The 54,801-nt window shown below is 50.5% G+C and overlaps 4 protein-coding genes across 11 annotated transcripts; 2 read left to right on the forward strand and 2 right to left on the reverse strand.

The window, feature by feature from the left end:
• The first annotated feature begins 907 nt into the window (after window positions 1–907).
• On the forward strand, window positions 908–17,019 carry Fbxo46 (F-box protein 46). 8 transcript variants are annotated; one of them, XM_076928658.1, is made up of 4 exons: window positions 932–1,015; window positions 12,809–12,984; window positions 14,385–14,444; window positions 14,572–17,019. In XM_076928658.1, the coding sequence occupies exons 2-4, from the start codon at window positions 12,933–12,935 to the stop codon at window positions 16,290–16,292; spliced, it is 1,833 nt and encodes a 610-aa protein (XP_076784773.1). In that variant the 5' UTR covers window positions 932–1,015; window positions 12,809–12,932; the 3' UTR covers window positions 16,293–17,019. The 8 variants fall into 8 exon arrangements, with proteins under 8 accessions (XP_034345971.1, XP_076784773.1, XP_076784785.1 ...); XM_076928670.1 differs by having other exon boundaries at window positions 14,385–17,019; XM_034490078.2 differs by having other exon boundaries at window positions 14,401–17,019.
• A 2,555-nt stretch (window positions 17,020–19,574) lies between these two features.
• On the reverse strand, window positions 19,575–27,630 carry Qpctl (glutaminyl-peptide cyclotransferase like). The gene is made up of 7 exons (XM_034488726.2): window positions 27,377–27,630; window positions 26,775–26,918; window positions 25,234–25,515; window positions 23,712–23,864; window positions 23,501–23,600; window positions 22,078–22,194; window positions 19,575–20,011 (listed from the first exon to the last, which is right to left on the reverse strand). Exons 1-7 carry the CDS (start codon window positions 27,584–27,586, stop codon window positions 19,866–19,868), a joined length of 1,152 nt encoding a protein of 383 aa, XP_034344617.1. The 5' UTR covers window positions 27,587–27,630; the 3' UTR covers window positions 19,575–19,865.
• Window positions 27,631–28,144: 514 nt separating this feature from the next.
• On the forward strand, window positions 28,145–31,057 carry Snrpd2 (small nuclear ribonucleoprotein D2 polypeptide). The gene is made up of 3 exons (XM_034510537.2): window positions 28,145–28,295; window positions 29,602–29,781; window positions 30,803–31,057. Coding segments are annotated over exons 1-3 (357 nt in total). The 5' UTR covers window positions 28,145–28,293; the 3' UTR covers window positions 30,978–31,057.
• A 4,197-nt stretch (window positions 31,058–35,254) lies between these two features.
• On the reverse strand, window positions 35,255–44,225 carry Gipr (gastric inhibitory polypeptide receptor). Its single transcript, XM_034512696.2, has 14 exons — window positions 44,132–44,225; window positions 43,117–43,277; window positions 42,676–42,775; window positions 42,216–42,323; window positions 41,666–41,769; window positions 41,125–41,228; window positions 40,790–40,934; window positions 38,885–39,044; window positions 38,622–38,682; window positions 38,251–38,320; window positions 38,037–38,125; window positions 37,806–37,944; window positions 35,959–36,000; window positions 35,255–35,881 (listed from the first exon to the last, which is right to left on the reverse strand). The coding sequence occupies exons 2-14, from the start codon at window positions 43,174–43,176 to the stop codon at window positions 35,675–35,677; spliced, it is 1,389 nt and encodes a 462-aa protein (XP_034368587.1). The 5' UTR covers window positions 43,177–43,277; window positions 44,132–44,225; the 3' UTR covers window positions 35,255–35,674.
• Window positions 44,226–54,801: the final 10,576 nt, after the last annotated feature.

The raw sequence follows: 54,801 nt of genomic DNA on the forward strand, positions 1-54,801 counted from the left end.
GGTAGATCCAAACTGTACTGTTAGAACACTTTCTTGGGCTGAAATAGATCAGTGGGTAAAGGCCCCCGCTGCCAATCCTCCCAGTCTGATTTCTATCTCCGGATTCTTGTGGTGGAAGGCGGGAACCAGCTCCTGAAAGTCGTCCTCTAACCTTCACACCCACACAAATAAAGAAGTGGAAGCTCATTCTCATGTACAAGAATATGGGAATTCTGTGGAGGGAAAATCTTGAGACGTTTTCTGGCCACAAGAACCTGGGGTTAACTGTCTCAGACCAGAGCACTTTCCAGTAATGAGCTGGACAGAAAGGTTTGATCTACTCTCACCTCAACTTTTAGAAAGTTGGGTTAATTCTTCCTAGGGTTGTCCAAAGTGGTCAAAAAGCGTCAACTTTTCACTCAGTACTGTTCCAGGTGCCTAGCCAAAGTGCACAAAGATTCCTGCCCTTCCGGAGGCTCTCTTCTGCTTGTGGGCATAGCGCCTGGGCTCTCCTCACCTGAATAGCTCCTTTTCCTTATTTGCTAGTTAGGTGGTGGCAAGAGTCGGGTGTGAGATGGAGGTAAGAAATGAAAGGGAAAGTTTGGGAAAACGCATATGTTATCATTATTTGTCAACGAACACAAGTAACTCAATAAATTTGTTCTTCCTGGACACTCCATCCCTCGATAACGTCCCTTCGAAATAGCCTCGTTCCCCTTTTCCAGGGCCTCGGGCCAAAATGGAGGCGTCTGAGCTCTATTTCCCAGAGAACCTCGCGGGAGAATTTTTTTTTGCGCCTGCGCATTTCAGTGTGCCCCTTGCCTCCTGGGAATTAGAGTCGTTCTGTTTCTCAGCCCGCCTAGTTCGTTTCCTACTCCACCTCCTAGTTATCGTGTTGCATGTTGGGAGCTGTAGTCCATGTCTGCTCGTACTCCAATTCCCAGCGGGCTTCGGGGCTAGAACCCGGAAGGGGAGGCTGGAGAGGAGCGAGTGGGGGAAACCCGCGTAGTCGAGAGAACTGCAGCGCGGGGAGATGGTGAGAGCCCAAAGCTGGGTCCTGTGGGTGCTTGAGAGTATGAGCGGGGGGTTCAGGACTTGGGTTCGAGAGGAAGCAAACTAAGGTTAAAGAAAGGGCTGGACGTGGGGAGATCACTGTGGGTGGGGATTGAGGGGAACGGGAGCCCGAGGAAGTAGAAGAATGGGGGCTAGGGAGGGGTCTTGGAGGTGGAGAGAGTCGAGCTTTGGAATTGGCTCTTAAGGGTATTAGGAGCTGGAGGAGTGAGGCTCGGAGTTGAGTACTGGCTGAATAGAGACCCTGAGTGGGTAATTTCGAGAGAGGTTAGTTAGCCTGGTTATATGGAAAGGCATAGGAGTCGGGGATAGAGGAGTGACGGGAGAGGCTAACCATGGATGCATTAGGTTGGGTTGCGGGATTGCGAGGTGAGGTTGACAAGACAAGTTGAAGAGATGGGAGGTAGAAGTCATGATGGTCTAGGTTAGCTTCTAGGACCAGAAGGCGTTGTAGGGTGCATGAGTTAGGACCGTGGCTGTCGATATCGTGCCTTAATCTAACCAGAAACTACCGATAAACTGGACAGCCACACAACTCTGGGCTGCTATGACCAGATGGGGTCCGTAGAGACAACCTTTAGCACCCTTCTAGCCCAGGTCATATCTAGACGAGTAGTGGTTTGTGTGGGCAATCCAGCTTTCAGATTCCTTATTTTGACCCTCCTTTGTGACCTGTGCAAGTCTCTCTGTAACCCTCTGTGCCCTTATCTGTATGATGAGAACAAGCAGACCATTCTGAAGATAGCTAAAGGGAGGCTCCGTAAAAATTGATACTTTTGGTAGGAAAGTTAAGTCCCAGCTTTAAAGCTGTTGGTGGGAAGCTCCCGTCCCAGGAATGTTGACTGGGTTAGAGTTGCTAAAGATTTCCTATTCTTCAGTCCGGGCCCCCAGACATTTTTTCAAAACCTAACAATAGTCTGTGTACACCACAGCCTTACATCTGTGTCTAAGAAATGCCCAGGTTTGGCTTCAGCCACCTGGTTTGTATTTGTATTAACTCGCTGGTGGTGCCTTAAGTGTAGATCTCCATTTTACAGAAAGCAAGTAAAGGCATGGAGAGTTTAAGCAACTTTCTCCATGTCAGCCAGCATTAAATGGTAAATCTACAATTGCAGTCTGGGTCAAAATCTGCTTTGGCGGAAACACTGGCCAGAGCAGCTGTCAGATAGGATTTAATTCTTTTGCGTAACCTGGGGCAAGTCTTGGGACTCTGTCCAGCTATTAAATGAGATCCATAACCTTGGTAGGCTAGAGAGTAAACTCTAGATGTTTGGAAGTGCTTAGAGTAAGTGCACAGTACATATGTGTTGTCTTGGGATTTGCTGTTGTAGCTCAGGCTGGCTGAGATTATCATTACCAGTGCCCAGATATTATTTGTTGTTGTTTTGAAACAGGGGGTTCATGTATTTCAGCCTGGCTTCAAACTCTCTGTGTAGCTGAGGGTGGCCTTGAACTTCTGATCCTCCTGCCTCCATATCCTAATTTGTGGGATTATAGGTGTGCACTGCCACACCTGGTTTATGCTGTGCTGGGGCTCAAGCCCAGGGCATTACGCATGCTAGGCAGCTAAACTGCATCACTCGGACATGTCTTTGTTTCTGAAGTGAATGTGAAACACCAGATAAAGAAGGCAGGAGAGGAGCCAGCCAGGGAGCATGTTGTCCCTCCCTCTCAACTTGCACACCCCCACCTTTCCTGGTTTTTCTAGTTCTGCCTTTCCTGTCCCCCAGTTCCTGGGTTCCTAAGTCTAAGCAAAACTCCTAGAAAGATGCTCAGAGACTGTCTCCAGCCAAGTATTAATAATTCACTTGTCCCAGTCTGGCCCAATGCCCAAGTGTTCCGGTGAGTGAGAAATACTGCTGGCAAGGGAGTTGGGGTTTTGTTTGGTTATTTTGATTTTTGGTTTTCTTGATGTTGTTGTGGTATGTGTGTATAAGTGTACCCTCTGACATTTTGGTCAGGGCAGGCAGGGGACGTCTTTAGAAAGTTTAGCAACTTTGTAATTCACTTTGAAACAATTTGGGCTTAATAATATATAATTATGTGTATGGTATGGATTGTTTGAACATGTGCCTCCCCGGAAAGGGCAGTTAGATCAGAAGCTGGAGGTGGGGGCGGGGGGAGGGCTGCCTGGTGTGGGTGCTGGGCCCTGAACCTGCAACTTCAGGAAGAAGAGTAAGCACCCTTAACTGCTCAGTGGCTTTAGCAGCCCAGCGTAGTCTTTTAGGTCACTTGCTTGGAGTCTTTCTTCTTATTATTTCTTTTTCAAAACAGGGTTTCTCTATGTAGCCCTATCTGTCCTGGAACTCTATGTGGACCAGACTGGACTTGAACTCACAGAGATCCTCCTGCCTCTGCCTTCCAAATGTGGGGACTGAGGCATGCTCTTCCATTTTTTTATATGTAAGATGGGGCCATACTTAGCTCACGATGTCCTCCTAAGGAATTGATAAGAAGGCCATGTGTTAAAATGCGTTAGTAAGTACGACAGCCTTCTGGGGCTTCCATTCCTTCACGAAAACAACACTGGAGCTGCTTGTGGTGGCACAAGCCTGTCCTCACAGCACAACGGAAGTGGAAATAGGAGGATCTGGAGTTTGAAGCTAGCCTGGGCTTCATGTTTGAGAGGGTGGGGGTGGGGGAAGGAAGGTTGCCACCTAAAAAATGGGGGTTCGCTTAAAAAAAAAAAACTTCCTATATTTATTGTATAGCGTGTACTATGGGATGCCTGTGGAGGTCAGCAGGAGCCAGTTCCCTTCTCCCATCCTGTGGATTCAGGTTGGTTAGGCTTGGCAGCAAGCGCCTGGACCCACAAGTCACCTTGCTGGCTGGGATTCTCTTCTTTAGTGGCCAGAGCCTCTGCTAGGTGCCAAGGCCTGGACTGTAGGCAGACTAGCCTCTGCCCTCTGGGGCTCCCTGTTTTCAAGATGTCAGAGTACTGTTCTCTGGCACAAGAGGCTTGGTGTTCAGTTTTCAGGTTCCCTGCCTTCCCACATTGTTGTGGCCCATGGGGATGTGTCCCATGCCCTCCCACCCCACCCCCTGAGAACTTTTAACATTGTCTGTTCACTCTTTCTTAAATTACCTAAACACCTATTGGTCTGAGGTAAAGTGGAACATCTCTCACTTATCCCTGTGTGTCACAGCGGGGCGAGCTGACACTTTTTTTCTCATGCCCTCCATTTGTCTGTCTTAGAAAAAAAAAATCAGATTTCCAAATTATTTTGCACACACAACCCTTTGTGTCTGTTTTGTGTGTTACATGTTCTAACTGTGTAGCTTCAGTGCTCCGAAACACAATGTGTTAAGTGCGCCAAGCTGGCCCAGGACTCACAGAGATCTGCTTACCTCCGCCCACTGCGTGTTGAGATTAAAAAAAGGCAGGAGCCACCATGTGTTTGTTTCACTGTGTATCGTACACTAGCCCCAAACTTGGGTCACTTTGTCCCAACTCTATGGTGCTGAAAGTGTAAGTCTGTGCCACCACAGGGGACTGTTGTTTTTCTTTCCTCTTCTAAGACCCAAAAAACTTAAGTTGGATTTCAGTCTGTGCTTGGCTGAGGCTTGATCATATAGCGTGTGTGTGTGTGTGTGTGTGTGTGTGTGTGTGTGTGTGTGTGTGTTTGCCTGCAAGCTCCAGGGATCTTCCTATTTGTGTGTATGTATTTGAGTGTTGTATGTATGCATATCTATACCATGTGCATGCAGTGCCTGTGAAGGCCAAAAGAGGGTGTCCAATTCCCTGGAACAAACAGTTGTGAGCCACCATGTTGGTTCTGGGACTTGAAACTGGATCCTCTGCAAGAGCTGCCGGTGCTCTTAACCCCTAAGCCAGCTCTCCAGCCCTGACCCTTCCTCAACTTTTACAACAGTTTCACTCTGTAGCCCCACTTGGCTGGGACCCTCTTGCCTCTGCCTCCTGAATGCTGAGTGCAGGCATGAGATTGCACATCTGCCTCTAAAGTTGTTGTCATATTCCATTTATGACAGCGTATTACTAGCTGTGGTGGCTAAGGTAGCGTACGCCTCGAAGCACAGCTTTTCTGAAGTTTGCCTCTGTGCCTGGCTATATACGGAGAAGGACACAGTCTCTGTATCCTCACTGACTCTTTTATTTGAAATCATAAACTCATCTTCCATACAACCCAGCCCCTTACCCTTGTATTTGTTTATTTCTGCCTGGAAACTGCCAACATGTTTATTTTCCCTTTATCCAATTAGTATGTCAGCCCCTTGAGAACAAGGATTTCTGTCTCTCATTCTGTGTGTCCCCAATGCCTGGAACTATACTTGTCACAGTGTAGATTTGTCTTTCTTTTGTTTTGTTTTTGTCAGGGTCTTACTAGGTAGCCCTGGCTGGCCTGGATTCACTACATAGACCAGACTGGTCCTGAACTCAGAGACCTACCTACCTCTGTCTGGCCCAAAGTGCCAGGATTAAAGGATACACCACCACAGCTAGCTACAGAATATGTTTGTGGTTTTATTGTTTGTTTGGTTTGGTTTTTCAAGACAGGCTTATTCTGCATAATATAGCCCTGGCTGTCCTGGTACTCATTTTGTAGACCAGGCTGGCCTTGAATGCACCGAGATCTGCCTGCCTCTGCATCCCAAGTGCTGTGATTATAAAGTTGAGCACTACCATGCCTGGCCTTGGTTTTGTTTTGTTTTCTTTTTCCAAAACATATATTTTTATGTATATGAATATTTTGTCGGCATGTATGTGTATACAGTGCCCTCAGAGTCCAGAAGAGGATATTATATCTTCTGGAACTGGAGTTATGGACAGTTGTAAACTGCCATGTGGGTGCAGGATTTCTCCTCAACTAAGCCTGACTCCTCTTTAAGAGCAGCCAGTGCTTCTTAACTGCTGAGCCATCTCTCCAGCCCCCCTATTATTTCTGTACTGGGGAGGGAATTCAGGAGCCTCCGCTTGCTAGGCGAGCACTCAGACACCGAGCAGCAGCTGCAGCTCCTCGCTGCTGGATTCTAGGCTGCACTGCCGAGCCAGGCCCTCAGACTCCTATTAGGAGGCAGGGCTCCCTGAAAGTTGCCCAGCCTGGCTTTGAACTTGTGATCCTCTTCCCTCAGCCTCCCAAAGAGGTGCTGGGATTACAGATGTGGCCATCATGCTTGCTTTGAAGTTGTTTCTGACCAATAATCCTCAGGGCAGAACCATTTAAACATTTGGGCTTCCAGAGATCCAGGAAGCAGACAGAAACCAGGCAAGGTTGCTTCCCTGTGTCCCATTTTTCCCACCTTAGAGGCCCTCAAACAAGGTGCTTAACCCTCCATACCTTCGTTCTGGACATTGAAGAACAAGACTGAGGATGGTGTAGTAGCTGAACTTCAGAGAGCGAGGAAATTTGATGTCCAGGTTGAATCGCCATTGGGTGGCATAAAGGAGGCATGGGTGAGCAAGGGCTTGTGAATCCCCACCCCCACCCCAGGCATCAGTGAGCCACTCAAGGATCCAGGGTAGCTACAAGGAGAGATCGCTACCTTTCTGAAACAGATGCAGAGCCTGGAGGGGAGAGAGCCTCTCACCTACCCGCCTCATTGCCATTGAGCAGTGACAGAGGACAGGTGTTAGAAGCAGAATAGAGGTGAGGAAGAGGTCACAGATAGCCTGGGAAGGTAGTAGGGGCCACCTGGAGGGAGGTGGGGTTTTCCAGTGCAGCTGGCTGCAGTGGCCAGCTATGCAGATGTCTCCAACAGTAGATGTGCAAAAGTTGGCCAGCAATCAGGCTGTCCACTCATTCACTCATTCAGACAGTGTGTATTACACACCTCGCACATGCTAGGGTGTTGCTTCTCCAGCTTTCAGTGGACATGGTGACCTGGGCTGTTTAAAGAAACGCATGTTTGGAATCAGACACCCTGAGGTAGAGACCTAGAGCCTGTGCTTGGTCCCAGGGGCTGGCACATGGGTACTGTGTTTTAAGAAAGCAAGCATGAGACAAAGAACAGACATGCGTGCCAGCCAAGCTAGCCACGGTAGTGCACATCTGTCGTTTGCAGTCCTCGGGAAACTGAGGCAGGAGGCTCTCCAGTTTGTGATGAGCTCATACTACATAGTAAGACACAGGGAAATGCCGGCCCTTAAGCTTTCATGTCAGTAAGGAGAGGCAGACGGCGCCCTTACTAAGCAAAGTGCTTAGGACACTGGGTAGTGCAGGTGCTAAGAGAAAGACTAATGATGGTTGAGTTTGTGTTCTGTTGGGTAGAGCTATGGGCTTGGATCAGTGGCCTCCTAGAGGCAATTTCTGAGCCAAGCCTGAAGGAGATAAAGTCTTGGAGGTGGGTGAGGACAATGTTTCAGGCAGCCAACAGTGAGTGTGATGGCCTGGAGGACTGAGTGATACAGTCCATGCACAGCAAGCAAGGGTAATCTGGACAGCATTGCCTCAGAGTTCCGTCTAAGCAGGGGCTGCTGCCTGGCCCTCCCCTGCCTGAGCTTACTTCCTAGTGTTTGATATGACTTGAACCGGCTGGAGAGGTGGCTCAAACATGAAGAGCACTGCTCTTGCAAAGGGCTTGACTTTGGTTCCGTCACCCATGTCAGGTGACTCACAACCATCTGTGACTTTAGCTCCAGGGGATCTGACACCCTTTTCTGACCTCCGGCACTCTTACCTGTACACATACCCACAGACACAGACTTTAAACTAGAGGAGCTTAGATCCATTAAAAAAAGAAACAAAAAAAAAAAAAAAAAAAAAAACACTATAGGAAGATGGCTTAGTCCAGTGGTTCTTAACGCTGTGACCCTTTAATCATGTTGTGGTGACCCCCAGCCATAAAATTATTTCGTTGTTACTTCCTAACTATAATTTTGTTACCGTTATGAATCGTAATGTAAATATCTGATAGGCAGGATATCTGTTGTGAGACCCCAGGGGTTGTAAACTGCTGGTTTAGTTGGTAATGCATGCAAGCATGACGACCTGAGCCCAGATCCCCAGCACCCACCTCAGAAGCCAGGCATAGCTGTGTAGCTGTAACGCCAGAGCCTAGAGCACAGCGAGGACACACTGGAGTCCCTGCTGCTCACGGACGGCCTAGTCAAGCCACCACTGCAGGGGTCAGTGGGGCACCCTCCTCAGAAGTCATGTGCAGTGTGCCGTGGTGGGACACTAGGCTTTCATCCCACCACTGGGGAGGTAGAGGCTGGCAGATCTATGAATTCAAGGCTAGCCTATTCTACATAATGAGCTCCAGGCCAGCCAGGGCTACATAGTTAAGACCCTGTCTCAAAAGAAAACAACAACCATGCTGAGTGATTGAGGAAGACACTTGGTATTGACCTCTGGCCACTACACACTCATGTGCATTCACAGGCACTTATACACTCCCATGCAAGTTCACTCATATGCCATATGTAGCCCAAAAATAGAGACATCAAAATGAGATGTATGGGTTGAGGAGCAAGCAGGCTTGGGCTCCCAGTGCTCTGAAGCAGAATCAAGAGTTTGAGGCCAGGCTGGAGTACATACACACTGAGACCCTAAAGAGAGATGTGGGAATTAATTTTTTGTAAGATAAGATATATGTATGTATATAAATATATATATTACACTGTTGCTGTCTTCAGACACACTAGAAGAGGGCATCAGATCCCATTACAGGTGGTTGTGAGCCACCATGTGGTTGCTGGGAATTGAACTCAGGACCTCTGGAAGAGCAGCCAGTGCTCTTAACCGCTGAGCCACCTCTCCAGCCCTAGATGAGTTAATTTGAAGTTCTTTGCTACTGCTATTGTGGTTAACATGTTTATGCTGCCTGTGAGTGGATGTCTTTCCCCTTCCTGTGAGCTATTTCTGGTGAGTCCAGTGCCATCTGCATGCACCCAGAAGTAGCCCACAGGAGGACCCCAGTTCATGGCAGAGGCTTTACAAACACTGCATCTCCGGGTGTGGGAATGTGCATTTTGTGATTGTTGGGGCACTCAATGAGGATGTGGGGTGCGTGGCCCTGCGCCTTTGCTCTCTCAGGCAATCTGGGACCGCCGAGTTAATAATTCTCATTAAAACTCTGGATTATAGGTTTGGTGAAATGGCTTCTTGATGAAGAGCATTTGCTGCTCTTTCAGAGCTGATTTCCCAGCACCACACCGGGTGGCTCATAGATGCCTGTAACTCCAGTGCCCTCACCACACTCTGTACTCACCACACTCAGACACACAGAGACACATACACACACTTTAAAAGTAATAAAAACAAATCTTTAAAACTGTAGATTTGTGGAATTCTTGGCTCCTGTGGAAAAGCCATACACACCCTTAACCTGATACCTTCCCAGCAGCTGCACAGAAAGCCACCATCAGCCTGGCATAGGCCAGAAACAACACACCGTGTCTGTAATTTTAGGATAAACTAAAAGTCATTATTGAGTGACTTCCTGTTTTCCTCTAGTGAATGCAAGACAGAAAAGACTGGAAAGGTCCCCTTAGCCTTCAAGGCCAAGGCCATGACTATGGAGACCAGTACAGGATCAGAATTTGTTCTTTAGTTTTGAATTTGGCTTTTCAAATGAGATCTGATATAGTGTGGGCTGGCCTTGAACTCCTGGTCCTCCTACCTTGTTTCCTAACTCCACCTTCTTAATTTTTCTATTTTTTGGGGTTTTTCGAGACAGGGTTTCTCTGTGTAGATCTCTGGCTGTCCTGGAACTCACTCTGTAGACCAGGCTGGCCTGGAACTCAGAAATCCACCTGCCTCTGCATCCCAAGTGCTGGGCTTAAAGGCGTGCGCCACCACCGCCCGGCTCCACCTTCTTTAATATTCAGTATATTCAATATATTTCACCCGCACTTATGTCTGTGTACCCCATGAATGAACTGCCCACAGTGGTCAAAAGAGGGTGTCAGTCATCTGGAACAAGATTTACAGTTGGTTGTGATCTGCCATATAGTGCTGGACCTGAACCTGGGTCCTATGCAAAATCAGCCAGTGCTCCTAACCGCTGAGCCAGCCCTCTAGCACCTCGTTTGCCTATTGGGGGTGGGGGGGGGGGGTGCGGAGTTCGTTGTTGTTGTTTTGCTTATTCCATTTTTATATGATTTTATTTTTTATTTTACAACAGTCTCGCACTATATAACCCAAATTGGCTTAAAATTCTTCCTACTTCAGCCTCCCAGACTACTGGAATTACAGGCGCGAAATGTCACTCCAGCTTGCCTATTTGTTTTAAAGCCAAGGTGACTAAGGATCCGGGTGTCCCACCGAGAAACTTCTCTATCCCCACCACAACTGGAAGCCAGGATCTGGGACCTCTCTCCCATACTCTTCTTTCTGCCCTAGTCCTCAATTCCCTGGCGCAGTGGCCCTTTAAATCTTTAGCGTCAATCAGGGCTCTGGTTTCAAGGGAACATCGAGTAATACTCCTCTCCCTGAGTGCGTCTGCCTGTGTCGCGACCGTGGGACCGGGTTTCCCGTTCGGCAGTGCTGGGTTATGGGAATTTGTCCCTATTCCCTTACACCCGACTGTTTCCATCCCGCCCACCTCCTCCTTTCACCTCCCGCCTACTCGTCCTGTCTTGCTTGTCCTGGCCCCTTTGCCAGGGCCTTCCTTATTTGGGCACGGCTCTGAACCCCGGCCTCTCATTGGCCCGGGCTGTCATGCGCGCGCGTCTGTCAACAAAGGGGCGGGTCGGAGCGTGCAGCGCGCCAGCCCGCGCGAGGGGCGGGCCCACAAGGCTAGAGTGCGCATGCTTGTGGGTCACCATTCTCCCTGCCGCCTGGAGGAGGCGCTGCGGGTGAGGGCGCCTGGGGGGCGTGTCTGGGTTTTTGGCGGGGGGTCACCAGAGGGGCTCCAAAGGAGGCGGGTCCAGGATTTGGGGGAGTCGTTTGCTTCTAAGGGATATTTGAGCTCTTGGGGGAAGTTGTGGGGGTGGAGGGGATACTTTAGGGTTTCCCGAGGCTTAAGAAACGTGTTAGGTTCAAGGTATTTTTAGTTTCGTGTTAGAAGTGTCCTTTGTGGCTGGGGGTGTATGGTGGGCACAAGATGAGAATATTTCGGGGCCAGAATGCTTGGGCTTGAGTACTTCCTACCTTTGTCACCAAGGACAGGAGGACACTTTCCTTTCTGTGGCCCATCTGCAAACACACACGGGATTCGGGACACATGTCTCGAGGTTCCATTAGGGACTGTTGACATTTATTTGGTTTGGGATTCGTTTTAAGTGGGGTGTTATTATGTCTGGGTTCTTTCAAGGTTCCTGAGCTTCTGGGGAATGAAGGGGTAGAGTCAGGACCGGTGTCTGGAATGATCTGAGGATGTTAGAAGATGCACTGAGTCACTTGTGAGAATCGGGTATTACAATGTATTTTCAGTTATATGAAAAGTTATTCATGGTTAGACTTTTCTGTGCTGGACAACATACTGGTTTATTATTTCTTAAAGTTTTAATGGATACAGTTGTTTTGCCTGGCCTGCATCACATTTGTACCAGGTACCGTTGGAGACCAGATTCTCTGGAACTGGATTTACAGAGATCCTCTCTGTGGGTTCTGGGAACCAGACTTGGATCCTCTGTAAAAGCAGCAAGTGCTTTTAACTGCTGAGCCATCTCTTCAGCCCTCCATTCTTACTTTACTTATGAAACAAGGTCTCTTTGTAGCACTACTTGGCATAGGACTAGATATATAGACCAGGCTGGTCTTGAGCTCACAGAGATCCACCAGGCTTAGTAGGGTATTGGGGAGGAAATTGGATTTTTAAAGGAGAATTTGAAAAAGTCTGGATATCTGGTGGGACAAGAGAGTAGAAGGGTTGGGTGAAGATTCTTAAGACTGGGGTTCTGTCACTGGTGGCGGTGTTTGGAGGCTGTCTGAGTTTTGAATGGCACCTGTGTTGTTGTTTTAAGAAGTAGTCCGACCGCAGCTCAGAACAGACCACTCCAGACCATGCGGTTCCAAGGGGGAGAAAGTTTATTCAGGGGAAAGGGCAAAGGTGGGGAGAGAAGAGAAGTAGAGGCCGGCCATGACCACGTGGAGAGAGAGGAAGGTGGGGGAGGGGACAGAGAGGCAAGAGGGTAAGAGAGGAAGAGAGCAAGAGAAGAAGAGAGGGAGTAAGAGAGAGAGGAGGGGGCAAGCAGCCCCTTTTATAGTGGATCAGGCTACCTGGCGGTTGCCAGGTAACTGTGGGGAGGAGCATACCTGGCTATTGCCAGGTAACTGGGGATGTGGAGTTTAGACGAAATACTAACAACCTGCAGGACCATGAAGTGCTAGTCTATCAGAATTGTCTGGATTTAGAGTGGGCTGTCTATCCTACAACATCAGCTAGCTTTTTCTTTCTTCTTTTTTTTTTTTTGTTGTTGTTTTTGTTTTTGTTGTTGTTTTTGTTGTTGTTTTTGAGACGGGGTTTCTCCGTGTAGTCCTGGCTGTCCTGGAACTCACTCTGTAGACCAGGCTAGCCTCGAACTCAGAAATCCGCCTACCTGTCTCCCAGGTGCTGGGATTAAAGGCGTGTGCCACCACCGCCTGGCCAGCTAGCTTTTTCTATGACGGACTGGGTGATGAATTATTTCCAGTCATACAGTTATTGATGCAGCTCTGCTCTTTTTGCGTGAAAGCAGCCATAATTTGTTTCCATAAAACTTAATTTACAAAGACAGGCAGTGGACTGGGCCTAATTCTTTGCGTGTAGTTTTTCTTCAGCTCTGTTCCATTGGCATGCTTGGGGCTTAAAAGTATATAGGGTTATTCTCTTCATTTTGTTTTATTTATTTGTTTGTTTATTGGTTTGTTTTTAGACGAGGTCTGACAATGTAGCCCAGGTTGATCTGGAGCTCTGCATCTTTGTGCCTCAGCCTCTCCAGCTCTGAGATTGCAGGCATACATTGCCATGCCCTGCTGGAGGGTTATGTCCATGTTGAGATGTCTGGAAGACATGGGCCAAAGATGGAGACTAGGGGTCTGTTACTTACTGGTAAGTAGAAAGTGGAACAGAAAATGTTGCCACCAGACTCATTAACAAACTACTGAAGATTAGTTGATACACGCAAAGTCATGGCAAAACAAAAAAGAATCATTATTAAGGGTGCCCTTAATAGATGCTGTGGCTCAGGCCTTCGGTCCCACATACCTAGGAGGCTGAGGCAAGTTGGTTGCTAGGAGCCTGACAGGAGCCTGGCTTACCTAGTGAGTTTCAAGGCAGCTGGGGCTAAAGAGTGAGATCTTGGCTCCAAAAATAAAGACTCTCAAAAAAGCTGAGTATAGTGTCTTACACTTGGAATCCCAGAATGAGGCAAGAGGATTGGATTGCTGTGAGTTCAGGACTAGCCTGAGCTACCATGAGGCCCTGTCATCAAAAGGAGAGAAAGACCTATTGCCATCATATTTAAGAACCCCAAAATAAATAGTGAATTCCTTTTTTTTTTTCTAATTTTATTTATTTTTTATGTATATGAGTGCTTTGCTGCATGTACACCTGCAGGCCAGAAGAGGGCATCAAATCCCTTTAGATGGCCGTGAGCCATCATGTGGGTGCTGGGAATTGAACTCAGTGTTCTGAGTTCTGGAAGAGCAGACAGTGCTCGTCACCACTGAGCCATCTCTCCAGTCCTGAGAGTGAATTTTTTAAGGGCCTGTCTGGTTCTGGCTTCATATTTTCCTCCCCAGCATAATCACTTCATCCCTCAGTGTGCTCCGGCAGCCATGACTGTGGAGAAGGCTGGGACCTGGCCGCTGGAGGACAAATGTAAGGAGGAGGAGCCTGGTCAGGCTGGTACTTCTTTTAAAGGTCAGGCCAGGTGTGGCGTTAAGCTCCTTTAATCCTGGTACTTGGGAGACAGAAGCAGGTGGGTCTCTGAGTTTTGAAGGCCTGCCAGGTGTATGTAATGAGTTTTAGGGACAGCCAGGGCTACACACAGAGAGACCCTGTCTCAAAAAACAAAGGAAGGAAGAAAGAAAAAAAAGAAAGTTAGTTAAAGGAGGACAGGAAATTTGGTGGCATCCCTCTGCTCACCTGATGTGGGGCTGGACAGTGGAGTGCTGTTCTCTTGACCATGCTTAGGGACACAATCCAGCACTGAGCCCCAGCCCAAGCCCCTCACGAGGTAAAGTCAGGCGAGTACTAGACAAAGAGAGAGTTTGAAAGTGTGTGTGTGTGTGTGTGTCCCCTCATGAGTGAGCATGTGCATGTGTTAGGGATGTAGCCCAGGATGACCTTCTGATCTTATTCCTCCCCCCACGTGCTGGGGTTCGGCTTGCACCCCTCCACTGTTTGGAGCACACAGTTCTCAGTACCTTAATTTGGCCTGTCCCCTGTGCAGAAGTTGAGTGTGGGTGGTCTTGGGAAGAAAGGCCATGAGCTGCTGACTGTTGCAGCCTTCTGTGTCTGCAGGTGGCCTGGAGAGCACCCCACTACCATCCTGGCCCTGAGACTGAGTGAGTACCTGCTGCTGCTTGTCATCCCCGCCCAGCATGGACAGGGGCAGCCTCCTGCCCTTCCAACTCTGGTGCCCCCGGCCCTTCAGCAAGTATTCCCAGAACCAGCCACGCCCACCTTCCACAGCCCTCAAGCCGCCAGTCTGCCCTGACACAAGCAGTGGGACTGAGCCCGACCACAGGCCTTCACACTTGGAGAATACACCACCTGCCTTGGCTGCAGAAGCCCCCACCTCCCAGCATGCTCCACTCCTCTCTACAGCAGCTTCAGGTGATGAGGGTCGAGTCCTGCTGGACACATGGTATGTTATCAAGCCTGGAAATACAAAGGAGAAGGTGGCCTTTTTTGTGGCCCACCAGTGTGGTGGAGGTAGCCGGGCTAGCTCTATGAAGGTCAAAGGGCACTGGGGCAGTGACAGCTCCAAAGCTAAGAGGAGGAGGCGCTGCCTTGAGCCCACCAAGGCTCCTCCAGACCAAGGGGGCCAAGAAGGAACCCCTGCCACTGAGGTGGCCCCTACTTCATCTGGGGATGATGTAGACCTGCTCTCTGTAGCAGAAATGGTAGCCCTGGTTGAACAGAGAGCTGCCCTGGCCTTACAGAATTACCCACGCCCCAGTACCCCAGCTCCTGTGGTCTTTGTGTCAGCTGAACAGGGGGGACCAGCCAAGGGGCTAGGGTCAGAAAGGCGGTCTGGTGGTGGTGACTGCAGCAGAGTTGCTGAGGCAGTGGCCCACTTTGAAGCCCAACGGGACAGCCCTCCAACCAAGGGTCTCCGCAAGGAGGAGCGGCCAGGCCCTGGGCCAGGCGAGGTGCGTATAGCCTTCCGCATCTCCAATGTCCGAGAACCTCATTCACCGGATGGCAGCTTACCCAATGGGGGTGGAGGCCGGCCTGGTTGTCCCTACCCTGGTAGTCCTGGACCTGGGACTCGAGCCAAAGACAAAATCACCTGCGACTTGTACCAGCTTATCAGCCCCTCCAGGGATGCCCTTCCCAGCAATGTGGAGTTCCTACTGGCCAGGGCCGATGAAGCCAGTGAGGGTGAGACACCAGCCCCAGCCAGGCCTGAGGACACCCCACCAGCACCCCCTCCACCCCCTGCCCGGGACTGCAGTGCATCAGGATTCCATGTGGATGTGGTGGTGACAGGTGTCGTGGATGCATGCATCTTCTTTGGCAAAGATGGCACCAAGAACGTCAAGGAAGAGACTGTGTGCCTGACAGTGAGCCCCGAGGAGCCGCCCCCACCTGGCCAGCTCTTCTTCCTCCAGTCCCGAGGTCCAGAAGGGCCTCCTGAGCCACCTCCAGCTGATACACCAAGCACAGTGCCAGGCCCTGATGACTCTGAGGGCACAACAGACACCTCCCTGTGCCGCCTGTACCGGCACGTGTCGCACGACTTCCTGGAGATTCGTTTCAAAATCCAGCGTCTTCTGGAGCCTCGGCAGTACATGCTGCTGCTGCCTGAGCACGTGCTTGTCAAGATATTCAGCTTCCTGCCCACACGGGCCCTGGCGGCCCTCAAGTGCACCTGCCACCACTTCAAGGGCATCATTGAAGCTTTTGGTGTACGTGCCACGGACTCTCGCTGGAGCCGGGACCCACTCTACCGAGATGACCCTTGCAAGCAGTGCCGCAAGAGATATGAGAAGGGTGACGTGTCACTCTGCCGCTGGCACCCCAAACCCTACCACCACGACCTGCCTTATGGACGTTCCTACTGGATGTGCTGCCGCAGGGCCGATCGCGAGACACCAGGCTGTCGCCTGGGCTTGCATGACAACAACTGGGTACTACCGTGCAATGGAGTTGGTGGAGGCCGTGCTGGCCGGGAAGAGGGGAGGTGAAGCGTGGGGATGAGGGGATACCTGCGATACCTAGCCCCTCCCCACATTGCTGGGAGCTGGGGACCAGGACTGAGTCACCAGCCAACACCTACTAGTCCATGCAGCGTTCATCTCCCACCAGAACTGGGAGCCGGTGTGGGGGTCACCGGGGTAAACGCCTTGCTTGACCTCTGTTGGTTTTCTATTCTTCAGAGCCAGGGCCATGGACCCTCAGAGAGGGTTGTGGCTTTTTGCTTTTTTTTTTTTTTTTTTTTTAAATCAGCATCTCAGTCTCACCTCCATCCATCCCTGACCGCATTCTCAAGTCTCTTCACCCCAGGGACCCACCATCAGGGAGTAGATGGCAGCTAATTTTGGTACCACCCAAGGCTTTCCTCAAGCTGGTCCTCTCCGTTCTGTGCCTCCCCAAGTTGTCTTTGGAGCTGTGTTTACCAAGGCGCTGCATGCCCTGTGGGTGGCTCATCCAGGCCTTCCATGTGGGGTTCTCTATGAGGCATCGGGGTCTCTCCACCCACCCCCACCCCCAAGTTACTTCAGAATCTCTTGGTTACCTGGGACCTTGATTTTTGAGGCAGTTTGGCCCAAAATATTTTTGTTTGGGGTTTTTCCTCGTTTTAGGGGGGGTTGTTGTGTTTTTCCTTCATTGTGGTTCCGGAAGCTTCTAGTGTGTGGCATCTGACCAATTTTGAATTGGTCCTTTCTATAAAATCAATATTTATAAAGCTGGGCCCAGCCTGGTCTGTGTGATGTTGAGAGGGGGTTTGGTGACAGAAGAGCCCCATGGTCTGCTTGGCAGTGAGGAATGGAAACAGAAGGGATCCATCCCTAGCTACGTCCCTAAGCCTGAAAAGACATTTTTAAATGTCTCAAAATAGTGGGAGCTTGAATGGGATCACTTTTACTTCTCTCAAGAACCCATCCCTGGGGGCTTGCATTGCTTTGGTCTAGGACTGCAGGACTTCCTGCCGTCCCTGTGGTAGAGAGAGGGACGCTGCTGCTTCGTGGAGAGGGGCAACACACTGTGAATACCTCTCATCCACCAGAACTCAGATTTGCGACGCCATGCTCAACTTATTGGGGGTTGGGGGGAAGGGTCGTGAGGTTTGGATTTCAGGTATTCGTGCTTGCAAAGCAGCCACTCCACTGACTGAACCATCTGTGCGGCCTCTCGTTTTTATATACATTAGATACGCTGGGGGTGGGTTAAAACATAAACTTCTTGCCAGGCGGTGGTGGCACATGACTGTAATCCCAGCACTTGGGAGGCAGAGGCAGGCAGATCTCAGAGCTGATGCCATTTTGTGCATGTATGTGTAATGTATGAGTAGCACAAGTGCATGTGTGGGACTGCACACATGTGCAGGTCTCTTTCCACAGTAGATTCCAGAATCAAATAGATCATCAGGCTTACACAACAGCATTCCTGTCTACTGAAACCTTTTCACAGACTCAAAAAATTCATTTTCTATCACCTATACACATAATCAGATGGGTGTGTGTTTGTGTCGCTGAGAATGGAACCCGGGGCCACACGTGCTAGCCAAATGCTCTACCACTGAGCCACGCCCCCAGCCCCTCACTGGGGGATTCTAGGCAGATGCTCTACCACTGAGCCACGCCCCCAGCCCTCACTGGGGGATTCTGGGCACTGAGCTACATTTTCAGCCCACTTTGAGATAGGGCCTCACTAAATTGCCAAGCAAGGTTGGAATTCATTCTAGCCCAGGCAGGCCTTGAACTTCTGTGCAAAGACGAACAGACCTGTGTCACTCTTCTGTGCTGAATTGTGGCACAGGTTCCCATGAACTCTGCTGAAGTTGATTAGGAAACCGGTCGACACGCTCATGATTAGCACTTCATCTAAGTCCTAGATGACTGAGCTGGCTCATCCTGGCTCCCACCACCTGTGGTTTTCCTGGAGTATGTTTGATAAGCAACTGTGCATTCACCAAGCTGGCCTTAAGAATAAGGTGGTCTAATTGATGAAGCAATTCCCACAAGTCTTCCCCTGCTCCTCCTGTTGGTACTGCAGTAGGTTTGGGGTAGATCTTGGGAGCCTGTTTTATTTCACTTTATCTTTTTTTGGGGTGGGGGGGTTGAAAGGGATATTTATTTTTTGGTTTTTGTTTTGGCTTTTTGAGATAGGGTTTCTGTGTGGCCCTGGCTGACCTGTAGACCAGGCCAGCCTTGAACTCAGAGATCCACCTGCCTCTGCCTCCTGAATGCTGGGATTAAAAGCATTCACCACCACCACCCAGCTAGGGAGCCTGCTTTTGTTGTTGTTTTGTTTTGAATGGGCTTGAGGAACAACCTTTGGCTAGCTATGGCAAGGTATAAACCTGTTATCCTAGCAATCAGGACTGAGAAGGAGGATTCTGAGTTTGTGGCTAACCTGGATAGCATGGCCCCAGAGAAGTCAGGGCTATATACACCTTGGCTCAGTGGTTAAGAGCACTGGCTACTCTTCCAAAGGATCCAGGTTCAGTTCCCACTACCTATATGGCAGTACACACCTGGCTGTAACTCCAGTTCTAGAGGATCTGACACACAGACATACATGCAGACAAAATACGATTGCACATGAAATAAAATTATAAAAAATGAAAGCAGTAGGGCTGGATGTGGTGGCTTTTCCTTTCTGTCCCAGTGGAGGTAGAGCCACATCTCTCGTGTTCAAGCTGTACAGTTCCTGGCCAGCCAGCCAGTGGTAACACGCCTTTAATCCCAGTACTCTGGAGGCAGAGGAAGGTGAATCTCTAAGTTTTAGGCCAGCTTGGACTTCGGATCGAGTTTCAGAACAGGCAGGGCTACACAGAGAAACCCGGTCTCAAAAAAAAAAAAAAAAAAAAAAAAAGAAGAAGAAAACTTTGCACTAGGGTTGTACACACAACAAAAGGAAAGGGTAGTTTCAGGTTGACTCCATCCAGGTGGATCTCGGTCTACTCAGTCCATTCCCACTCTCAAACCTGCTAAAGCCAGTATTTCCCAAAGTATCCTCAGAGGGGAGGCAGCCTCACTTGAAATACTTTCCTGTAAAGAGGGCCCACATTGAGAACATTTCTTTCTCTCATTCTGGAAGATCTCACCTTTTGCAGTGAGGAAGCTCATTTAATGTCACTTCTCATGGGAGCTGTGGCCTTCAGTTCCCCTAAACCTCAAGGTTGGCACCCCTGAGTCACGCTGACCATAGAACAGTGAGCTAGGGTTTGTATCCGTCCCAAGTCAGGAGCCCATGCCCATTTAGTCTGGTCCGTGCAGTAGCAAATGAATTGACATAAAACATTAGCCACAGAGGATTCATTTGGTTGGTGGTGCTGGTCCAAGTGCCAGCCTGTGACACATCATTTGGTCACTGGAAACTTCCAGTTATTTACTCAGGACAGAGGCCAAAGGATTCCTATTTCCTTTGGCTCTCTCATGCCCTCAGTGTTCCTTACATATCCTTGAAACACAGTGGCTTGACGTGGTTGAAGCACAAACCTCAGGTGGGCCTGGCCACCCTACACTGGCTCAAGGTGCCCCTGTCCAGTCCCCAGCTAGGTGTAAGATCCCTTCAAGGTATCAGGCTGCAAGCTAGAGTCCCAGGTACTCGGCCAGGAACACGGCGAGGATGCGGCTCAGGTTGTGCACGGTGGGCGGGTGGAGGTTGGCCTCGGTGTCAGCAGGTGTGTGCCACACAGCAGGGAAGGGTGTGGCAATGAGGTGGAGCACCGGGACCCCTGAGGGGACAGGAGATTCATCCACCAGTTGCAACCCACAGACAGGCAAGATACTCTGCTAGCGCTTGCTGACCTCTCAACCCAAGAGCTTGGGCATGCCGAGCAAATGCACTACCTCAGAGTTACATCTCCAAGCCTGGAAGAAAGACTTTAAATACGAGAAGGTACATGATGTTTAAGAAAAGTTAGGCTACCACCGAGCTTGTTGACCTGAGTTCAATCTGTGGCACATTGTGGAAGGAAGAAGACTATAGGTTCCCACAAGCTGACCTCTGATCTTTGACCTCCACTGGCATGTGCATGCTCACAACAAATAAAAGTTTAAAAGAATTTAATTGCTGGGTGGTAGTGGTAATCTTTTAATCCCAGTAGTTGGGAGGCAGAACAGGTGGGTTGTTGTGAGTTTAGAGAGGCCAGCCTGGTCTAAAATAAGTGAGTTCCAGAACAGCCCATACTATGTAATGAAACCCAGTCTTGAAAAAACAAAATAAATAGAAACTATTGTTTACATAACAAATCCAAGGAACTCAAAACTGAAGGACTTGGAGAGGCAGAGAAAGAGGCCCTTGCTCCTCACTAGATATATACAAGGCTTGGGGCTGCGAATGACCACAACCATCTCACCTACTTGCCTCTACCTCCCCGATGCTGGGATTACAAATCCACACCACCAAACCCAGACTACTCTCTGCTGGGGATGCAGCCCAGACTTCATCCACAGGAAGCACGAACGTTACCAAGAGAGCCGCATCTAAAGGAGGCACCTACTGCCATTACCTTTAATTAGTCATGTTTAGCTATCTGTTTAGAAACAGGGTCTCACTACAGTAAGTTGTCCTGGCTGGTCTCATTTTCCTTTCAGGTTTTGGGGTGGTTTTTGGTTGTTTGCCAGGGGGTGGGATGGTGTTGGTTGGGTAGTGCTAAGATAATTTAGTCAGGGGCTCTCCCACTGAACTATACTCTCAGCTGTTGGTGCTAAAAATTATGAGCTCAAATAATTCTAAAAATCACTCACTGGGGGATTCTAGGCAGGGGCTCTACCACTGAGCCACGCCCCCAGCCCCTCACTGGGGGATTCTAGGCAGGGGCTCTACCACTGAGCCACGCCCCCAGCCCCTCACTGGGGGATTCTAGGCAGGGGCTCTACCACTGAGCCACGCCCCCAGCCCCTCACTGGGGGATTCTAGGCAGGGGCTCTACCACTGAGCCACGCCCCCAGCCCCTCACTGGGGGATTCTAGGCAGGGGCTCTACCACTGAGCCACGCCCCCAGCCCCTCACTGGGGGATTCTAGGCAGGGGCTCTACCACTGAGCCACGCCCCCAGCCCCTCACTGGGGGATTCTAGGCAGGGGCTCTACCACTGAGCCACGCCCCCAGCCCCTCACTGGGGGATTCTAGGCAGGGGCTCTACCACTGAGCCACGCCCCCAGCCCCTCACTGGGGGATTCTAGGCAGGGGCTCTACCACTGAGCCACGCCCCCAGCCCCTCACTGGGGGATCCTAGGAAGGGGCTCTACCACTGAACTATACTCTCAGCTGTTGGTGCTAAAATTTATAGGCTTAAATAATTCTGCTAAGACTATAGTCCTGTCCACTACTGCTGTCTTTTACTCCCATTTTATAGCTATGGAAATTGAAGCAGAGAAACAGACATACTGATTTGCCTTGAGTTCTAGCCTAGTAAACAATACAGTCAAGATTTGAAACAAAGTCACCAGACTAGAGCCTGTGTTCTGTGTTTGTTCCATTGGGATCCTGCTCTTTGAATGCTTCCCTGTGTGTCCACAGGGACAGCTGGCCTGGGGACCATTAGAGCAGCTCTGACACCTCGTTCCTCACCCACCTGTAGAGGCGCTCACTGAAGGCAGCAGTGAGGAAAAGGAACAGCACTCGCTCGCCTGGCATGCAAGAGGCTCAGCTCCGCGTCAAATCTTGACCCATATTGCCCATTTGATACCCTCCATACTACCCATTTTACAGATGAAGAGATCAGGACTGAGCCACTTGCCAGCAGTCCCTAGCCCTGGGAAGGAGGCTTCCTTGTACCCCTGGCCCCAGTGAGTACCTCTGCGAAGGAAGGGGATGTGGTCATCTTCCACAGGGCCAGGGGGCTCCCCGGGTTGGAAGTACATCACTTCCTGGGGGTGAGACTGCAGTAAGTTCAGACGGTGAAGGCGCTTCTCTGGCGAGGAGTGGGATTGGAGAGCAAGGTTAGTCAGTAGTCAGATATGCCACCCCAACACATGCATGTGTATGGGCTCTGTGTGCAAACAGTGCCCGAAGAGGTCCCTACAACTGGAGTTACACGTGGGTGCTGGGACTCGAACCCAGATCCTCTGAAAGGGCAGCCAGTGCTCTTAACTACAGAGACAACTCTCCAGTGCCATGTGTTTCTTTTAATTGCAAGTTGCCTGTTCCTAGTCCCGTTTACTCCTCTATGTAGGAAGTAGATGCCTCTATTTCTTCCTCCTATTTGTCATTGTGGGTGGGGGAGCGGAGTCAATTTACTCCTTCCAACTTTACAAGGGTTCTGGGGAACTGATGGGCTGCCAGGCTTTTGAGGCAAGCATCTTTACCCACCAAGCCATGTCACTGACCCCAATGTCCCTATTCTATTCTATCTATTTATCTAGACACTTTTAGAGACTGGATCTCAGGTAGCTGCAGGCCGGTCTCATACTCTATGTGGCTGAGGATAGCCATGAACCCTCCCTAATCCTCCTGCCTTACAACCACCTCCCAAGTGCTGTGTTACAGGCATGCACCACCAGTATCAGCTGTTATTTATTTGGAAATAAGATCTTGCTTCACAGCCCAGACTTGCCTAGAATTTGCAGTCCTCTTGCCTCAGCTTCCCAAGTTCTGGGATATAGGTGAACACCACCAGGCAGCTTATTCTAGCCTGAAACTCACTATGTAGCCCAGGATAGCCTTCAACTTGCAATCCCCGAGTCTCAGCTTCTTGAGTGCTGGGATACAGGCATGCATATCATGATGGCCAGTTCACAGCAATGCCCCCCTTAGCATCGTCACCATGCTTATTTTCCATAGAAAAAATAGAGGTTTGAGAGACAAGTGTCTTGTCCAGGCTGACCCAGGGTTTGAAACCAGGCCAGTCTCACATAAGAATTCTACTGTTGCCCAGCTGTGGCAGCACACACCTTTAATCCCAGCACTTAGAAGGCAGAGGCAGGTGGATTTGAATTTAAGGCCAGCCTGGTCTACAGAGTCAGTTCCAGGACAGCCCAGGCTACACACACACACAGACACACACACACACACACACACACACACACACACACAACCTGTCTCAAGAAAAAAAATCAAAACTAAACAAAAGGATTCTACTATCAGAATCACTACACTCGACCTTCATAGGGCAGCTTGTTTCTGTCCTAGTTTCTTAGCCCAGGGATGGGGAACAACGGCTAGAGGAGTACACAGGGGTCAGGTGCCTGTCCTACCCGGCCTTGGCCTCTCCTCCTTACCGATGCTCCTCAGTCGTTGGAACCAGCGGGCTGTGCGGGGGAAGTGACTGAAGAAGATTGGGCTGGATGCTCCCAGAAGGTCAAGAAGGACAAAGAGCTCCTGGGGGAAAGAGTTCAGGGCTGGAGGCTGCTGAGTCCAGTGCTACTGACCCACCCTCCTTCCCCCTCGCTCCCTGTCTCCTGCTCCAGAGCCCAGAGGACTGGATCTTACAATAGCCTGGATCCTGGTAAGGCCGGGGCTGTGCGGTATAGACTCCATGATCTGAGCTAGGTGCCGGGAGCCATAGAGGGAGTCCTTTGGTCCCCACTCCTTCAGTGCCTCCTCCCCATCCAAGAAGAGCAGCTGCAGGGTCACCGGTGCTGCCTATGGGAGCAAGACACCAAATCAGTGCCAACCCTCGGCATCGGCCCAGCCACTCACCCTGACTATTTATTTGCACAGCTGGGGCGGGACAAACCAAGCATCCTCATTCCTGCAATGTGGTGACAGAAGTCACAGGCTGAGGCAGAGGCCTATGTTTAAATCCACACTGTAGGTGGTTGTTAGATAAAGTAACTTACTTTTTTTTTGTTGTTTTTTTTTTGTTTTGTTTTGTTTTGTTGTTGTTGTTGTTGTTTTCAGAGTGTAGGACAGCCCAAGCTGGCCTACACCTTCCGTCCCTCTTGCCTGTCTACCTGGGATTGCAGGTGTGCAGCACAATGCTCAGTTTTCTTTTGTTTGTTTCCTTTCTCATGCTGCTGGAGAATGCTCTAGGATGCCCATATGCTAGACATGCAGGGTTTCATCCAAATGCCCAGGCTACCCTTGAGCTCACTCTGTAACCCAGGCTGGCCTTGAACTTCTCTGGTCCTCAGGCCTCCACGTCTGGAGGAGCTGGGACTACAGGCCTGAGCCACCAGGGTTGGCTCAATTTCTCCTTCTACGAATGGGGTTAACAACAGTTCTGTTCACAGGATCACATTTGAATCCAGGTCTGTAAGAACTGAAAATGAGTCAGCTCTGGTTATAATTACTTAAGTTTAGTTGGGCAAAACAGACAGACAGACAGACAGACAGACAGACAGACAGACGGACGCACTAGGAAATAACTGCACAAACAACAAAACACAATTAAGACATGCTTCCAAGATCACCAGCTTCTGAGGTACAGGAGGCTGCAGGCTGATCTGGCCGTTAGAGCCACTGGTACATTGGACAGGGATGTTTGCACTGAGAGTGAGTTGACTTGACTTAGCAAAGAGTAAACAGTATCCCTAGGGAAGGGGATGGCCTGAACCAGAGCTGAGGCCCAAGGGCTGTGAGAGGAAGGCAGGGGTTAGGAAGACCCACCCAGTGCTTTTGTTCTGTAACAGAAGCACTGGGGAGCCAGAGAAGGGGTCTGAAGAAGAGAGAGACTTGAGGAAATGTGTGTTTTCATTCATTCCACTGATTTCTACGAATGCCAGCACTCAGGAGATGGAGGCAAGAGAGTCACAAGCTCACATTCACTCTGGAGTTTGAGGTTAGTACGGCCTATATGAGACACAGCTGTGACTTGAAGAAAGCAAGGACAGAAGGTCTGTCAACCCAGACCTGCCATGTCACAGCTGGGAAAGCTGGTGCAGAACGGCTGGTTTCAAGGCTAGTTTGGGCTACATACTACTGAAACCCTCTATCAAAAATGGAAAGCATGGCAGATGGAAGGGAGGCTGGGCCAGGGACAGACAGACAGACAGCCCTCCCCGCTCCTCACCTGCTGCTTCAGCCTGCTTAGCATGACATCAAGGGCCTGGACCAACTCCAGAAGCAGGGCACAGGGCACGGCTGAATCTGTGGCCCCCACAAAGGGGGGCAGCCCAGGAGGGAAGAACTTAGAGTCATAATGGCAGGCTAGGGTAAGGTGCCGGGCAGCTCCTGGGTCAAGTGTGGCCACCACGTTCCCGAAGTCCAGTGGCCCCAAGGGGGTTGAGGCTGTGAATGGGTCCAGTTCCACGTGCCAGCCTGCCGACAGGGACTGCAGCGTGGTCTCCAGGAACTAGTGGCAAGAGAGAGGTAGGAGGGTGGACAGGGACTGGGGAGGAGGTGGGGAGAAGGGCCTTGTGACTGGAGCCATGCAGAGCAGTCTGGGTGACTAGAAAGTCCCACTTTGCTTTAAGTTGTTCCCTTAACATAGACTTCTGCTGAGAAGCAGCTGGGCGCCATGTGTAGGAGAACCATACCTCTTGAGAGTAACAAAACTTGTCATGGCTTATTTTGAGACAGATTCTCACTATGTAGTCCAGGCTAGCCTCCAACTTGCTGTATAGCCTAGACTGGCCTAGAACTCCAGATCATGCTTCTGCTTCAAGAATGACAGGATTATAGACCCAGACCACTACCATACCCAAATGAGTGCGTCTCTCTCTCTCTCTCTCTCTCTCTCTCTCTCTCTCTCTCTCTCTCTCTCTCTCATACACACACACACACACACACACACACACACACACACACACACACACTCACACACACTTCTCTCTCCCTTTCTCCCCTCATGTTGATTCTTCCAAAATCACATGTAGGCCAGCTTTCAACTACCTCCCTTTTCCTCTTCCTGTCTCTCTCCATGGTGCTGAGGATCAATCCCAGGATTTCCTGCAGGACACTTACACAGCCACAGGCCCACACTGGTGAATACTGGGCAAGCCTTCTACCATTGAGCCACACCTCCATCCTCACATTGGTTAATTCTAAGCGGAGCCATGCTCTGACTTCCTCTTAAAAAGTTCTCACTATGTGCCAAGCCTGTTTTAGGATCCCTATGAAATCAACAATGTCAGTGAATGTCCCCATTTTGAAGATGAGGAAACTGAGTCCCAACGAAGTTAAGAAGTTAGTCCAATTAAGGTGGATCATAAACACATGATCTGAGTGGCAACAAAGTAATGCTACACTATAAATTCTGAAGCCAACCTTCTTGGGTTTTACTTTTAACTAGCTGTGGGATTTGTACAAAATGTAATAACTGCAGTTTCTTCATCTATATAGTGGAGATCATATTAGTTCTGACCTCACCGGAGAGTGCATTGCTTCTGCCTAATATAGGGAGTCATATAGTCTGGTATTTGTGCACCACCAGGAGAATCTAGTCTGGCTCACCCATCACCACCACTCACCTAACCCTCTACTCCCTATCTCCTCCCCCCCCCCCCGACCCCCATCAGATCCCTAGCCTGCCTCCTGGCTGTTTTGGCATCTTTGGTGCCTGAGTTCCAGACTGAGGAAAGGAAGTTAGGGGTTGAAAATAAAACCCTTTACCTTTCTCACTTGGAGATTGCCAGGACTACCCGGGGGTCGCACAATCAACAAGGGACGCAGGAAAGTTCCCCACAGACGCTGCGGGTCCAGCTGCCCTACCACCAGCCGCAGCTTGGCTTCTGAAAGGCTTCCGATCAGCGGGACCTTGGTTGGGAAATGGGATGGGAAAGAAAAATGAAAACAGCCCCATTCCCACCCTATCCTGGGCGCCGTTGGCCACTAGGGGTCCTGGCTCTTCTTGGTAATGCACAGTCTCCAGCATCAAAGATTTCCTAGACTGGGAGAAATCTTCAAAGCAAATCTGGTCCAAACTACTGCAGTCCTGACGAGAAAATTGCAAACGGTTGATGGAGACTTCTAAATAGCCGACTTGGGAATAGAACTCAGATCTACCAGTGTTGCTATGCGGACTCTCCATCTTCAGAGGGGTTATCACAAAACAAGTCTGAAGCCTTATTTTGTTGGGTAGGGGCACGCACTCAAGTGATGGATAAAGAAATGGCACATGCGGCACGGGCCAAACGATAAGGCCACGTTAACCTGAGACTCAAAACGAAGGGAAAGAGGGAAATGACGCTGGCTGGGCCCCAGCAAGGGCTCACCCGCAGATCCCGGCTCCGTGACACCTCCTCAACCCTAGGTTGCCAGCTACTCCAGACGATATAGAAAGCCAAGCCCAGGGCCAGCGCCAGCAGCAGGAAGGGCAGGAGCTGCACTCGCGGTAGAAGACGGCGCTTGGAAAGTGAGGGTGGTTTCATGAGGCCGCGATCCCCGAGCCGCTGCCGGGGCCGCCCGCGGCTCCCGGGACTCATGGCAGCTTTGCCCTGAAACCAATCCCGGTGCGGTGGTTTGAGTTTAGGCCAAGATCCGCCTCTCTGAGGTTACAAACCCCAATAAAGAAGCAGAGCTGCGTCCTTCCCCCGCCCCCAGACGATTGCGATTGGCTCGTCTAAGCGCCGCACCACCCAAAAGGGAGCGCGGAACCCTTAGGGCCCGCCCCCACGGAAGAGGGACAGTCAATGAGCTGCGCCCGAATGTGTGAAACCTTCCCGGGCGCGGGGCCACGCCCCTCACGGAAGTCGATCAAGAAACTGTCGTTCAAGGAAAAAGGGGCGGCATCCATCCCTAAAAGAAGAAGCCGATTGGTTTGCCTGAAGCCATGCGCTCAAGAAAAGTGTCGGCGGGTCTTTGGGAATGGAGTCGTGTTGTCCTTCTTCCAGCTAAAAGATTAGACGGGAAGATAATTTTAGTCAGATCCTGTTTATTTTCCTCACGAGCAAACACCCTATTGTGATCCTCAGAGGCTTCAAATCCTCCCTAAAGGCATTTTCTAGAGAAGAGCGCAGCCTGAGAGGTCGCTATGGTAACAGCGCACGCCCACAGCCGCCGGTGCTTAGTTGCGCAGGCGCCGCCGGAAGTGAGCCTCAGGAGACGGAAGTCCTGCCCTTCTCTCGCTGTACTCCAGGAGCTAGAGCAACGCGCTTGGAGGCGGGAGTGATCTGCGAGCGAAACCTCCACCATGTGAGGCCGGGCTGGGCTTCGGCGGGGTCACGGAGATGGAGGGGGACAGTTTAGCTGAATAACGGTCGAAATGGGGTGCTCATAGCTGAGGGTAGAGTTCCTCGGGCAAAAGTAATGTCTTCTGGGATATTTGAGAACGAGTATGGGGCCTTGGATCTTAAGTTCCGGATCGGGGGTAGCTTTATTCCATAACGGGCGTAAGACTCTGCTAGGTACTGAGTCTTGTGGAAATGAACCGTAAAGGGAAAACTGAGTCTGATGGCACATGCCTAGAATCCCAGGCCGAGGCAGGAGTATCGCTAGTTTGTGGCCAGCCTTGGTCAGCTTCATAGCGAGACCTCTTACAAAAGTAATAGTAATTTTAGATGGAAGTGGTCTTATGGATAAAGAGCTTGACGGGGAAGGAAGTACTATTAGAAATAAAGATATGGGACTAACCAGGATGAATTAGAGCGTTTGGATCTAACTAGAGACTATCTGAGTAGCAGGCTACTACAGTGGTTTGGCATATTTATTCACTGAGCATATATTCTGTAGATTGCTTGTGAAACACATAGTAAATAAAACGTTCTTGCCACCAAGGAAAAGAAGATCTCCCTGGGGCTTGTGAAAAGAATGGAGTAGGGAAGCCATAGCGTAATAAACAAGTACATTACACTATGTCTTAGATGATCGGGGTGTGAATGGAGAATTGAGTACAAAGGACATAATGCCAGTAGGTAGCATAGAAGGATGCACTGAAAGCCCAATACTTGGGCTGGAGATTTAGCTCAGTGGACAGAGTACTTACCTACCGTGGGTACTCGGTTTGATCCTCAGGTACACACAAACTAGACATAGTGGCACATGCCTGTAATCCTAATACTCTGGAGGCGGAGACAGACAAGTCTCTGAGTTTCAGGGTAACCAGGCTTATACAGTGAGACATTGTTGTGGGATGGGGTGGGGGATCAAGGAGAGATGTGATTGAAGTTTAGGTCATGAATAGGAATGGCCACGTTTTGGATATAGCATGGAGGCAGATGACAAGATATGAGGATAGAGTAAAGTTTGAAAGGAGAATCAAGTGCCCCTGTAATCTCAGACCTTGGTCGGTGGAGTTAGGAGAATTGAGGATTAGATGTCAACAGTGGGTGGACGAAGTTTTTGAAGGAGCTGGAGCTAAATTGGAAATGTCTCTCCTGCCTCCAAAAAGACTGCACCAGGAAAGGTGCTAGGGGCCAGGCTGGGGAGACACTGGACAGTATGGCTTTGATTAATTAAACTTCCGACCTGAACCCATCCCACCCCTGGGTTCTCTATCCAGGAGTCTCCTCAATAAACCCAAGAGTGAGATGACCCCAGAGGAGCTGCAGAAGCGGGAGGAGGAGGAATTCAACACAGGTCCCCTGTCAGTGCTCACACAGTCGGTCAAGAACAACACACAAGTGCTCATTAACTGTCGCAACAACAAGAAGCTCCTGGGCCGCGTGAAGGCCTTTGACAGGTGAGTGCTGTCTTGGGGCCTATCGGTCTGAGGGGCCTGAAGGAAAGGTCATTCCAGAAGAATTGTGATAAGGTGGGCATAGTAACAAAGCCTTTAATCACAGCACTCAGGGAGATCACCATGAGTTGGAGGCCAGGGTCATATGGCAAGACTCAGCTCAAAAAATTAGAAAGTGGGGGGGTGCTTAGCCTTTTTTTTCTCTAATCTTATGTATTTGGGTGTTTTGTCTGCTTGTGAGTCTGTGGACATGTCTAGTACTTTCAGAAGTCATCAGATCCCCTGGCAGGAGGAAGGACTGGAATTAGGATGTTTGATTTGTTCATCTATAGGCCAGGCATCAGTGTCACATATCTTCTATTGCTTTCTAGTCTGTTTGGAGGCAGGGTCTTAACTGTGTAGCTTAGGCTGGCTACAGATGTAGCAGAGGCTAAAGTCATACTTCTGATCCTCCTGTTCCATCTCCCGAGCTAGGATTTCGGATGTGAAGCATACCCTCCTGCCGTATTGTTTTAGTTAGCATGTGACGTCATATGCATCTGGCATTGCACTTTGCTCATATTCACTGTCCTCAAGCAAGCATTTGTGGAATGGAGTGAGCCAAGTGTAAACACATGGCCACCTGGCCCCATGAGAACAGGAGTGCGTGTGTTAGGAGCCATGTCCAACCCTAGCACTCTGAGACCCTCTGGTTTGGAGGGAGCAAGTGCTTCTCTCTTGCTGCTTCTCTTAGAATTAATGGCAGAGCCAGGGCCATTTTGGTGGCCTTTACTCTTTCAGGGTCCTAAGCTTCATTCATCCAATCTTCACATCAGCCCTGTGAAATAGACTGTCCCCATTTCAAGAAGGGGGAAACTGAGGCACAGAAGGGACAGTTAAAAGCAGGCTGAGATCGCACCTTGCAGTCTGCCCATCCCCACCATGGAGCCTGAACTTCCCATGCTGCTGGAGGGTTCACACAGTGCCAGGCAGAGGTGGGCACTCAGAATGCCCTCCTCACTCGAGCTTTCCCCCACCCCATCAGGCACTGCAACATGGTGCTGGAAAATGTGAAGGAGATGTGGACCGAGGTCCCCAAGAGCGGCAAGGGCAAGAAGAAGTCCAAGCCTGTCAACAAGGACCGCTACATCTCCAAGATGTTCCTGCGAGGGGACTCGGTCATCGTGGTGCTGCGGAACCCGCTCATCGCCGGCAAGTAAAGTGGAGGCCTCTTCCTCTGAGAGCCTGCAGAACCCTGCCCAATGGGCTAGAAATAAAACCCTGTGCTTTTTGTTTTTTATGTTTTCCAGTGGTCTTTTCTGCCCTTGGGTCTTAGAGAGAGGGAGTGTGTCGGGCTGAGCACTAGGACAGGGCCCGTGAGTGCCGAGGCATATGACTGCCCATGTGCGAAGCAGACGGCTTAGACAGAAAGGACCGTAACTTAACTTTTGTGTGCTGTGGGCAGAGGGACTCTTTGACTATGTACAGGTGGGAAAGGGAGGCCTATTTAAGAGGATCATGAAAGGACCCTGCTTTGTTCTCTGGACTGTTCACAGGGCCCTCTGCCCTACCCACAGCTCTGTCCATCTGTGTCTCTGTCCCTGCCCTCCCATGTAACTTTACACACACAATTTAGAAGATCATGGGCTGGAAGTCAGGAATATGCCCTCTTAAATATATATGAAGCACATATGGGTGTTTTGCCTAGATGTGTCTGTTCTTGGTGCCCATAGTGGCCAGGAAAGGAGGGTTGGATTCTCCTAGAGGTAATTACATGTGGTGGTGAGCAGCCATGTGGGTGCTGGGAATGAAATCTGGGTCCTCTACAAGAGCAGCCAGTGCTCTTGACTGCCAAGCTGTCTCTCCAGCTCTATCTCTCCTCCTTTCTTCTTTACAAGACAGGATTTCTCTGTATAATCCTGGCTGTCCTGAAACTCAATTTGTAGACCAGGCTGGCCTCAGATTCCCCCTGCCTCTGCCTCCTGAGTGCTAGGATTAAAGATGTGAGCCACCACCATGCAGACTAGCTGTCCTGAACTGTGGAAGCCACAGCTAGTGTGAGCCTGCGACCCCTGTACAGAGCTGCGAAGCCTGCAGCCAGGAGAACTGAAGTGCTTGTTCAATCAAGGCATGTGTTCCCTTAGCTGCCAGGAAGAGCAGCTCTGCTGTGGACTGAAGCACTGAGCCTAGAACCTCATATGCTTAGAAAGCTCTCCCCCATGAGCTACAGCCCCAGCCCTCCATTCGCTTGTATATATGCACAAGGACAGTATTAGGTGTCCTCTGACACTGCCCTTGATTCCCTTAAGACAGAGTCTGACATAACAACTAGGCTGGTGCCCAACAAACTCCAGATTTGAACTCAGGGTCTCATGCTTATACAGCAAATGCTCCTAACCACTGAGCTGCCTCCCCAATCCTTCCATTAGACAGGGAACCTCTTAGGAAGTTTCCCAAGCTGGCCTTGAGCTTGTAATCTTCCTGTCATGGTCTTCCAAGCAGCTAGGATGACAGGCCTATGTCACCACAGCTGTCCAGCTCATTCAGTTGAAACTACTAAGATTATTGACATGTCCCAAAGTCACCCAAGTAAAAAATAATGAAGCTACATCTAGATAGGCAGGCAGGGCTGGTGAGTTGGCTCAGTGGCTACCAAGTTTAATGCCTAGTACCTGTATCTGTCAACTTAAATTTGCCCCATATCTGCCACCCATATCTAGCCCCTCCCCCCCCATATCTGCCTGTAACTACAGATATGGGTGCACCAACATTTTGGCTTCCCTGGCACCTGCACAGAAATACACATAGATTAAAAGTAGATCTGTATGCCAGGCCTAGTGGTGCATGCATTTGATCTAAGCACTCAGGAGGCAGAGGCAGAGAAATCTTTGAGAGGCCAGCCTGGTCTACAGAGCGAGTTCCAGAGCAGCCAGGGCTACACAGAGAAACCCTGCCTGAGAAACAGAATGAAGGCAGACATCAGTTACCCGTGATCCCACAGCTTTAGAGGCTGAGGCAAAGCTGCCACAAGGTCAAGGCCAGCCTGGGTCTACATGGTGAATCCCTGCCAGGCATAATGAGATCATCTCAAAAAGACTGTTGAAAGTACATTTGGGCCGGGCGGTGGTGGCGCACGCCTTTAATCCCAGCACTTGGGAGGCAGAGGCAGGCTGATTTCTGAGTTTGAGGCCAGCCTGGTCTACCAAGTGAGTTCCAGGACAGCCAAGGCTACACAGAGAAACCCTGTCTCGAAAAACCAAAAAAAAAAAAAAAAAAAAAAAAAGAAGAAGAAGAAAGTATATTTGGAAAAGAGCTAGCTTGGGCACTGCCTGTATCTCCTTCCACTTGATGGGCACCCATGATGTCGGACCAGTGAAGTCGGGCACCTGACCGCCCCTGATGCTCGAGGCTCTGCTAAGTAGAAGCAGGGCCAGGCAAGGAGGCGGCTGTGCACTGAAAACCTAGGATGGAGCCTCCCGACCCACAAAAGCTGCAACCCTCCCTCTGCATTCTGGGAAGGAAAGGAAAGGGAGCTGGTCTCTTGCTGGGGAAGTGGGCGATAGTGCCATGGAGGAAGACAGCTGGCTGCTCTGTGTGGTGACCTGAGGAGCGGCAGTGGGAGCTGAATGTGGCCACTGGGCCTTTACACCTTGTTTCTTCTTAGTAATCAGGACTACACTGAGAGACCATCTCAAAAAGCCCAAATAAATGATAAGTAAAATAGTAAGCTATGCAGGTAAGCACTGTCTGTCCACTCAGCTGCCCTGAAGTCAGATTACTTCACCCAGGAGCAGGGCCAAATGGAGCCTTCAGGTCCCTGGCCTGTCACTCTGAGCACTCCTCACCAGACATGGGAACCGCTTGCCTCTCTGAATGCCGAGGTTACAGTCCTGGGCATCTGGCTGTCCAAATGGTGCTTTTATCTGGCTTTTTTTTTTTTTTTCTTAATTGCATGTGACAGTGGTAGTGTGCTTGTGTGCATATGTGTATACATGTTCACATGTGAATCGGGACATGTGTACACATTTGTATGGAGGCCCAGGGTCACATGGGAAGTCTTCCTCGATCACTCTCCCCCATATGTGGGCACTATGGGCCAGAGCTATGGTCTCAAGATTGTCGTGGCCAGCACTTTGTCCACTGAGCCATCTCCCCTGGCCCTTTCTGTTTTGACAGGGTGTTGTTATATGGCCTAGGCTGGCCTCAGATTCTTGGATGATGGGATTATAGGTGTACATCACTTCTTGAATAAATTATTTGGGGGGAAAGGATAGGATCTCACTTTAGCCCTAACTAGTCTGAAACTAGGCAAAGTAAATAAGGCTGGTTTTGAACACAGACAGTCCTGCCTCTGCCTGAGATTGCTTTCGAATAATCCTTTCCAGGGATAAGGCCAAAGTGGCGTTAGGAGTTTAGTGACAGCTAATACAGTAACCCAATTAAGAACTGAATCCGGCTGGTTCCTGCTGCTTTTGCTGTTTATTTGAGACAGGGTCTCACATAGCTCAGATAGCCAACCTGCATCCTGTCAGGATGAATGACCTTCAATTAATCCTCCCACCAAAGCCTCCCAAATGCTGGGGTTACAGTGCCACTCATTGCCTAGGTCTGATATTTCTGTGTTGCCTTCCAGAGAAGCAGCATGTTCACATGCATAGCTTTAATTTGTACATATGTCTTAAATAGTTTTCAATAAAGATTATGTTAGGGGAGGGTACAGTAGCAATGTGGTGTCCGTGGTTTTTTTGTGCTAATGTATGGCTCCAATTGAGCCTCATTCATCTGTGGCAGACTATGTCACATACACCTAGTCATCTCCCTTTCTAGCCTGGCCTCCTCCCGCCCCATAGAGCAGCTTGACTTACTAGGGTCTCCACCAGAAGCCAAAGCCTTGAAGTACGAGGGGTCAGCTATGAGACATCTTTCTGGGAACCTTGGGGAAAATTCAGCATCCAATACTAATAAAGGAGGCCTGTGTGTCTGTCTGTCTTCAGATGGGCCAGTCACAAGGAGGCTTCATCCCCAAACCCTCTCTGGGAGATGGAAGGATCTGGCTACCTCAGTGACCCCAGGCTCCTCTTGCTTGGCTGCCAGCTCTCACCTCTGACAGCTCCAGGTCCTGCTGCTCAGCTTCTCCCACAGCCTAGCACAGGCAAAGAGCCTCCCACCCCAGAGCCTTTTGATTGCTTTCCTTTGGTCATGGCAGTTTCCTTTGATCCATTTCCTGGGATCCCTCAGCAAATCCTTACCACCTCTCTGTGGCCTTCATTCTGGTCCAGTCACCTACATTCCTCTCACTGGGCTCCCAATGACTGGAACAGAGAGCCAAGGAAAACAGCCCAGGAGTCACTGCTAAGAATCTGTGTGGGGCTGGAGAGACGGAGTTCTGTTCATCCCATTTACATAGAGGCTGACAACCATCCAGTCCCTTCAGCCATATGCAAGCACTTCATGCATGTGATGTAATCTGTACACACACGCAAAACAATCGTACACATAAAGTAAAAATAAAATTTTCAGTGAGTCTGGGATGAAATTCCAGTTTCTGCATCCCTGCCCACTTCTTCCCCATCTGCAGGCCCTGGCTTTTTCCAGTGGAGCCACAGAAGCCTTTCTCCATTCTTCCTGGTCCTAGGACCTTTTTTGTATGCAGTTCCATCTGCCTGGAATCTTGTCCTCCAGCTCTTTAAGCTGTCTCCACTTCTTTCAAACATGACCTAAGCATCAGGTCTTCACAAGTGGCCTCCCAGTCGGTTGTCCTAGACACCTCAATTCTTTTCATAAAGGATTCCTCAACAAATATATACACATGGGGACCTCTGGTTCCTTCTCCATTTCCCCAGCATTCCCCCACACGGGGCCTGGTACACAGTAGGTTCTCAATACATGCTAACTGTACAGACACGGGTCCCTTTACCTAGCAGTAACTTTCCAAGACCTCATCTCCAGGCACATGCAGCATCCCAGAGGGCAAGGCATTGCCGATGGCAGCTTCCTGGGGTGAAGAGCTCAAAGGCACGGCCCAGGGAGCGAGCTCCAGGTGCGGACGTGGACGTGGACGCTGCTCCTGAAGGCTGAGACGCAGGCGGCGGTGGCGCCAACCCTGGCGGATTTCCGACTGCACCTGCAACGCAGGGTGCTCAGGGTGGCGCTGTTCCCAGGCTGGCCGCCAGGGGGCACGGGCGGGCCAGCCTCTCCTACCTCTTTGTTGATGAAGCAGTAGAGCACGCTCACCAGGAAACCCTGCCAGAGGAGGAGCAAGATCAGATCGCTGCTGTGGACTTTGTTTTCAGCCCCAAAGTACTGTGGCTGTTACTGCCCTGGTCCTAGGTACCGAGGGCACCTGCTTACTGGCTCCCAGCTCTCTGTAATGTTCTCCCGACCCCCAAAGTCTGAGAACAGGCATTGGAAGTTGAACGTCCTGAGTGTAGAAAGCAATTTCCTGCTTTCCACATTTGAGACAAGCAGTCTAACCACTCTGTGCCTCCCTGTCCTCGTCAGGAAAAATGAAGGCGGTGGTTGGAAGAATTGTAGTATTAATGTGTGAAAAGATGTAGCGCTTAGCTGTCTGTGGTGGCACATTCCTTTAATTCCAACACTCTGGAGGCAGAGGGAGGCAGTGCTCTGAGTTGGAGTACACCCTTGTCCACATAGACTTCTGTGTCCATCCAGAACTGCATGGTGAGACTCTGGCTCAAAAATAACAATTAGGGCTGGGCGGTGGTGGCGCACGCCTTTAACCTTTAATCCCAGCACTTGGGAGGCAGAGGCAGGTGGACTTCTGAGTTCGAGGCCAGCCTGGTCTACAGAGTGAGTTTCAGGACAGCCAAGGCTACACAGAGAAACCCTGTCTCGAAAAACAACAACAACAACAACAAAAAAAAAAAAAAAAAAAAAAACAAACAAAAAACAATTAGGGCTGGAGAGATGGCTCCGGGGTTAAGAGGTCCTGAGTTCAATTCTCAGCAACCACATGTTGGGATCTGATGCCCTCTCTGCTGGTGTGTCTGAACACAATGACAGTGTACTCGTATTTAATCTTTTTAAATAATAATAGTTAATTAATTATGGGGCTTGAGGTTTTCTCAGTATTGGAGCACATGCTTAGCCAGCTGGAACGAGATTACAGGTGTGAGCCCTAATACCTGGCTTAAGTTGATTTGTGAAGTCAGCTATGAACACGGGCTATTATTAAGATATTCCTAGGATTTTCTACAATCCCATGAATATCGAATTCAAATCACACATCTCCCCTTCCAGGAGAGGAAAACGACAAAATTGAAGTTGGCCTTGGGGAACTGGCCCCTCTTTTTTTCCTGTCCCTGTTGCTCAGCTCTCGCCTCTCGCCCCACTTGCTGTGGAGTTGCAGGGCACCCTCACCGCCCTCCATCACACTAGCTATCCTCTGCCTTCAGGAATCTTCATTCTAGAACATTCCTCTAGTTGTGTGACTGGCTGTTTACGTAGTAGGGTGTTCCCTCTGTCTCTCATAGAGTAGGGGGCCAACCATTTGGCTCCGGGGTGTTGCTAGGTACACATGTGCACCATCTGTTCTTGCTTCCTTTCATGAATGCATAGTCTCACAGGGGAGACTGGTGCTATCCCCACTTTAGAAAGAAGACTGAGGCTCAGCTGGATCCAGCAGAGTAGGAACTAGGAAAGGCAAGCAGCATCGGCCTCACATTTTGGAACTTCCTACATCCTTCAGTTCTGCACCTTGGGGGTAAAGGAAACCAAGAAGCTGGCAAGTACCAGAAACTAAGCCCCAGCTCAGTCCACCCCACAGCCCTTCCTCCTCGCCCGGAGGCAATGCTGGGGAAGGCTTTGTGGTCCTCTACCACCATCCCCACGTTCCACTCCCACCGCCACAGTTCAGGGCAGCCTTTAGGTATTTTCTGCCCTGTGCATGCATGATGAACGAATGAGTGAAATCTCTGGGTACACTCCAGTCAGTAGTGGCTGCTCCAGTGAATGGCGATATGGCTGTGTCCCGATGGAGAGGAAGGTCTAAGGGAGGAAGGTGGAGCCCCTGCACCCAGTCTCAGCACCTGGAAGGAACTGAGGAAGATTTCAAAGGCCAATTTGGCGAAGCGCAGGGAGCCTTCAGCCTGTTCCTCCGTCACGGGTGCAAACACCACTTCGTGGACGCCCAGCAGGGGCACCAGTGTCAGCGTGGAGCGAGCCAGCCTGGGAAGAGACGGTGTCGGTGGTCCGCACGTCCTCGCCCCTGACTCTGGCCCCACATTGCTTCCCACATTGGGTCCTCAGCCTGTCCTCACCTTAGTCGGTAGTCGGGGCAGCGCATCTGCCGTGTCCTCAGCTTTGAAACAAGGATGCCAAGGATACGGATGAAGATGAGGAAATTGATCTGTGAGGAGAGAGAGACTAAGCCAGAAGCCATTCGGTTCTGAGGTGGGACAAGGGGTTGGTGCTCCTCTTCCCCAGAATGAGAAATCCCTGAGCACAACCTGAAGGAGGCGAAACTGGCCCTACCAAGATGGTTATTAGGATGGGAGTGCGAATGATCCACCAAATGGCTTTGACTTCGTTGCGCTCCCAGCACCTAGAGGAGGCAGGGTAGAACTGAGACGCGAAATGTCCCCACGAACCCCCAGTCACCCCTAATCAGGCAGGGTCCCTCAAGCCCTACCCACTGTCTTTAAAGCCCATCTACATTCATTTAAGAACCACCGTCTCCGGCTTTCCAAAAAGCCTCCTAATCCTCCACCTTTCCCAGCCCATAATCCCTTTATACCCCGCCCACATTCTCCCCCCCCACCATCTCTTTCCCACCCTTTCCCGCCCCGTGTCCCACGTAGTTCCACCCCCAACCAGGGCCCCGCCCCCCAAACCCTGCAACTCACTGCGTGTTCTCGTACAGGTACCTGACGATCACCCAGGGGATGACGAAAAGCGCGGGGGCCCCTGTGCAGACCCCGATCCCCGCCCCCCACCCCGCCGCAGCTGTCAGTGTGCACACAAGCCCCTTCCAGGCCCAAGACCCGCGGAATTCTTCAGCAAGGGAGTGGGAGGGGAGGAAACGCGGATCGGCAGGGTAGTGGGGTAACTGAGATGAGCTGGGCTGGGCGGAGGAGTGGGGTGGGGGGTGCACAGAGTCAGGGCTCACCCCAGCCAAGAAGCAGGTAGCAGCGGAAGTGTCCCTTTTCTGAGCGTCCCACGATCACCAGCAGATGGTGCAGATACACACCCTCCACCAGCAACCAGGTGTAATTGGCTCCCACACAGTACTGGGTCATGATCTGGACGGTGCGGCAGGCAGCTAGGGCCTATGAAGCCATCAGAGAAGGGTAGCCTCTTTTTATTACTATTTGTATGTATTGCTTTGTGTATGTGGTAATAAGTCTTGAACCCAGGACTTCCTCTTGTAAAGCAGGGGCTCTACCACTGAGCCACGCCCCCAGCCCCTCACCGGGGGATTCTAGGCAGGGGCTCTACCACTGAGTTACATTCCATTTCTTTTCTCTTTGAGTCAGGGGCTCAATAAATTGTCCAGGCTGTCCTTGAACTTGCTCTGTAGCCCAAGCAGGTTTTAATATGTCAGTCGTGCTCAGCTTTCCACCTAACTGGGACTATGGAACTTCCCGACCTGACAGTCTTATCTCCATCTCTTGCTCTCAATTGTTTTACTCTGGCTTTCCAGCAAATGGCTTATCTTATCTCAGCTTATCCACTTTCACTTGAAGACTCTCCCACATTGACCCCTTAACAACCGCCATTTTCTAGCGTTACCACGGTGACATACCCTTAGAATCCCAGCATGTAGCCTTTGTCACACTAGCTCACTTTTTAAAAATATTTTATATTCTGTAGGTTTGTTTTTCAAGACAGGGTTTCTCCGTGTAGCCCTGGCTGTCCTGGAACTCACTCTGTAGACCAGGCTGGCCTCGAACTCAGAGATCTGCCTGCGTCTGCCCCTCAACTGCTAGGATTAAAGGCATACACTGGGCCAGAGAGATGGCTCAGAGGTTCAGAGCATTGGCTGTTCTTCCAGAGGTCCTGAGTTCAATTCCCAGCAACCTCGTGGTGGTTCAAAACCATCTGTAATGAGATCTGGTGCCTTCTTCTGGTGTGCAGACATACATGGAGGCAGAATATTATATATATAATCAATAAACAAACAAATCTTTTTTTAAAAAACAAAACAACATGTACCACAATCTCTCTGCCACACTAGTTCTGAAGAGCAATTCCTGTGGCTGAGGAGACTCAGCAGTTAAGAGCAGTGGCTGTTCCTGCAGAGGACCCAGCACCCACACTGCAGCTCACAATTGTCTATAACTTCAGCTCTGATACCCTCCTCTGGCCTCTAAGGGCACCAGGTATGTACATGGTGCACATACATACATACATACATACAGGCAAACACACACACATGAAATACAAATTTTAAAAACGTAAATGCCAAGCTATGTTCCCACAGGTGTGTGAAGGTCAGAGACCTTTTAGGAGTTCGACACCATGTGGGCTCTGGGGTTGAACACAGATCATCAGCTTGTAAGCCAATATCTTTAAGTACTGGGCCATCTTTTTTCCCCCCTCTATTTTATGTGTAGAGGCATTATGCACATCTGTGCATCACAGGTCAAAAGAGAGCATCGGATCCTCTAGAACTGGAGTTACAGATGACCGTAGCTGCTGTGTGCGTACTGGGAATCAGTCCAGGGTCCTCTGTGAGAGCAGCCAGTGCTCTTAACCATGGAGCCACCTCTGCAGCCCAGACGGCCTCTTAATCTTTCTTTTTGTTTTCCCAGTACCGAACCAGGTACTCCATTACAGAACTCCACCCCCAAGAACCTCAGCCCCCGACACACACACAATTATTATATAAAGTCCTCTGTTCACAGCCCCAAGTTTCATCTCCCTGCCTCAAGGAACGAACCAGTTCCTTCCAAATCCCTATTGGTCTCTTCCTCCCATCCTGTTCCCATGCTCTCAATATGTAGTGATGAGGAAAGGTATGGAAATAGATGGGAAACTTTTTGGTCCCACCAGGAAGGAGGAGATGGGGTACCTGGTTCCACAGCGTAGGGGTCTGGTCCCCAGTGTAGGGATCCAGTGAAGGCAGCAGCTGGTCTCGGGTGAGGATGGCTGCTGCCCGCAGCATGAAAGATGTGAACAGGTTCATGTGGATGTAATTCCGAGTGCAGTGCAGCCGCCTGGGGGATTTGAGAGACGAAATGGGCCGGGAGCCACCGGAGAGCTGTCCTCAGGCATCTAGAGACCCTTGGAGCAGCCCACCCCACCCACCCCACCCCTGTCTACCCTAGAGTCACAGCATCTCCTATCTTAACTTTAGTATAAACTCAGGCCGTCTCTACCACACCAAGCAGAGCTGGCGGCTCACACCTGAATAAACTTAAGATGAGAAGGGCCAGCAGCAGGGTGGCCAGGGACAGGGAGTAGCCCACTGTATACACAACCTGCAGGCGCTCCAAGATCAGCTTCTGGTCCTGGTGGAGACAAGGAAAGTAAGAGAAGACGTGACTCTTTCAGCTGGTCCAGAGGAGGCCTGGGGCTGCCCTCCACCCCTCCCCTCACACTCCAGTCTCTTCTGAGAAAGATGATCCCACGATGCAAATCGCCTGTTTTCTCCTTGAAGCTCCAGTGTACTTCCTTAAGTGGTGTTCACTCCACCCTTCACCTCCAAGGCTGAATGGGCACATTTGCACACACACACACACACACACACACACACACACACACACACAAGACTTGTGCCACCACTGTAGCCACCATCACGTTGCCTGAGTTGGATTTTCATTACTTACAACCCAGAGTTCTACTCAGTACAAGGGGTGTCAGCGTGGGCCTGAGATTTCGAGGTCTTTTTTTTTTTTTTTGAAACTCTCCCCAGACATCCTAGCCTGAATCCCTCCCCACCCCTCACCTGAAAGGCCCCATTCTTCTCTGGATTCTCACACTGAGTGTGGTCTCTCCAAGATTCCCACTGGCCATCACTGCCACACTGGCGGAAGACGAAACCTGCAGACACTGTGGGAGCATAAGGAGTGGTGTGGGGGTCAGGGGAAGAGGGATGGTGTCAGAGAAAGAGGTGTAGCAGTGCACCACTGTAATCTCGACATTTGGGAGGCCGAGGCTGGAGGACTGCCATGAGCTCAAGGTCAGCCTGGGCTCCCAAGTTGGCTCAACAGGTAGAAGTGCTGACAGCCAAGCCAAGAGACCCGAGTTTGATCCCCGAGACTCACGTGTTGGAAAGGTTTCTGTAAGTTGACCTCTGATAACACCCTTACCATACCGAATTCATCCACACATACGTGTAATAAATAATGACAGGGTAAGTAAATCATGTGACAGAGCCCAGGGGACACAGACACTGGGAGACACCTGGCTTGACAGACAGGGCCAGCAGACAGAGAGGAGCAGGAGAAGCTAGGTGAGGGTGGAGTCCAGGATGAGGGGTTCAGGGAGCGTCTCACCCTGACGGTACCAGGGCAGATACCAGGGGCAAGACACCCGGGCAGTGGTGTTGGCGGCCGTGTAGTACCAGCAGACATACATATCGAAGGAACCGTTACAGGCCAGGCCTAAGGAAGAGGGCAACCGAGCCTGAGGCTGAAGGAGAGGGAAGGTCTGGCTTTTCATTCTTCTACACCTCCAGGTTGCATCGCCTTACTGGCCACAAGCTCCTCCTACCAGACCTCAAGACCCCACCCATTCATCATCCTAGTCCCACTCCAGGCTCCTCCCACCAAGTAAATCCCAAATCATTATTATCTAAAAAGCTCAATTATCAAGCTCCACCCCCAAACCGACCCACTGCAGGTCAGGTCCTGCCCAGGGCTGCTCCTCCTCATCTGCTACCTTCTGGTCTTCAGAATCCAACTCCGGTCCCCAAAGCCAAGCCCCACCCACATCTCCCAATCCCTCTAGTCACACCTGAGGGAGGTTCTGTGGCCTCCAAGGTCTTTTGGCATTCCTGGCCATAGCGCTCCCAGCGCTGGTACAGGTCCCCCGTCGTCTGCCCCTCAGAGTCTGTCTAAGAGAATAAAGAAGGGAGGACAACCCCCTCCCCAGGGTAACCTCCTCCCAGGCCGCAAGCTGGGAAGGGCCAGAAGAAGCCTTAGAGATTTGAAGCGGCTGTCCAGTATTTTACACAGGAGTCCTGGGTGGCTTAAAGATCTCTTAGATGAAATCGAGGTGCCTAGAAAACCGCCCAAAGGAAGGGGTAGCTTGTCCCCACCCGGAGGACTTGTGAGGGAAAAAAATGTGAAGAGAAACTACCAGTTTATACAGGGCGGGGGGTGGGCAGCTTTAAAACTCTCCTTAATGTAGGGGAAGGCTCCATCCCAGTGCGCCTGTATCTCTCTAGGTCCTCACCTCCGCCCTCTGGAGTGGAAGTCCCCACCACAGCAGCAGAAGCAGCAGCCGCAGGGGCATCCTTGAAAGGTGATGGAGACTCTGGCCACTCGGAGGCAGTTGGGCTGGAGGGTCCCAAGAGCAGACCCAACTTTGGGGCTTCAGCCCAAGTCAGTGCTCACCTGCCAGAAGCACATGGCGTCTGAGGCCAAGCCCCCGTTTCCTCACGTGAGGATTCGGGGCGGAGCAGGACTAGGCGCGGCCTCCAGTAGATAAGTGAGCTGGGATCAGCTAAGCCATTCCCAGGCCCTCCTAAGTGTTGCTGAGGCAGCCAAGGTGGAAGGGAGGGGTGTTTGCGGAGGGGCCTGTTGCCCTAGAGCTGTGACGGGCAGAAGCGTCAGTGTCACCTAGAGGCTAGACCGGAGAGACTCTTGGGAACCTGGAACCTCCTTAGAGAGGAGGGAATAGAAACCGCCAGTAAAGCCTTGAAGGGAACTTGAACGGATCATTTGAGTTCGCATCCTGCCAGCCCAGAGTTGTGCTTTTTGTTTTTAATTTAGACAAGAGCCCAATCCTCTAAAACTTCTCTGGCTTCAAGGAGTCAGAGGGACAGCGCTCTCCCAGGGTCTAAATATTTAGGGACCAGAGAAATATTAGACCCTGGGTTTCTGACTTTCGGATATTAGTTAGATGCTCTGAAATTTTTTTCTAACCCCAACTATCATCCCCGCCCAGACAATGTGAATGCAGGGTTTCAAGAGGGAATCTCAGAGCTACAGAAAAGAAAAGAAAAATAAAACAAAATAAAAACCAACTAAAAAAAAATAAAAAATCACGGACTCAACTTATAAGGGATAAGAACAGAAAGACTCGGGGACAATGAGACACAAGAGAGAGATCAGAGACTAAAGGGCAAAACAGAGATAAAGACAAAGATGTGGCACTGAGACAGAGGAAGTGAGACAAAGATAGAGACAGGGAGACAGAGTCAAGGGAGAGATAGGCCCAGGGCAGGAGCTTGATGGAGACCCCTTACCTGTACCGAGTCCTGCTCGCAGTCTCCACTGACACAGCTGCCCTGCCTCTTCTGCCAGAGAGCTCTGCAAGAGGTGACAGGCGCTGGCAGCCTGGGGTGTTGGGAGGGGGCGGGGCCAGGGCGGAACAGAGAACAGGAGGGGGGAGCTCTGGGGAAGAGTGGGAACCGTGGAGCAGACACGTTTATCACAGCCACTGTGTGTCACGTAGAGGAAGCAGCCACACAGTTATGGTCCCCCCTCCTCCAGGCCACAGACACACTATGCCATCCAGTCACTTACACAGCCTCCTACGCTGCCTCACACAGGATCCCGAACGCCAAGCAGGAGAGCGGCGGAGGCTCACGGAGTGAGACTCCGTGAGTAACAAGTTCATTCATAGCTGTACAACTGGGACGATGCTGAGAGAGCCAGTCTTTCACCCACAGCTTCCCCATCACTCGCAGGGACAGGCGGCTGTGTGCCCAGGGAAGTGGACACTTCACATACATGCAAACACAGCCCACAGTCCTAACACCTCTGTCTTTCTGTTGTCATTGTTTGATCTATGTATATGTGTGTACATGTACATGTGTGTGCGTGTAGGACCCGAGAACAACCTCTGATGTGATTCTCGAGTGCTGTCTACTTCCTCTGATTTGGTCTTTCAAGACAAGATTTTTCTGTGTAGCCCTGGCTGTCCTTGAATTCACTGTATAAACCTGGCTGCCCTTGAATGCAGAGATGGACCTGCCTCTGCCTCCCTGGCACTGGGATTACAAGCACAGGTTACCCAGCTTAACTTGCTGCACAACAAGGACTTTACCAAGTGAATCATTGCCTCAATCCCTGACTTGTCTTTCTTTGTTTTAATTTTATGTATGTGAATGGGGTTTTTTTTGCATGCATGGAGGCCTGTACACATTCATGCAGTACCTGAGGAGGCCAGTAGAGGGTAGATTTCCCCTGGAACTGGAGTTACCCATAGTTGTGAGCCTCCCCATGAACGCTGAGAACGGAATCCTGGGTCCTCCTGAGGAGCTCTTAATTGTCATTTCTCCAGCCCTATTTTGTTTGTGGTGTTGTGTTGTTGTTGTTTTAACAAGACAGAGTCTCACTATATAACCGAGGTACTCTCCAACCTTGTATCCTCCTGCCTCAGCTTTTCAGGTGCTGAGATTCCGATTTCAATTGCACAGGCACATGCGGTGAGCACATCTGGCCCCACATCTGGCAGCACTAGCAATGGCTCACGTACCCACACCTGATAGCTGCAACTGGTCTGTGTCCCTGAGGAGGACTGGACATCCGGAGCAGGGCCTCAAGCAATGAGTGTCCAGGACACAAATGTGCCTGGTTGTGTGGTGATACAGTCCTCTCACAGTGTCAGGCGGCCACATCCAAAAACTCTGTCCCTTGTGACATGCATCACAGTCTCCTAGAGTTTATACTGTGTCTAACAGCATAAACGCCTCCGACAGCACCAAGATATACGCTCTCTCATTGTCACACCCAGTTTTATATGGGCAGGCAACCTTACCATCGTTCCATCTACACTCACAAACCACAGATATTCTACATAGACTCCAGGGATGGAATTTAGGTCTTCAGGCTTGATGGCAGGCGCCTTTAACCCCTGAACTACCTTGTCAGCTAAGGTCTCCATTTGGCCCAGGCTAGCCTTGAACTCATCATTCTATTTTGATACTGGAATGGAACCCTGGTTCTTGTGCATGGAAGGCCAGCACTCTAATGGTGCACCACGCCCCCAGCCCCTCACTGGGGGATTCTAGGCAAGGGCTCTACCACTGAGTCACGCCCCCAGCCCCTCACTGGGGGATTCTAGGCAAGGGCTCTACCACTGAGCCACGCCCCCAGCTCCTCACTGGGGGATTCTAGGCAGGGGCTCTACCACTGAGCCACGCCCCCAGCCCCTCACTGGGGGATTCTAAGCAGGGGCTCTACCACTGAGCCCCGCCCCCAGGCCCTCACTGGGGGATTCTAGGCAGGGGCTCTACCACTGAGCCACGCCCCCAGCCCCTCACTGGGGGATTCTAGGCAGGGGCTCTACCACTGAGCCACACCCCCAGCCCCTCACTGGGGGATTCTAGGCAGGGGCTCTACCACTGAGTTGTGCCCCCAGTCCCTCACTGGGGGATTCTAGGCAGGGGCTCTATCACTGAGTTGCGCCCCCAGACCATCACTGAGGGACTCTCCTGCCTCACTTCCCAGAAGCTTTGCTTATACCTGGGGGTCATTACTCCCAGTTTGTGTCCCATGTGTGACCCTTCCCGGCCCCACAGCCAGTCACACAGTCACCTGTCCACACATTGTGAACCCCACTGTCACACATTTACATCCAGTCTTGAAATGGTTCCATGGTTACAGGAACCTATATATCACTCACATTTTTACAACCTCTACTTCCACTCACATTTTTACAACCTCTACTTCCTGGATCTTCTTTCATCCCAGATATAGGGAACAACTATTCATGGAATGAAGGATGGGGAAATTTGGAGCCCAGTCTGAGAATCCAGCGTCTCCTGCTCAATACACATCGCCAGTACAGGCTGCTTGCTTGCTCCCGTGGGACCTGTGTGATAAGTGGGCCAGAGGCGAGCCTGCCCATTTTGCAGAGGACAAGCTGAGGCCCAGAGGCACCAGGAAGGGCAGGGAGTGGCCTGAGGTCCACATCAGAAGCAGGGAGCAGAGAGAATGGGGGGCGGGGTGAGGGTCCTTACCGCATGGCCCCCGGGGACCTCTCTGCTCTCTGCTCCACATTCCTGGCGCCCTGTGGATCCTGGGAAAGTATCGGTCCCTGAAGTGGAGCTTGAAGGGGGTCTGAGTTAGACGAGCACCTCGTGGACAGCTGAGGCTGGATCCTGCCGCGCTTCGGAAGGGCATGAAGGTCACTGGACTGGAGAGGAAGGAAAAGGATGGACTGGGGTGATAAGAGGGTAGGAGAAGAACTTGAGACCCAGAAAGTTAAGAAGGGGAGAGAGGCCAGGCGATGGTACTGCACGCCTTTGATCCCAGCACTCAGGAGACAGAGGCAGGTGGATCTCTGCGAGTTTGAGGCCAGCCTGGTGTACAAAAGGAATTCCAGAATAGCCAGGGCTACACAGAAACCTTGTCTTGAAAAACAAAATAAATCACACACACACAAAGAAGAAGAAGAAGAAAGAGAAGGGGGAGGAAGGAGAGGAGGGGAAAAGAAGGGGAGAAGGAAGAGAAAAAGATGGAGGACAGACAGGGAAGAGTGAGTTCAGACTCAAGCCTGTCATCCCAACATTGGGAAAGGTTAAAGCAGGAAGGCCCTGAGTTTGAGGCCAGCCTTGGCTCCATAGTGAAACACAATTTCAGATAGAGGAGATGAGAGAAAGGTTGGGATGGAAGAGGGAGAGGGAAAGGAGGAGAAGGGGGAAGAGAGGAAGAGATGAGAGAGGGTGTGAGTCTGAAGGATGGTCTTGAGAGGACAGGGATACAAGGCTCTGTCCCATCCTTGGAATCTATAGACCATTAAAGGTTTCTAGGGGGCGGTGAGGGAGCAGCAGAGCCCTTTTCTTCTGTGGTGAAGCCCATGATCCTTCCAGTCATCCCTTACCCATGATCCTGTGCGCAACACAAAGGAAACTCACTGGATCACAAGAAAGAAACCCACAGCAACATGCAAGCAGAGGGAGGGTGCGGCAAGAATGAACATAACGGCAGTGAGCGAGAGGGGGTGGATACGATCCAGATACATAATATGTGCGTGCTTATGTGTACACACAGATGTGTGAAATGTCTCAGTGAAGTGCAGCGTGTGTGATTCATATATGCTAATCGAAATCTTCAAAGGAGGCCTGCAAGGTGGCTCAGTGGATAAGGGTGCTCGCCAGGGAAGCTCTCTGACCTCCACTTGTACACAGGGGCACACACACACACACACACACGCATGCGCCTGCACACACACACACACACACACACGCATGCGCCTGCACACACACACACACACACACACATACATATATACCTATATTAAAGCTTAAAAGATGTTCTGAAGACAGAGAGGCACCCTTGCCCCCTCCATGCCGTTGTCCACTCTAGGTGAACACAGGGCAGGCATGGAGAACAGACAAGACAGAAGAGAGGTCACGGTCACGGTCACGGTCCCTGACTGGTTCCTGTCCTCCATCTTGGGTCCTTGGCAGTCTCTGAAGACAAGCATTGAAAAAGCAGCCTGGAGCCTGATTACTACTTCCAGGCTGCACCATGCTGCAGCCCACCCTTCACCCACCCCAGGAGACTCCCCCTGACAGTACTCTGGCTGCTTCTCCAGCATGCTTGGCTCATCCGGTCTCTAAATATAGCCTGTCTCTCCCCGCCGCCAGCCCATCTTCTCTCTGTGTAGTCTCCCGACTCCTCGTACGTGCTATCTCCCCCTCCCTCTCTCTTCTTTCCCCCCTCTCCTCCAAATCTCCCGTCTAGTTGAGCATGATAGAGTGTTAATCCCAGCACTCGGAGGCAGGAGGTCGTGGAGCTCTGTGAGTTCGAGGCCAGCCTGGATTGCATAGCAGGTTTCCGGTTGGTCAGGGAGACACAGTGAAATTCTGTCAAACAAAACCACCAAATCTCTCCTTCCCTCCTTTTCTTCTTTTCTCTAACTCCACACTCAGTGTTTCTGTCTTTCTGTCTTGGGTACTGTTCTCATCTTTTTGTCTCGGTCAGCTTCTCAGGTCTTTCCTCTCTGCCTTCCTCTTCCTTAGTCTCTTTTTGTTTGTCTTCTTATTGTATTTATTACTATTATTATTCTTGCTATTGCTAATATTTTGGTGCTGGACTGGGAACCCTGGTTCTTGTGCATGACCACGCCCCCAGCCCCTCACTGGGGGATTCTAGGCAGGGGCTCTACCACTGAGCCACGCCCCCAGCCCCTCACTGGGGGATTCTAGGCAGGGGCTCTACCACTGAGCCACGCCCCCAGCCCCTCACTGGGGGATTCTAGGCAGGGGCTCTACCACTGAGCCACGCCCCCAGCCCCTCACTGGGGGATTCTAGGCAGGGTCTCTACCACTGAGCCACGCCCCCAGCCCCTCACTGGGGGAGTCTAGGCAGGGGCTCTACCACTGAGCCACGCCTCCAGCCCCTCACTGGGGGGTTCCAAGCAAGGACTCTCCAGATAAGCTACAACTCTTACCTTCTCCCCCAACACACATCTAGACCAAACTGACCTCGAAATCACCTCATTCCTCAGCCCCCCTCTCCTAGTACAAGATTACAGACACGAGCTGCCACACGCAACTCATTTGTCTGTTTTAAAATCTGCTCTATTTAATTTTGCATCCTGGGAATGGAGCCCAGGGTCTCATACATGCTAGCAAGCTCTCTACTACCGAGCTCCACCCCAGACCTTTTCTCATCTTCTAACGTCCCTCTTTCTCTCCCTCCTTTCCCGGCTTGTCTCTAGTTGTCTGTCTGCTTCTCTCCATTGTTCCTGGTCCTGCCCCCTGGCCTAGAGAAGAACCAGACAATGCCCCAACTTTGGAAGTCACAGAAAAGGAGAGCTGGAAGAACTGTGTCTCCTCCCATGGGGCTGCCCAGCCAAGCAAAGCTGGAGGGGATCAGGCAGAAGCCCGAGGCGCTGGCAGATGGTACAGAAGAAATGAGGCAGAGAGAGATGGGGAGAGGAGATGCCCCATGGGGCCTGAGGCCATAGATGGGAGGGAAAGATGGCCCTTAATGTTCAAGCTGCAGAGATAGGAGGCTTGAAGGATAGAGACCTAGTGACAAACAGATAGTAATAGGTGCACAGAGACTCAGAAAAGCAGGCTCACAGACAGAGAGATTCTGGGAGTCGAAGGGGGAGGTAGCCGGCCACACTGCAGCACTCATAGGATTCACGGAAGGAATCCTCGGCCAGGAAAAGATGGAAGTCAGACAGAAAAGGCCTGGAGAGACAAACACAAGTATTATAGGGAACTGCGGAATGTGGTTCAGTGAATAACAGGACCCTCCGCCATCCCGTAAATCAGATGTGGTTTGCATGCCTGTAATCCCAATCCCAGCACCAAGAGGGTGGAGACAAGAGGGTCAGAAATTCAAGGTCATCTTTGGCTACACAGAGAGTTTGAAGACAGCCTGGCCTTCACTAGACCCAGCCTAAAGAAAAAAAAATATTGAAGGTTTGAGTGAGTTTCAAAGAGACAGAAAACCCAGGGAAATGGGGACCAGGCAAGACAGAAACACAGAGATGGCACCCACAGGGAGTGAAGGGTAAGCGATAGGATACCTGACTTAATGACAGTACCCAGAGAGGGAGACAAGGAGAGACAGAGTCCAGAATGAAAAGGCTGTATCAAACTGCCCCAAAGACAAAATCTGAGGGAGATCAGGCAGATGCAGTTGGCTCTCCTCAGCCTCTTCCGGTCCTGGGGGGTGCCCGTCTCCATAGCGACCGACCCAGATCCCCAAGGCAAATATTGTCCAGGCCAGAAGCAACCGTAGGGCTGTGTTGACATAATGTCGCACGGGGTGGGGTAGGGGCTCTAGAGGCCAGGATGGAGGACAGAAGAGTGACTCTAAGCTGGGGCTCTGCAGACAGCGCCAGCCTTCCCTCCACCTACAAATTCCCTGCAAACTTCTCTTCACCCCACGCCAGTGGCCGAGTCCAACTACGGCGTTCCCGACTGCCCCCTGGTGGTTGTAGATTGGGCTGGGTGGTCCTTGCTATGCAAGAAAGGTGAAAGGCTGGGCTGAGGGTGTAACGCAGACCCAGCATCAGGGAAGTTCAGGCAGAAGGATTTGTAGTGGAGATATATAATCCCCATATTCTAAATGGAGTTGAGGTCCAGAGAGGGAAAGCAATTTGCCTCAGGAAACATAACTCATATTCAAAGCGCCATTTATGGCCAGTTCCAAAATGTGATTTTTCAGACTGTGGGAAAAAGCTTGCTCACGTGGAGAAGGAAGAAAATAAATAAGTAAAGAAGGAAGGAGGGAAGGAAGGAAGGAAGGAAGGGAGGAAGGAAGGGAGGGAGGGAGGGAGGGAGGGAGGGAGGGAGGAAGGAATGAAGGAAGGGAATTCTATCTACCCTACTCCCTCCCTCCTCCCACTCAGCGACCCCTCCCATGCCCGTCTTCAAGGTCCTTGACATCTTCCTGCGAAAGCACTCAGAAGAGAACAAACTCCATTAGCTGTACCCAGAGCCAGTACACAGAACACTTCACACCCAGACGCCCATCCAGACTGCTCCCCTCTTCTGGGAAGTGGGTGCCCACCTCAAGCCATTTGCCCTAAAAAAAAGCCAAAGTCACATAGCTTACGTGGCCCCTGCTCTGGGGTTAGGAGCCGTTTCGGGTCAAGGACTGAGTATTAGATCTTCGTATGTCATCTCCCCCTCTCTGCCATAACCCACCTGCCTCAATTCTCTGCCACATTCCGTCCTCTATACCCTGGATTTGCTCGCATGCCCCACAACGTGGAGCCCATGACTGAAACCCTCCTGGGATCCCACAGTGCTCTGGGGCACCCTTCCACGAGGACGATATTCCTTAGTACAAGACAGTCACATTCCATTCTGTTTTGTGTTATTGTTTTTAAAGTTTTTTTTTTTATTAAATGTATATTTAGCTGGTTAGTTAATTAGTTATTGGTTTTTTGAGACAAGGTTTCTCTGTGTATGGCTGTTCTGGAACTCACTCTGTAGACCAGGCTGGCTTCGAGGTCAGAGATCTGCCTGCCTCTGTCTCCAGAGTGCTGGGATTAAAGGCGAGGGCCGCCATTGCCTGGCTTATTTTTAAGCGTAATCATATGTGTGTAATGTGAGAGCTGGGATCCTTACGAAGTTAGGAATCTAGTGTGGTTGCTGGGAGCTAAACTCAGGTCCTCTGGAAGAGCAGTAAGTGCTCTTAACCACTGAGACATTTCTGTAGGTCCTGGTGTGTCTTTCCTCTCCCTCCCCGGTTCCATCCATACTAGCCTTCTGGATGCTGAAGACTAAGCCAAACCCTACCTCAGGACCTTTTGTTTTTATTTTTTATTATTTTATTTTTCCTGCCCAGAAATCACTCAGCTCTGGGCATAAACGCTTCTTCTTTTTTGATTTTTTAATTAATTAACACAATTTTTTTTTAATGTGGGAGAGCTCTGACTGCATGTACACCTACATGCCAGAAGAGGGCACCATATCCCTTAATAAATGGTCGTGTCCATTATGTGGGTGCTGGGAATTGAACTCAGAACCTCTGGAAGAGCAGGCAGTGTTCTTAACCAGGGGAACCACCTCTCCAGCCCTAGATGCTTCCTTTTTGTCCTTTGTAGCTCACATCAGTCTTGGAGGGAATGTGGACTGTAAGTGAGTCTCTCCTTCGGGTCCTAGTTACCTTCCTAGCACTTACCAGGACTGGAAAGTGTCTTACGAGCTCTGTGCTGCTTCTTCAAGGTGTAAAATGGTGTTGATCATGATCAGTGAGCGTTTGTATGTAGAAGCTGCATGCCAGGCACATGCTAGCTGTTACTTGGTGTGTAGTGGTTTACAACCTCCATGGAAATCGGTGCAAGCGAGCAAACTCCGAGACTAACTTCAACACTGCGGAGACCCCAATACCTATGATGGGAACTTGGCTTATAGTGAGAAGGCTGGGCTGATTCTATGACCAGCTTCAAATTGGCAATTAAGAAGGAGGAAATTAGGCCTAAATTTCTGTTTCCTAGAACTGGGCAATTCCAGGCAAGCCAGGGCCTCAGAAGCTGCTTCACCACCTGGCCTGAAGCAAGGACAATGGGTCAGCAGCAGTTTCCAGAGACTTCCTCAATAATAGTTCCCAGACCTTCCCAGAGAGTTTCCCGTCCCCACACCCTGGTAACAGAATGTCTGTAGAGATGGACCCAACAGATTAACTTAGAGGTCACCTACCCCGGAATTCCCTAATGTACTTCAAATCAGGTCTGTGAGTACACGTGATTGTGTCTCTGTTCTGGTAATGGAAGACCCCAGCATTATGGACCTCTGTAGAATAAAATTCTCTTTGCCTTTACATACTATTTGAGTCCAGGGTATCACTCTTCCACGAATCATAAACCCTCACAATAGTACTAAGAACCCTGTGTGTGTGTGTGTGTGTGTGCGTGTGTGCGTGTGTGTGTGCATGTGTGCGTGTGTATGCATATGTATGCATGTGTGCATGTTGTGCATATATGTGTGAGCATGCATGTGTGTGCATGCGTATCTGCACATGTGTGTATACACATATGTGTTAGTGCAAGTTTGTGTGCATGTGTGTGCATGTGTATCCATATATGCATGGTGTGCATATGTGTATATATGGTATATGTGTGTACATGTGTTTGTGTGTATGTGTGTGTGTGTGTGTGTGTGTGTGTGTGTGTGTCTGCTCCTGAGAATCAAACCCAGGACATCAAGCATGCAAAGCAGATTTTCTTCCTCCTCCTCTTCCTCCTCTTCTTCCTCCTCTTCCTCCTCCTCCTTCAACAGGGTCTCTCTGGGTAGCCCTGACTGTCATGGAACTTGCTCTGTAAACCAGGCTGGCCTTGAACTCAGAGATTGACCTACGTCTGCCTCACCTCTTTATGTAGCCCAGATCATCATACCTCTCAGGAAGCATGTTGTGAGGAGTGGAGCCTGGCCTGACTGTGAATCTTCCTTCCCAGATTCGAAAGCTGTTGCTCAGGCTCACACAATCAAAACGTAGTGGACATGGATTCCAAAGGCTTCCTGTGTGTCTGGAGGTAAATCTTCTGTTGCCAGCCTCGCTCCTCCCCTCCCATAAAACATGATCTGGGCTCTGCTAGTAAAGGAGCCTGCTGCCAAGCCTGATGACCTGAGTTCAATCCCCGGAGCCTACACGGTGGAAGGAATGATCTGCCTCCTACAATCTGTCCTCCAGCAACCACACTATGCTAAGAACTCAAGTGATTGTCAATGCATGCACACACAGATAAATATACAAATCAAGAGCAAAGGGGGACGCAGTGTTGGGGATTTAGCTCAGTGGTAGAGCACTTGCCTAGCAAACACAAGGCTCCGGGTTTTATTCTCAGTTCTAAAAGAAAGAAAGAAAGAAACAAACAAACAAACAAACAAAGAACAAAGGAGGATGGCTGGAGAGATGGCTCAGCAGTTAAGAGCACTGACTGCTCTTCTAGAGGCCCTGAGTTCAAGTCCCAACACCCACAACCATCTGTAATGGGTGGGATCCAATGCACTCTTCTGGTGTGTCTGAAGACAGCTATGGTGCACTCATATAATATAAATAAATCTTAAAACAAAAACAAACCAAGAACAAAGATATTTCCTGAAATTGGGCCTTGTGGTATATGCCTATAATCCCAGTACCAGAGAGTTTGGAGACAGGAATATCAAAGACTCATCAGAGGCCATTCTCTCAGCTATATAATGAGTTTGAGGTCAGGCTCAACTAACATGAGACCTGCATCAAAACAAAACATAGACTGAAAGTGAACCTAAATGTTTCCTGTAATCCCAGTGCTTGGAAGACTGAGGCAGAAGGATTACAAGTTTGAGACAGCTTGGGCTACTTAGTGAGTTTTTTGCTAGACTGGACAACAGAGAGAAATACATCAAAAACATAGCCAGAGGTCTGGCCGTGGTGACACTCCCAGCAGTCCTGAGGCAGAGAGGCAGGAGGCTCTATTGAGTTGGAGACTAGTCTGGACTATATATCAAGT

Source organism: Arvicanthis niloticus, chromosome 1, assembly GCF_011762505.2.
Source record: "Arvicanthis niloticus isolate mArvNil1 chromosome 1, mArvNil1.pat.X, whole genome shotgun sequence".
Classification (NCBI taxonomy): domain Eukaryota; kingdom Metazoa; phylum Chordata; class Mammalia; order Rodentia; family Muridae; genus Arvicanthis; species Arvicanthis niloticus.

Bases quoted from the DNA above. Each gene is read 5' to 3' on its own strand.
- Fbxo46 (XM_076928647.1), top strand. From the start codon at position 10,671: ATGCGCGCGCGTCTGTCAACAAAGGGGCGGGTCGGAGCGTGCAGCGCG. The intron at 10,808-14,400 runs GTGAGGGCGCCT...CTGTGTCTGCAG, and splicing joins GCCTGGAGGAGGCGCTGCGG to GTGGCCTGGAGAGCACCCCA. The intron at 14,445-14,571 runs GTGAGTACCTGC...CACCTTCCACAG, and splicing joins CATCCTGGCCCTGAGACTGA to CCCTCAAGCCGCCAGTCTGC.
- Qpctl (XM_034488726.2), bottom strand. From the start codon at position 27,586: ATGAGTCCCGGGAGCCGCGGGCGGCCCCGGCAGCGGCTCGGGGATCGC. The intron at 26,919-27,376 runs GTGAGCCCTTGC...TTCCCAACCAAG, and splicing joins CACGGAGCCGGGATCTGCGG to GTCCCGCTGATCGGAAGCCT. The intron at 23,601-23,711 runs GTAAGATCCAGT...TCTTTCCCCCAG, and splicing joins TTACCAGGATCCAGGCTATT to GAGCTCTTTGTCCTTCTTGA.
- Gipr (XM_034512696.2), bottom strand. From the start codon at position 43,176: ATGCCCCTGCGGCTGCTGCTTCTGCTGCTGTGGTGGGGACTTCCACTC. The intron at 42,776-43,116 runs GTGAGGACCTAG...TTATTCTCTTAG, and splicing joins TTCCACTCCAGAGGGCGGAG to ACAGACTCTGAGGGGCAGAC. The intron at 38,321-38,621 runs GTGAGTTGCAGG...TGCCTCCTCTAG, and splicing joins TACCTGTACGAGAACACGCA to GTGCTGGGAGCGCAACGAAG.
- Snrpd2 (XM_034510537.2), top strand. The intron at 29,782-30,802 runs GTGAGTGCTGTC...CCACCCCATCAG, and splicing joins CGCGTGAAGGCCTTTGACAG to GCACTGCAACATGGTGCTGG.